At 36.2% G+C, this 72,089-nt stretch overlaps 2 protein-coding genes across 9 annotated transcripts; both read left to right on the top strand.

Moving 5' to 3' along the window:
- Positions 1–18,470: 18,470 nt before the first annotated feature.
- Positions 18,471–34,564, top strand: LOC125412686 (selection and upkeep of intraepithelial T-cells protein 1-like). Its single transcript, XM_085685914.2, has 6 exons — positions 18,471–18,785; positions 20,505–20,786; positions 24,838–24,948; positions 27,282–27,389; positions 31,007–31,129; positions 34,099–34,564. The coding sequence occupies exons 1-6, from the start codon at positions 18,539–18,541 to the stop codon at positions 34,203–34,205; spliced, it is 978 nt and encodes a 325-aa protein (XP_085542040.2). The 5' UTR covers positions 18,471–18,538; the 3' UTR covers positions 34,206–34,564.
- Positions 34,565–46,884: 12,320 nt separating this feature from the next.
- On the top strand, positions 46,885–69,284 carry LOC125412684 (selection and upkeep of intraepithelial T-cells protein 7-like). Of its 8 annotated transcripts, none has more exons than XM_087904739.1 (8): positions 46,885–47,196; positions 54,799–54,885; positions 58,024–58,371; positions 58,698–58,979; positions 59,807–59,911; positions 63,049–63,180; positions 65,651–65,764; positions 68,527–69,284. In XM_087904739.1, exons 2-8 carry the CDS (start codon positions 54,801–54,803, stop codon positions 68,568–68,570), a joined length of 1,110 nt encoding a protein of 369 aa, XP_087760865.1. In that variant the 5' UTR covers positions 46,885–47,196; positions 54,799–54,800; the 3' UTR covers positions 68,571–69,284. The 8 variants fall into 8 exon arrangements, with proteins under 8 accessions (XP_087760865.1, XP_087760868.1, XP_087760867.1 ...); XM_087904742.1 differs by having other exon boundaries at positions 46,886–47,196; positions 63,133–63,180; XM_087904741.1 differs by having other exon boundaries at positions 46,886–47,196; positions 63,133–63,180; positions 65,639–65,764.
- The last annotated feature ends 2,805 nt before the right edge of the window (positions 69,285–72,089 follow it).

The raw sequence follows: 72,089 nt of genomic DNA, 5'->3' as shown, positions 1-72,089 counted from the left end.
ATTAATGGTCAATGATTATTAATTTCTGTTATTTTGTTAATCTTGGAGGTAGTGGTTGTGTGTGTGTGTGTGTGTGTGTGTGTGTGTGTGTGTGTGTGTATGTTGTTTGTCTTTGGGTTTTAGTGGTATGAGATTATTTTTATTGCCTTTGTTTTTGTGGGTATAGTTAATATTTATTGATTGTAATTTTCTTCCTAGTACCTTCTGTACTAGGTCTAGATTTTTGGATAAAAATTGTAAATTTTACTTTGCTGTAAAAAGTTTTGTTTTTTTTTCCAACTACTTTGATTGAAAGTTTTGCTGGGAATAGTAGTCTCAATTGGCATTTATGGTATCTTGGAGTCTACAAAATATCTCTCCAAGTCCTTCTGGTTTTTACAGTCTCTATTGCCAAGTTAGTTTAAATTACTATAGGTATGACTTTATGTGTTACTTTACTTTTTTTCCTTTGCAGTTTTTAATATTCTTTCTTTGTTTTGCACACTTAGTGTTTTGATTATTATGTATAAGGGATGTTTTTTTCTTGTCCAGTCTATTTAGTGCTCTGTGAGCTTAGTGTACATTCATAAGCATGTCTTTTTTGTGTGTGTGTTGGGAAATTTTTCTCCTATGACTTTGTTGAGTGGATTTTCTGGGCCTTTGAGCTGGGATTCTTCTCCTTCCATTCCTATTATTTTCATATTTGGTCTTTCCATAGCATCCCAGATTTCTAGGATCTTCTGCACTAGTAATTTTTTAGATTTATCATTTTCTTCGACCCATTAATCTATTTTTTTCTATTGTATTGTCAATACCTGAGATTCTTTCTTCTATCTCTTGTATTCTGTTCCTGACACTTGTGTCTGTAGTTCCTAGTCACTTACCCAGATTTTTCTATTTCCAGAATTCCCTTTATTCATGTTTTCTTTATTCCTTCTATTTCCATCTTCAGAACTTGAACAATTTCCTTCACCTGTTTGATTTTTATTGGTTTCTTGGCATTCTTTAATGGATTTATTGATTTCCCTCAAGTTTCTGTTTGTCTTTTCCTCAATTTCTTGAAAAGATTTTTTCATTTTCTCTTTAATGACCTCTATTATCTTCACAACATTGATGATTTTAAGTTAATTTTCTGTGCTTCAGCTGCATTAGAATGTTCAAGTCTTGGTTTTGTAGGATAACTAAATTCTAGTGGTTCCATCTGTTGTTGATTGTGTTCTTACATTGGCACTTAGGCATCTGGATTTGGGATTAATATAGGTTAAGGTGTTATTCTTGAGTTTATATTTGTTGGATAGGTGTTTTGTTTCTTGGTTTTTGTTTCTTCTCTGGTCTTCTCGCCTTTGTGGTTCGGATGTCTTTGACTAGTGAGTCTTCAAATTCAATAAGGTGGCTTTAATGTGGTTTTGGAAGCATGCAAGACCTCTGGGAGTTTGGGAACTAAGATTGCCACTGTGATTTCTATGTGACCTCTAGGTTTTGGGGTACCTGCTTGGTTTCTGAAATTTCTAGTATGGCAATCCTCCAGTACAGTGAATTTTTCTGCCAATGCTGTGGACTGTGATATGGAACTCAGGAATTTTGATGCAGTTGGGGGCTGTTGGGTCAGTTTTAGGCAGTGTTAGTTAGCTGTGGGCAGTGTTTTGCCTTGGGTCCCTAGAACTGGCTTGGCCTAGAGTAAAGCAGAAGTCTTTCACAGAAGTCGTTGGATGTAATATGGAGCCCAGGGGAAGAAGTGACATCTGGGGTTGTTGAGTAGATGTTATCATTTAGGTGATATCTTACCTAGGATCTCTAGGGCCATCCTGGCATCCAGTAAAGCTGCTAGAGGTGTAGGCCTGAATATGGAGCCTAGATGATATGTTCTGGCCTCTGGTGAAGCAGAAGTCTTCTGGAAAGTTGTAGGCTGGAATTTGGAGTCCAGAGGAAGGTAACACATCATTTTCTATATAACTTTGTGTATGTTAGAATGCACATGTAAATGTTCAATTGAATTAAATGTTTGTATACCTTTATATGCTGATAAAATAATTTAGATATAATTATTATAAATCTATATGCTTATAGTATATAATATAAAGATGTACATTTATATTTTATACTAGGCTTAAATATATACATATAAACATAAATTAAGTAGAAATTATGTTTATTAAATTATCATTACTTTATTTTTTTCTCTATGAAGCTCAACTCTCACCGTTTCTTCATATCCTGTCATCCATTCAAGCCACAGTGAAGTACTTCATGTGAATTTTCCACTTAATAGTGTCAAGATACTTTTCTCATGGCCTAGAATACTTGCTGTATTTCTTTGCTTAATTGGGTTTTTGGGTAATTTTTTTCAAAACTCTTTGTAGCTCTCTGAAGCCTTCCTTGAGTGTTTAGTATAGCTAGAAGCATTAATTTTTCTCCTTTCCCTTTCTAAGTATAGGCATAGATTTTAAAATAAAATTATCACAGTTCTTGGTAGTACTGCTAATTACGTAACACTTGTAAATCATATTTTGTTTTACTTCTTCCCACAGCAAGGAGAGTCATGTTCGTGCTTGAGTGATACCAAGTGCCAGATCTGAGTTTTCATTTACATATTGAGGTCATCAGTCTACTGGGAACTTCCCCTTGAAAGTAATATAAATATCAGGCTCAGGAAATCATATATCCAGAGTGTGATAGCCAAGAAGGAGCTTTAGTAATGAGTTCTACCAGCTCCCATTTACCTCTGGTACACCCGGCCCTGGCTACAGGACAATCACTGAAGTACTGTGAGGGTGATCCAACTGGAACCAGCTCTACAGGAACAAAAGGGAGCTAATCTAGGATCACCATCACCAGAGTCAAGTAAGTGAAAGCTTATAGAAAGATCCTGGGAAAGGGTCTCTTTCCGCAGATTACCCTTTCTTCTATCCTTTCCTCTCCTTGTGCTCTTTGGGAGGCTTTCTGTCCCTACAATTCCTGACACTTCACCTGATTTTGAATGTTAGTGAGATCTCGGTAGTCAGAGGTTTGACTAATAGTCACCCAGAGGGAAGAAATTATTTTTATTTCCTTTAAGTGACAGCTCAAACTCAGTCTTGCAACATCAACTCTTAATAAATATTGGGATAACTTTCTGGAGTGTGGTTTGATAAGAAATGCTCAGATTAAATCTCATTCCATAATATTATTGTTAATCAGAATAGCATTTGTGCATCATAACTGTATGCAAATAACAAAAATAAAAAGAGAAATATCTTATACTGTGATATCTTTGATGATTTCAAGTAACTGGAAAGAAAATTTTAATGACAACACCAAGGAATTACAGTATTCAAGAATATATCATATTACAAGCCCTGACAAAATGGAATAGACATACTGTACTATACAAAATGTAAAATAGCTGAATTTTGATGAAGTACTTTTAGCAAACCCAAAACTTTTGTGTTGAAACCATGAGAATATCTCAATCCAGCTATCTTCAAAACCCAAGAGGGATATTTTAGTTGTACTACAGTTTTGCTTAAAACAAAGACAGAGAAGAAAGGAATAGAAAGTGTTCTCCAAAAATCAGAAAAATCCCTAGGAAGCTATGGGGTTAAAGATATGTATCTTTTCTTTTATGCCTTCATTCACTTTCCTGGTGAGACAAGTATTATTTATATTAACTTGTTTATTCCCTAAGTGGCATATTAACTTTCTGTCTAAACACTTGTAATTATTCAAACTCCTTCCCTGTGTACAGCCAGAGTCAATCTGTTTAGTAAACATGCCCCACCCCCACTTTAACGAGAATGGGATACCCAAGTGCTTACCAGATCAACACTCTCAACCATGAGGAGAAATTTTGTGCAGTTATCATCAGCGAGGTAACTGTACAGCAAGGGCTATAACAAGGTCTGGGACATTGATACAAATTTGTCAGCCTGGCAACCAGAGATCCATCACTTCATTTAAAGTAATTGCATCAATTCTTCCAAATTACAACCTGATGGCTATACTCCCATTGTGGAATGGGAAGCCAGAGCTCCGTCCATGTGAGACCTGATAACATCAAACTCACATATCAAGGCAGAACTAATGTCATCAGGCCATCAGCTCAGACCCCATGGACTGCTTCTCATACAGCAGCAGCAACACAAAAATGTGAGACTTGTATAGAAAATTCTAGAGATAGACTATGATAATATTTCTGCTGTAATGTGAATAATGTGAATGCTATTGATCAATGCACTTGAAATAATAAATGGAAATCTTATTTTACACATTCATTTTCTATCTCCCTAATTTGAAATTCTACTTTTATGAAAGCACTAACTAACTACTGTTCAAAATAACTCTTATAAATCAGCATAGAATGAAATGTTTTTATTTATTTATTTATTTATTTTTCCAAAGTTTATTAAATTATAAAAGTTTCCATTTCCGCCCCTCCTCCCAACACCCTCCCACTCCCCCCCTCCCTCTCCTCCTCCCTCTCCATCCCTAAGAGCAGTCAGGGTTTCCTGCCCTGTGGGAAGTTCAAGTTCCTCCCCACTCCCTCCAAGTCCAGTAAGGTGAGTATCCAAACAGACTGGATCCCAAAAATCCAGTATATACAGAGGAAACAAGTCCCAGTGTCATTGTCAATGGCTTTTCAGAAAGACTCCAGGCCAGCCACATTCAGAATCCGGCCACATTCAGAGAATCTGGTTGGATCCCGTTCTCGTTCAGTCCCAGTCCAACTGGCCTTGGTGAACTCTCATTAGATCAGTCCCCTTGTATCAGTGGGTGATCGCACCCCTCGCGGTCCTGATTTCCTTTTTCATGTTCTTCCTCCTTCTGCTCCTCATTTGGACCTTGGGGGGCTCAGTCCGGTGCTCCAATGTGGGTCTCCGTCTGTATTGCCATCCATCGTTGGATGAAGGTTCCCTCTGGTCTTACCTTCTTTGCTCACGTTCTCTTTCCTTCTGCTTCTCGTTTGGACCTAGGGAGTTAAGTCCAGTGTTCCAATGTGGGTCTCCGTCTCTATCTCCATCCATCGCCAGATGAAGGTTCCGGCACTCTTGTCTATTTCCAATCTCCAGGAGGATAACTGCATGATTTTCTTCAGGTTCACCTTCTTATTTAGCTTCTCTAGGATCACGAATAATAGGCTCAAAGACCTTTATGTCTAGAATCCACTTATGAGTGAATACATACCATATTCCTCTTTTTGGGTCTGGCTTACCTTAATCAGTAAAGCGTTTTCTATGTCCATCCATTTGCATGCAAAATTCAAGATGTCATTGTTTTTACCGCTGAGTAAAACTCTAATGTATATATGTTCCACACCTTCTTTAACCATTCTTATATTGAGGGGCACCTAGGTTGTTTCCATGTTCTGGCTATTACAAATAGTGCTGCTATGAACATAGTTGAACAAATGCTTTTGTGGTATGATAGGGCATCTCTTGGGTATATTCCCAAGAGTGGAATTGCTGGGTCTTGAGGGAGGTTGACTCCCAGTTTCCTGAGAAACCGCCACACTGATTTCCACAGTGGCTGCACAAGTTTGCATTCCCACCAACAATGGATGAGAATTCCCCTCTCTCCACATCATCTCCAGCATAGGTTATCATTGGTGTTTTTGACTTTAGCTAATATGACCGGTGTAAAATGATATCTCATAGTTGTTTTGATCTGCATTTTCCTGATCGCTAAGGATGTTGAGCATGACTTTAAGTGTCTTTTGGCCATTAGAAGTTCTTCTGTTGAGAATTCTCTGTTCAGATCAGCACCCCATTTTTTAATTGGGTTAATTAGAGTTTTAGTGTCTAGTTTCTTGAGTTCTTTGTATATTTTGGAGATCAGGCCTTTATCTGAGGAGGGGTTGGTGAAGATCTTCTCCCAGTCAGAAGGTAGCCTTTTTGTCTTACTGACGGTATCCTTTGCTTTACAGAAGCTTCTCAGTTTCAGTAGATCCCATTTATTCATTGCTTCTCTTATTGTCTGTGCTACTGGGGTTCTACCTAGGAAGTGGTCTCCTGTGCCTACGTCTTGTAGACTACTTCCCACTTCCTCTTCTATCTGGTTCAAAGTGGTCAGATTAATGTTGAGGTCTTTAATCCATTTGGACTTGATTTTTGTGCATGGTGATAGATATGAATCTACTTTCATTCTTCTACAGTTATGCCAGCACCATTTGTTAAAGATGCTTTCCTTCTTCCATTGCATACCTTTAGCCCCCTTGTCGAAAATCAAGTGTTCATAGGTTTGTGGGTTAATATCCAGGTCTTCAATTCGATTCCATAGGTCGACTTCTCTGTTCTTATGCCAGTACCAAGCTGTTTTCAATACTGTAGCTCTATAATAGAGTTTGAAGTCGGGGATGATTATACCTCCAGAAGTTCCTTTATTGTATAAGATTGTTTTGGCTATCCTGGGTTTTTTTTGTTTTTCCATATAAAATTAATTATTATTCTCTCAAGGTCTGTGAAGAAGTTTGATGGGATTTTGATGGGGATTGCATTGAATCTATAGATTGCTCTTGGTAGAAATGCCATTTTTACTATGATGATCCTCCCAATCCAAGAGCAAGGGAGATCTTTCCATTTTCTGGCATCATCCTCAATTTCTTTCTTCAAAGACTTAAAGTTCTTGTCAAATAGGTCTTTCACTTCCTTGGACAGAGTTATCCCAAGATATTTTATGCTATTTGTGGCTATCGTGAAAGGTGAAGTTTCTCTGATTTCCCTCACTGCTTCTTTATCCTTTGTGTATAGGAGGGCCACTGATTTTTTGGAGTTGATCTTGTATCCTGCTACACTACTAAAGGTGTTTATCAGCTGTAGGAGTTCTTTGGTAGAGTTTTTGGGGTTGCTCATGTATACTATCATATCGTCTGCAAATAACAAGAGTTTAACTTCTTCCTTTCCAATTTGAATCCCTTTGATCCCCTTATGTTGTCGTATTGCTATTGCTAGAACTTCTAGCACTATATTGAAGAGGTATGGGGAGAGTGGACAGCCTTGTCTTGTTCCTGATTTCAATGGAATGGCTTTGAGTTTCTCTCCGTTCAGTTTGATGTTAGCTGTTGGCTTGCTGTAAATAGCTTTTATTATATTTAGGTATGATCCTTGTATCCCCAATCTCTCCAACACCTTTATCATAAAGGGATGTTGGATTTTGTTAAATGCTTTTTCAGCATCTAATGAGATGATCATATGGTTTTTCTTTCAGTTTATTTATATGATGGATTACATTGATGGATTTGCATATGTTGAACCAGCCCTGCATCTCTGGAATAAAGCCTACTTGATCAAAAAGGATAATTTTTCTAATGTGTTCTTGGAATCGGTTTGCCAGGATTTTGTTGAGAATTTTTGCATCGATGTTCATGAGTGAGATTGGCCTGTAATTCTCTTTCTTGGTTGTGTCTTTATGTGGTTTTGGTATCAGGATAACTGTAGCTTCATAAAAAGAGTTGGGCAATGACTCTTCTGTTTCTATATTGTGAAATACCTTAAGGAGTATAGGTATCAGCTCTTCTTGGAAGTTCTGGTAGAATTCTGCATTGAAACCCTCTGGTCCTGGGCCTTTTTTGGTGGGGAGGTTTTTGATAATAGCTTCTAATTCTTCGCAACTAACAGGTCTATTTAGATTGTTCACTTGCTCTTGATTTAACTTTGGTAAATGATAGTTATCTAAAAACAAATCCATTTCTTGTACATTTTCCAACTTTGTGGCATATAAACTTTCGTAGTAAGATCTAATGATTCTCTGAATTTCCACTGTGTCTGTTGTTATGTCCCCCTTTTCATTTCTGATCTTATTAATTTGAGTGTTCTCTCTCTGCCGTTTGATTAGTTTGGCTAGGGGGTTGTCAATCTTGTTGATTTTCTCCAAGAACCAACTTTTTGTTTCGTTGATTTTTTGGATTGTTTTCTGTGTTTCTATTTTGTTGATTTCAGCCCTCAGTTTGATTATTTCCAATCTTCTACTCCTCCTGGGAGAGTCTGCTTCTTTTTTTTCCAGAGCTTTCAGGTGTGCTGTTAAGTCTCCAATATGCGCTTTCTCTGTTTTCTTTAATTGGGCACTTAGTGCTATGAACTTTCCTCTTAGCACTGCTTTCATTGTGTCCCATAAGTTTGAGTATGTTGTGTCTTTATTTTCATTAAATTCAAGGAAGACTTTAATTTCTTTCTTTATTTCTTCCTTGACCCAGGGATGATTCAGTAGTTGACTGTTCAACTTCCACACATTTTTAGGCTTTCTGGTGTTCGAATTGTTATTGAATTCTAACTTTATTCCATGGTGATCCGACAAGACACAGGTGGTTACTAATATTTTTTTGTATCTGTGGAAGTTTGCTTTGTTACCGAGTATGTGGTCATTTTTGAGAAGGTTCCATGAGCTTCAGAGAAGAAGGTATATTCTTTCCTTTTTGGGTCGAATGTTCTATAGATATCTGTTAAGTCCATTTGATTCATTTCCTCTAGTAATTCTCTGATTTCTCTGTTGAGTTTCTGTCTGATTGACCTGTCCATTGGTGAGAGAGGTGTGTTGAAGTCTCCTACTATTAGTGTGTGTGGTTTGATGACTGCCTTGAGTTCTAAAAGTTTTTCTTTTACATAAGTGGGTGCTTTTATATTAGGGGCGTAGATATTCAGGATTGAAACTTCCTCCTGATGAATTGTTCCTGTTATGAGTATGAAATGTCCATCCCCATCTCTTCTGATTGATTTTAGTTTGAAGTCAATTTTTTTTAGATATTAGAATGGCCACACCTGCTTGTTTCTTAGGTTCGTTTGCTTGGAAAACCTTTTCCCAACCCTTTACTCTGAGTAGATGTCTATCTTTGTGGTTGAGGTGTGTTTCTTGTAAACAGCAGAATATTGGATCCTGTTTTCGCATCTAATCTCTTAGTCTGTGCCTTTTTATAGGTGAGTTGAGACCATTAATATTAAGTGATATTAATGACCAGTGGTTGTTGATTCCGGTTATTATTTTGTGTGTGTGTGTGTGTGTGTGTGTGTGTGTGTAGTAGAGTTTGTGTGTTTCTCTTCTTTGAGTTGTGGTTGTGAAGGGTCGCTAGATGTCTGGGTTATTGTAGGCAGTGATGGCAATGTTTGATTCCTTGGGTTGCGATTTTCCTTCTTTTACTTTCTGTAAGGCTGGATTTGTGGCTACGAATTCTTTTAATTTATTTTTATCCTGGAATATTTTGTTTTCTCCGTTGATAGTGAATGATAGCTTGGCTGGGTATACTAGTCTGGGTTTGCATCCATGGTCTCTTAGGTTCTGCAGTACCTCTATCCAGGATCTTCTGGCTTTCATGGTTTCCATAGAGAAGTCTGGTGTAAGCCTGATAGGTTTACCTGTATAAGTTACTTGACCTTTTTCCTTTGCAGCTCTTAATATTCTTTCTTTAATCTGTATGTTTTGTGTTTTGATTATTATATGTCGAGGGGATTTTTTTTTGATCCAGTCTATTCGGTGTTCTGTATGCTTCTTGAACCTTCATAGGAATATCGTTCTTTAGATTGGGAAAGTTTTCCTCTATAATTTTGTTGAATATATTTTCTGGGCCTTTGATCTGCCATTCTTCTCCTTCTTCAATCCCTATTATTCTTAGATTTGTTTTTTTTTATTGTGTCCCAGATTTCCTGAATGTTTTGTGAAGAGAATTTGTTGGATTTGCTGTTTTCTTTGACCAGAGCATTTATTTTCTCTATGGTATCTTCAGAATTTGAGATTCGTTCTTCTATCTCTTGTATTCTATTGGTTATGTTTGATTCTGTAGTCTCCGTTCGTTTACCTAGGTTTTCCATATTCAGCCGGTTCTCGGTTTGTGTTTTCTTCATTGCCTCCATTTCAGTTTTCAATTCTTGAACTGTTTCCTTTACCTGTTTGATTGTTTTTTCTTGGTTTCTCAGGGTATCATTCATGGATTTACTTATTTCTTCAAACTTTTTGTTATATTTCTCATCCATTTCTGTACTCATTTCTTCAAACTTTTTGTTATATTTCTCAACCAATTCTTTAAGGGAGTTATTCATATCCTGTTTAAGGGACTCTATTGCTTTCATAATGACACTTTTTTCCACTTCTTTTGGGTTAAGGTGTTCAAGTCCTTCTATTGTAGGGAAGTTGGGATTTGGTGTTTTCATGTTGTTTTTCAGATGTTTCATGTTGGAGAAGGTCTTGCCTTGGCGTCTGCCCATCTCTTCCTTCAAATGCTCTCTATCGGAACTTCTGGTACTGAGTCAGATTCCTTTGTTGGGCAGGGACTTCACTGACAGAATGAGAATGAAATGTTAATGGTCAATATCTTCTAAGTGAGAGTGAAATTTGTAGGTCTCTTTAGCAATGCTCTGAAGAACAAATTTTCAAATAGCAATGTTACTTTCATTATAACTCGGCAAATATTTAGATATCTGGCTTCCACTCAGTTGTTTTTCAAAACAACCCAGAGAATTGACTATGGATAAAGAAAGACATTATTCATCAAGTCAAATTTTGACTTTGATCTAGTCCACAGCTCAGACTTGTCTATCATTGCATGAAAGCTTACATTATAGTCCTGTAAGATTAATAAGCCTCATAAGTAGCAGTTTTTCCACATTTCTGGTCTGAAATTTAGACTGCTGTCTCTAGTATTACTTAAAATAACTGTGCCAAAATTTGGAAAATAATGGTTATTTTAAAAACAGCTGTTATAAAGTAGGCTAGTTACTAAACTTTAAATAGTGTATTATAGTACTTGCACATTGGGCTTGAAATGGGTTTTTTTACATATTTATTTCATTTCATTATGTATGTATATTCTCCTTATTTGTATGGCTCATGAGTGGAGATGTCTACAGAGGCCAGAAGAGGGTGTCAGATCCATGTAGTTACTGGCAGCTGTAAGTCACTTCCATTTCTCATTGGTTATGACTATTAATTGGGACTGGAGAGATGACTCAGCAGTTAAGAGCACTGCCTGCTTTTGCACAGTTCCTGAGTTCAATTCCCATCAATCACATGTGGCTCATAACCATCTGTAATGAGATCTGGTTCCTTCTTGAGGTAGAGACCTGGCCCGTTGTTCTCATTAACTTAGACCATGAAACTCAATATAAACCAATTCAACAGAACTGCCATATATGGACTGCCCATGCATGCTTCAGCTTTGCCAGGGCATTCATTTAAAATTTCATCCATTTAATTCATGACTATTAATCAAGTCACTACTTTGGCCTTCAACCACTCTGTACAGGATGCAGTGACCCACCCATCTAGCTAATCTTCCACTGATATGAGATCTCCAAATGACTAAGGGAAGTCTAGCTTTTAATAAATCAGATTAATAATTTGGTTTTCTGATAAAATCTTAGAACCCCTAAACACCTGGCATGAAAGGCAAAGAAAAATTGGCACTGTAGTTTCTAAAACTACTTAGTGAGATCAGTATCTTAAAAACCTACTTTTTGGGTTGTAATTCATTGCGTTTTATCACCAGAAGGTGATATAGTCAGCCCCTAATTTAAAACACATCTCATATGCCAAAGAGTTATTGTCATAAGTCAGCTGTATATTTTAGGAAATATAATATTTTTTTACAATATTGGCTATTTACCTTGTTTCAAAATGAATCAATTGGTAAGACAATATATGTATCAGTGATTGTGAAGTATTATAATCAGGGAAACCAAATCCAATGATAGAGTATCTCCATGTTGAGGATGAGTTACTCTTTCTTCTCCTGGGGTTTTAAGATGGCAACAGAACTTGTCAAAGTCTCTACATGACACCAGATTTGAATACATGAAACATAAAACTGGGAAGGGTCATGGAAGCTTGTATGAAGTTCCTAAAATTCACTGAGTCCCTATGTGGCTGAGTTGAAATTCCTGGTTGGAAGTCCCAAGAGAACATTGTATGAAACAATGAAAGCAAGCTTAAGTTTCAATGGAAACCTCAGGAAGGTGCAGATATCAGGCCCAGGAGACATTGGTTAATGAAGCTGTAGACACAGAGTAGGGTGGCCTCCAGACAAAGGCTATATGTATTTCAGATGGCAGAACTTGAGGAAAGGTTTGCCTTTGAAGCACAGATAATTATACTATGAGCTCCAGATTCCAGACATAGAACTGCAATGCTTAGTTTTTGCTCTGGTGGGTTTTAGCCTTACTTTTGGTCTAATATTTCTGTATTATTGCCCTTTACTTTTGGAATTGGTATGGTTGGTCTGTGCATTCAAAGTGTGTAGCTTGTGGTTGACTTTTAAAGTGGTCCAGTTAAGAGATTACACTTTGAGTCTCAGAAGAGACTTTCAACTTTTGAACAACAGTAAGAACTTTAGAGACTCTAATGAATTCTACATTTGGAATTAATGCATCAGCATTATGAGATGACGATAAGGCTATGAGGGCAAGGATGGAATGTTGTGAACTGAATCAGAAATGTCCCTCTATTAGTTAATGTTCTTTATTGCTGTCACAACTTGCCAGATAAGAAAGAAATTTAAGAGAGTTTGGGCTTATTTCAAGTTAAAATTAAAAGAATAAGCCCATTATGGCAAGAAAATAATGTTGGCAGAAACATGAGTCAGTTAGCTGGTCACTATCCAGAAACAGAGATGAAGGACATTTTTCAGTTGATTTTCTCTCTTTTATATTTATTCCAGGATGTTGCTCCATGGAATACTGTTGCACACATGTAGGCTGGGTTTTCCTAGCACAAATAACTTGATATAGATTCCCCCCTCACATATCTGTCTCCTAGTTGATGCTATATCAATCATGTTGGCCAGAAATATTTACAGTTAGTCTCCATAGAGCCACATATCTGAGTTCTTCATTCTCAAGTGGTAGAGTTATGTTTGAAAGTTGTGGAAACTTCCAAGGAGGTGAAACTTGGATGAGTTTGTCATTTGAGGATAGGATTTTCATTTGATAGCTTGACCTGATTTCTATTTTCTCTGTCTCCTGACTGCAGACTTAATATTGCTTTACACACTGGGCACCATGTCTTCCCAAATATGCTGTACTGTACCCCTTCTTAAATTGTAAGGCAAAACAAAATATTCTTCCATTAATTTGATTCTTCAGGTATTTGGTAATGGGGAAAATGACTAAATTATCTATGCTAGGTGGTACCAGATAACAATGAGGTCCCTTAGTTACAGGTGAATTGGCCCAACTGTCAGGAAATCCATGCTAGTGATCCCATGCCAGGCTCTGTCCTCTAGTTCATGCTGTCCTTATCCTAGGACTCTGAATATCAGGCTGCCCTTCACTGTCCTTAAATAAGATTAAGATTTAGGTATCAGGGTAATTGTAGTCTCATAAAAAGAGTTTGGCAATGTTCCTTCTGTTTCTGTTGTATGGAATAATTTGAGGAGTGTTGGTATCAGTTCTTCTTTGAAAATCTTGTAGAATTCTGAGCTGAAACCATTTGGTCTTGGGCTTTTTTTGGTTGGGAGACTTTTGATGACTGTTTCTCTTTCCTCAGCAGTTATAGGTCTGCTTAATTTGTTTATCTGGTCTTGATTTAATTTTGATAATTGATTTTTTATCCAGAAAGTTGTCCATTTCCTTTAAGTTTTCCAATTTTGTGGAGTACAGGTTTTTGAAATATGACCTCATAATTCTCTGTATTTCCTCCATGTCTGTTATGCCCCCCTTTCCATTTCTGATTTTCTTAATTTGGATATTCTATCTGCATTTTGGTAGTTTAGATAAAGGTTTGTCTATTTTGATGATTTTCTCAAAGAACTAACTCTTTGTCCCATTGATTCTTTGTATTGTTTTCTTTGTTTCTATTTTGTTGATTTCAGCTCTCAATTTGACTATTTTCTGCCATCTAGTTCTCTTGGATGAGTTTGCATCTTTTTGTTCTAAAGTTTTCAAATGTTCTGTTAATTCACTAGTGTGGGATTTTTCCAGCTTCTTTATCTAGGCATTTAGTGCTGTGAACTTTCCTCTTAACACCACTTTTATTGTGTACCATAAATTTGGGTATGTTGTGTGATCATTTTCATTGAATTTTAGGAAGTATTAAATTTCTCCCTTTCTTTCTTCCTTGACCCATTGATGATTAAGGTGAGCATTGTTTAATTTTCATGTGTTTGTGGGCTTTCAGGAATTAGTATTGCTGTTGAATTTTAATTTTAAACCATGGTGATCTGATAAGATAAATGGGGTTATTTCATTTTTTTATTTGTTGAGGTCTTCTTATGAGGCTACAATTACCCTGATACCCAAACCATGGAAAGACATTACTAAGAAAGAGAATTACAGACCAATCTCACTCATGAACCTATCAGAATGGATAAAAAATGCCCCAATTTTACAAATATCTTCCCTTATAATGACCAATCTATCTACTCTTTTCTCCTGTGCCTTTATTTCACTTCGGCAAATTCTTATTAATGTTTTCATTCTTTGTAACTTGCATCCTTTTTATAGGTGCCATGGAAGCTACAGGACGACTATGTTTCTATGGACAATGTGTTATCATGTTCCTTCTTCAGATGATCACACCAAGCACAGGTATAAATCATCATTCACCCTTATAGCTTAAACGATGTCAAATGTGTTCAAAATAGTAAGGAGCAATAACATGGATTGGTGCGAGAGAATTGTCTGTAATCTGTCAATCATATTTTAAATAAATGGTGATTGGCCAGGCAGGATGTATAGGCGGGAAAACCAGACAGGAAGTAGAGGTGATGCAATGAGAACAGGAAAATTCTGGGAAGCAGGAAGTCCCCTCTGCCATTCCTGCCCAGACCACAGAGAAGCAAGATGTAACCTGCCCCACTGGAAAAGGTACTGAGCCACATGGCTAACACAGACAAGAATTATGTGTTACCGTAAGATGTAGGAATTAGTTATTAAGAAGACTGAGCTAATGGGCCAATCAGTTTTATAATCTTATGGAGTCCTCTGTATGATTTTCTTTGTGACTTGCTGGTTGTGGGGTACTGGGCAGGACAGAAACCCCAACAAGCCAGCCCTTCATGTTACAATGGATAATATTTTAAGACCATTGTTCTAAGGCTCTAGGTAACTGTCTTACTCTTCTATTCCTGCCATAAAATACCACTACCAAAGCAACCTAAAAAGAGAAAGAATTTAATTAGGCTGAGGGTTTCAGATTAGGTTCCATAATGGTGGAAAAAGTCCATAACAATTGAGAACTCACATCTTTTAACCACAGTGCACACTGGAACTCAAAACAACCTCCAGTAACATACTGCCTCCAACAGGCCGCACCTGCTAATTCTTCCCACACAGTCCCATCAATGTGGACCATATATTCAAACATTTTAGCCCATGGGGCCATTTTCATTCAGACACAGTAACTACAGGGTTAGGAATGAGTCATTCTCAACCAGAAGATCTTTACCTAGATTTGTATCAGATTCTTGGGAGAAAATAAACGTGAAGAATATTAAATACTTGCTCCTCAGAACCCAGTATTCATATTGAGCAAACATTGTAGTGATATTTTATTTGTATTTTAATAAATAAAGCTTGCCTGAAGTTTAGAGAGTAAAACAACTGCACTGATCATCTTACAGACAAGGCAGTGGTGATTCATACCTTTAATCCCAGTAGCCACACTAGTTTGCCATAGAAACCTGGTGATATGGTACAAACCTTTAATTCAAACTTTAGGGAGGAATATCACGTTTATTATGATGACTCTGTAGTAAAGCTTGAAATAGAGATGGTGATGATTCCAGAAGATCTTTTATTTTACAGAATTGTTTAAACTATTCTTGCTTTTTTGTTTGTCCATATGAAGTTGAGCATTGTTCTTTCAAGATCTGTAAAAAATTGTATTTAAATTTTGATGGGGATCACATTGAATCTGTAGATTGTTTTTGGTAAGATGACCTTTTATTACGATGATAATCCTACAAATTCATCAAAATGGAATCTTCCCATTTTTAATACCTTCTATAATTTCTTTCTTTGAATACTTGAAGTTTACCATACAGGTCTTTAACTTGCTTAATTTGAACTATCCCCAAGATATTTTTATTATTTATGTATCAGTAGCTTGAGAGTTCTGCTCTACAAACAAGACTACCTCCAGAGTTCAGGTCAGAAGCCACAGAGTAGCAAAAGGAATTTAGTATATTTTTAATCTGAGGGATAAAAACTCATATACATCATCTGAGTGTCATTATCTTTTATTCTTCATTAATTCTATTTCTTTTGTCCCAATCACCTATAATTTCTCAACTCTAATTCTTTAGCTACAATTCTAATTCCAATTCCTTCTGCTTCTTGTTCAGCTATCTTAAACACACCTTTTTCATGAGGCTTGAAGTAATTTCAATACTTACAACTCATTGGGTAAGTGATAAGGACAAAACAAGTTTCAAGTTTTCAGGAATATTCTTGTCATCAGAGCCCAGTGGCACAGTGCCCAGTTACCTAAACTTTGAGTCACAGATTTATTTTTTATCAGTTAGACTTGGCAAATGAAAAATTGGCATTATTTTTTTAGACTGCATTGTGAAAAATCCTTGATTAGATACTTGTGACTCTGCCTTAGTTGACAATAAATACTCTGAAGGATTTTAATTCTAAAGGCCAGACACCTATATTTTGCACAATGAGTAAAATTTGTGAAAGTTCCATTTGATCTGTCTAAATGGACACTATGTTTGGTCAAATCATCCTGTCAGTAAACCAAGGATAGAGTTCAGGCTTCTAAGTTTCTCACCATAATGTGGAGAACTTGTTTTATTTACCATGGTGTATATAACATGGTATAGAGAGAAGTCACCTTCCTGACCATCCACAGATATTTGTGCCCATAAAATAAAAATGCAATCATGAGATTACATTACATGAAAATGCAAGGTAATGGGAGATACCATATCTGTATTTGCATTAGTGAAATTACAGACAGGTGCAATAGTTTTCAGAGTCTGTGGCCCTGCAGACATTGCCTGATAGGGTTCCTCCAACACAGAATCATTCATCTGGTGGGTTGAATCTGAACTATCAGTTGCTACCTGTTGTAACTGCATCATGACCTGCAATAGCTTGTGATAATTGCTCCTGACATTTGTGGCTATTGTAAAGAGTGGTTTTTTTGGCTCTGATTTTTTTATTTACAGAAAAAGCTAGAATTTGAAGACTTCAAAGGAATTCTAAAAAGTTGGGGACATTTCTTAAATTTCATCCATCCAAAATTAAATATTAAATATAGTAATTATTCCTTAGTGAAATTACTACAAAAACTATTGGAGATAATATCTGTTCAGCATTTCACATATCCTAATTATATAACCCCCAAATGATATTCTATCTCATTTCTCCATTATTCATCATTAAAATTTATATAAATATTTACCACCATCATATAAGATTTAAAAACCAAATTCTTTTGTTTACTATCTTTTCCATTCAAAAATTTACACTCCCTCCTCTCCTCCTATTTCTCTCCCTCTCCCCCACTCACCCTTCTCTCTCTCCCTCCCTCCTTAAGAGAGGGCAGACTCCTGCCCTGTGGGAAGTCCAAGGCTCTCCCCACTACATCCAGGCTTAGGAAGCTGTGCATCCAAATAGACTAGTGTCCCAAAAAGCCAGTACATGCAGTAGAAACAAGTCCCAGTGCCTTAATCAATGACTTCTCAGTCAGGCCCCATTGTCAGCCATATTCAGAGAGTCCGTTTTGATCACATGCTCGTTCAGTCCCAGTCCAGCTGGGTTTGGTAAGCTCCCATTAGAACAGGCACACTGCCTCAGTTGGTGGACCAACCCCTCATGCTCCTGACTTCCTTGCTCTTCTTCTCCCTCCTTCTGCTCTTCAACTGGACCTTGGGAGCTCAGTCCATTGCTCTGATGAGGGTCTCTGTCTCTATCTCCATCCATAGTCGACGAAGATTCTATGGTGATATTTGAGATAATCATCAGTGCAATTTTGGGGCAAGGACAGTTCAGACACCCTCTGTACTACTGCCCAAGGATCTAGCTGGGGACATCCCCATGGACACGTGGGATCCCCTCTAGAACCAAGTATCTTGCCAACCCTAAAATGGTTCCCTTAATGTAAATATCTTCTTCCCTGCTTCTATATCTGCCTTTCCTCCATCTCCACCCCTCCACTCCCCCAAGCTCTCCCCAGTCTTTCCCATCTCCCTTCCCTCTCCCCCTCTCCCATTCCCCCAACCCCTTCCCCGCTCCTAGTCTGTTTATCATTTGTATGTGGATTTTCTCTTTAGTTTGTTTATATGGTGGATTACATTGAAAGGTTTTTTTGTAGTTTTGAACCATCTCTACATCTCTGGAATGAAACCTACTTGGTCACTGTGGATGATATTTTTGATGAGATTTTTAATTCAGTTTGAGGGTATTTTATTGAATATTTTTGTATAAATGTTTATATGGGAGATTTATCTGTAATTACCTTTTTTGTTGTGTCTTTGAATGGTTTGTGTATCAGAGTGACTATGGATGGACATTAAAATCATGGCTGATTCTTTAGGTTCTTGTTTTCCTTCCCAGAGCAATTCACAGTGATTGGGTTGACTAGGCCAGTCTTGGCTACAGTGGGTGGAAACCTTGAACTCAGTTGTCAGTTGCTCCCACCACAAGATGCAGTGCACATGGAGATTCGCTGGTTCCGGTACCATTATAAACAGCCAGTACACCTGTACAGCAATGGTAAAGACATTTATGGAGAAACTATTTACAGTTATGTGGAGCGGACTGAACTCCTGAAAGATGACATTGGAGAAGGGAAAGTGACCCTCAGGATCTTTAGCGTGACTGTTGATGATGATGGACCATACCACTGTGTCTTCAAAGATGGTGAATTCTACGAAGAGCACATCACAGAGGTCAAGGTCACAGGTAGGCATGAATCTTTCTAAGGTTTCTATTAATCCACATTCTCAATACAACAGGGTTTGATACTTGGGGAAATTTTCAGTGTTTTGTGTTTATGTTACTTTGTTTAATTAACATGATTAGTTTCATAAATTTTGTTTTTTTATTTAGCTCAAAAGCAATATTATGGCTGTGTGCACCTCAAGTCTATCAGTAAATTCTGTTTTGGGTACATATGAGTTGCCAAATTTCTACCATATCTACCAAATACTTTTAGATTATATTATTCTTTCATTAATTTATAACAGCATTTTAATAAAACATGAGTTTTACCAGGAACTTAAATTTTAAAATCATTTTATTTGTGGTAAATTTTATCCCAAATTATTCTTAAGTCAATTCATTGGCTACTTAGTGTGAGGTTAACATTCCTGACTTATTAATGTCTGCAAGTATACAACATTTATTTTTCTCTTTTCCCCCTGTAAACTGTTTTAAATGTCAAAATAATGGCAAGATATTGAGAAATGAAGAAAAATGAACTGATTTGTACTTTGAGAATATGTGTTTTGGACTCTAAGCTCATAGGTAGCTAACATTTGTAAACCTTGTATTTTCTCTCAATCCAATAGTTAAGAGCTGGCCTGAGGAATTTGATGTAACTAATTAAATTTATATTTTAAAGCCAGGAGTGCTGGCACAGTTCTTTAATACCTGTAGTTTGGAGGCAGAGGCAGGCAGATCTTCATGAGTTCAAGGCCTGCCTGGTGTCCACAGAGTTCTAGGCTAGTCATGTCAATGTAGAGAATTGCACTATTGCCAGGATTCCACAGTGAGATCCTGTATGAAAAATATTGGAAGAATGAAAGAAATGAAGAAAGAAGAAAGAAAAAATATCAATAGAACATATATATATATATATATATATATATATATAATTTAATGACCTAAAATTGATCATTTTCTTCTGAAATATTCCCTTTCTACATTTCAGGGGTATAACCATCTCATGTAGAAATTGGGATTGGATCAGACAGCAAATATGTAGAATAGTTCTATTGTATTGGAATGGTTTTTTTTTTGACAGAGTTGGTTGAGGATTAGGTTAAATCATAATTCTTTCTTCTCCACATTGTAGGCAAGTCTTATGTCCCAGATAATTTTATAAGACTTTCAAAGACATTTAACTTGATTTAAATGAGTATGTACTGTATTTTGAAAACACTGATGTATTATTTATTTCATAAGAAGTATACTGTATGCAAATATCAACTGCGTACATAGAATGTGAAAGTGAAGTTTTAATTAAAGACTCAAAATTGCATTTATGAAATTGCTGACTTCATCATTTGAAATTGGGCTCAACAGCAATTAAGTGTTGACCATAGAGAAAACATTTTAAACCACAGAATCAATGAGGAAATAAATAATGACTTTTGTTTATTATTACATTTCAGTGTTCCAGGCCAGTCTTAAGTTAGTGAGAAGTAAATATATTTTAGCAAATTTATAGATAAATGAAACAAGTACCTGTGTTTATATAGCAAGTGCCAGGTCATATAGAATGTGTTGCTAGAGGTGTACTGTGACTGTTCTTTCCTATTTTTGAAACTCATGCAATCAGAGCCTTTGACTCTTCAAGATTTAGTAATCAATTAAAATGGGGGGAGAGTTTTGCTTTCCTGTTTTATTTTCCCTTTCATTCACTTAAAAATGATGCTTTATTCCTGTGTTCCCAACCAGCTGTGAACTTGCAGGTAAAGATTCATGTGCATCCTCCTAATACCAAAGGTTTAATTGTAGAATGTCACTCTGGAGGTTGGTTCCCACGGCCCCTCATGGAATGGAGAGACAGCAAAGGAGAGGTCATTCCAGCTGCATCAAAATCTCATTCTCAGGATGGTAACAAACTGTTCAATATGACGATGACCCTTCTCGTTAGAGACAGCTCCTCCCAGAAAGCCATTTGCTGCCTTCAGAACCCTCTGACAGGCCAAGAGCAAAGGACAAGTGTTGTCCTATCAGGTTAGTCAGAGTATTTGTTCTTGAATATCAGCCATTTCAGATAATTTAATGCTAACACAAGGATTTATTTTCTTTCTTAACTTGGTTTCCAAGCAAAAGTTTATTTTACTTTTATTCATCATATTGTTTTTATCTTGATTATTGTCTTTTCCACATTCTCTTATTTCACTTCACTGTCTATATAATTAAGTTCTCTGACAATTTCAAAAATTTCTTTGTTTGGGAGAATTTTACACAGGCATATAGTGAAATATCATCATACCTCTCTCTACTTTCAACTACCCCCTTATCCTTCTCAACATACACATCTCCCAACTCCATATCCTTTTTATAATTAATAACCTGCTATATCCATTTAGTGCTCCCCATATGTAAATGACTGTTGGGAACCCACTGAACTATGGGAAATCTCTAAGTGATTACATCCTAAACAGATAATGAATTACCTTCTCTCATAATCTATCTACTGTAAAGAGTTTCTTGATTTGTGATGGAACTTCCAAGTTTTTTTTTATTGACTTGATTTTATGAAGATCTTGTAAGCTGCTATGAATTTATGTGTGAAACATTTATGCAAGGCCTAAAGAAATCATTTATAGCACTCTTTCCCATTTTCTGGCTATTGGATTTTTTCTGCCCTCACTTCTGAAATGTTCCTTGAGCCTTAATGATGGTGGGACTAATAGAGATGCCATGTTAAGGGGCTAAGCACTCAGTTTCTTATTTTCAAGATTTTTCCATTAGCTATTGCCAATTGCGAAGGAAACTTCTCTGACCAAATTTGAGAAGACTCTGGTCTATGAATGTAAACATAAATATTTAGAAGACAATCAGTCAACACAAATACTGAGGAAAAACAATAACATGTTCTATACTTGTGCTTATGAGTTTCTGAGTCAGGGGCTTCTGACTAAGATTGCAGAATTAGGGATGGAATTTCCTTTCATGGAGCAAGTGTCAAACAAAATTAGAAAGGAGTTACCCTACTTAGTTGTACCACTATTTTCCCAGTAGGTACATCTTACATAACACCTCAAAATTAGAGTATTCAGAGTTAAGCACAGGGCAGGGCCATTGATGTTTTTTCTCACCAGTCATCTTCATAGAGGCTTCCAGTATTATGCAAGTTAGTCAGCAGGGAGGAAGCTTGTTGAATTCATTTCATTCCAAATCAAACATCAGATATTCAGCTTCTCTAATAAAATTCTTGAAGTAATACTTGATTTCTTTCTGTATGGAAGTAAATTTCTTTAAAATATATCTAGAATCTCATTGTTACTATAATCCCAAAACATAAATTTGATTCTGGGATTCAGTGACCTAGATTCAATCCTGTATTTCAAATGTAAAACATAAATATCTTGATAATGAATGAACTGTATTTGATTCAAGGGACTCACATGGTAGAAAGAAAGGACCCACTCACACAGTAGTACTCTGACCTTCTGATGTACATACATGAGCATATACACACAAATAAATAAATTTATAAGCTGAATAGAATTGAGAAAAAGATGTTGAGGGGTTTTAGAAAAAGATAACACAGTAATGGTACCAAGAAAGTTGGTGTTTTGTAAGGACTGAAGAGAAAACTCTTTATGTGCAGGGTGGTTGTCAGACCTATGATTATGGAGTTTAAGATATACTGAGATATAGAACAATTCACAAAAGAACAAGCCAGAGAATAAAAGAAGTCAAGTTGATGACTGTATTCTTCATCATCACTTTTGACCACTATTACCCCTGCCATCTTATTTTAAGACTCTATCACTCATGCTCAGGTTTAACAAGAGGATCCCTCAAATTTTCCTTTGCTGCTTTTGCCCATGACAAGAGAAAATCAGCCAGTAGGAGGAAAGATTTAAAGCAATAGTCATAAAATATTGCTCTTTGTTCAAGTCCTTGAAAAATTTTCCCATTTTTTTTTCCAGAATAAAATATCTCACACTGTTCTTTGTTGTACTTGCCCATTAATTTTCCTAATCTCATCATCTATGGGCTTCCATTCTCCATATCTATTCAAACAAGCTCTGTTGCTTTTCATCCATGGAGACTAACTCCTGCTCTCGGATCTTTACACTGGATGTCTTTTATTCTCAACATGCTATAAATTCTATTTGCTCCCTTATTTCTTTGAACTCCCTTCTGCTTGACTTAGATACACACACACAAAAAAAATAAACAAAAAACAAAAAACAAAAACACCTAAAAGCAGGTAATCTGTCCCTTCCACACACCTGGGAGTGTGTGACTCATTTCTTATTCTTTTAGCATTATATTCTTTTAGCCCACTGTATAGCTTAATTATATTATTGTCTCTTACCTACCTATGTCTCAAAAGCATAAAAATAAATCTTGTTGTTGCTATATACGGATTTGTGTAAACTGTTTCAATTAGTTCATACCATATTATCTTCAATGAAAATGAATTTAAATATGAGAGTTGAAATGAAACTTAAAGTGTGCCGTATAAACTGCTAAATAATCATGCATGTGTCAGTTATTTAGATGTGCTTTTGATACCAATGTAAGATTGAGGTGAAGCAAGGCATGTTAAAAACTCCAGAGAATTATATTGTAATAACTCAACTAACACTTTAGACAATTTAGTTTCTTCAAAATATCTCTGTATTTATTTTTTACTCATGTTAATTTTGTCATTCAATTTAGTGAAGCTTTGCCATTCAATTTAGTAAAGCTTTGTACTATAGTTGTGTTAGAAACAGGAAGATTAATAATTTAAAAATATAAACAAAGTTTAAACAACCTATCCTCCATCCAGAATTTATAACATAAATGTGTATGTATTGTGTATGTGTTTGCATGCACACACATACTCTACTACAACATATGTTTAACATAATATGTGCTTAGAGACACATATATAACACACACATCTATAATATATCTACAATACATGCATATATGAAATACAAGAAATGAAATGGGAGATACTTGTTACTTATTTACAATTTGAGTAAACATAAAAAGCGTATTTTATGAATCATGTCTCCCTTAAGAAGATACACTGTTTTAAAAACATGTTTGAAGGCTGTACATGTAGCACAGTTGATAGAGTATTTGCTTAGAATGCACAAAGTCATGATTTCAATGCCTAGCACCACATACACCATGCTTGTTGTACTTTAATAATCCTAGTACTGGGAATGTAGAGAAAGAAGAATCAGGAGTTGAAGGTCATCCACATATGAATTATGTACTGTACGCAATATAAGAATGTAAAGGACTGTAGGATGAAGTTGGGAATGATCTTACAATGGTTCCTGGAAACCTGCGTTTCGGGCATAGGCAGAGGAAAGGAGCGATTAATTTTGCTTCTTCCCTTTCATTAAAGAAGGTTCTGAGAGTGAGTGCTATGAACATAGTGGAACAAATGCTTTTGTAGTATGTTAGGGCATCTCTTGGATATATTCCCAAGAGTGGAATTGCTGAGTCCTGAAGTAGGTTGACTCCCAGTTTCCTGAAAAACCGCCACACTGATTTCCACAGTGGCTGCACAAGTTTGTATTCCCACCAACAATGGATGAGTGTTCCTCTCACTCCACAATCCTCTCCAGCATAGGCTATCATTGGTGTTTTTGAGTTTAGCTATTTTGACAGGTATAAGATGGTCTTTAATCCATTTGGACTTGAGTTTTGTGTGTGGTGATAGATATGGATCTACTTTCATTCTTCTACAGGTTGACATCCAGCTATGCCAGCACCATTTGTTAAAGATGCTTTCCTTCTTCCATTGTATATCTTTAGCTCCCTTGTCGAAAATCAGGTATTCATAGGTTTGTGGGTTAATATCCAGGTCTTCTATTCGATTCCATAGTTCGACTTCACTGTTCTTATGCCAATACCAAGCTGTTTTCAATACTGTAGCTCTGTAATAGAGTTTGAAGTCAGGGATGGTAATGCCTCCAGGATAGCCAAAACAATCTTATATAATAGAAACATATCTTACAGGCATCATCATGTTATTGGATGGGTCTAAACACTTAATATTTCTTACATTCTAAGATTTTTGACCATCTATCTATTTCAGATGCATTTTTTTCATGGAATAGGATCTGGAAAACGATTTTGGGTATGATATTATTTGTGATGGTGTTCTCCGTAATGGTTTCCTGTCTTCACATACATCGCAAATATAAAAGTAAGTAGGGTTGAAGGATAAGAAATGCAAAGTGGAAAAGTTGGCGGGGGTGTTGCTAAAGTTGAATGCACATTGATTTCCAACTTTTTCTGTTTAGAATGCTCTAATGCACCTGGGTCATCAGTTAGATGTGTATTCTTAGTTTTTCCTTATTCCTAGTTTGTCTTTTCTTTCTGCTGAAAATGAGTGGTGCAGGAGAATTGTCTTTATTCTGTCAATCATATTTTAAATAAATGCTGATTGGCCAGGCAGGAAGTATAGGTGGGAAAATCAGACAGGAAGTAGAGGTGGAGCAAAGAGAAAGGGAGTATTCTGGGAAGCAGGAAGCTCCCTCCGCAGTTCTGCCCAGACCACCAGAGAGGCAAGATGTAAGCTGCCCCGCTGAGAAAGGTATTGAGCCATGTGGCTAACATAGATAAAAATAATGGGCTAACATAAGTTATAAGAGCTAATAAGTAGACTCAGCTAAGGGCCATACGATTATAAATCAGTTAATAATGTTATGGAGTCCTCTGTGTGATTTTCTTTGGGGCTTGCCAGCTGTGGGGTACTGGGCAGGACAGATACCCCAACAAGCAGGCCTTTTCATGTTACAAATGAGCTTGTTAAACTTGGGATCCTAGAACTCAATAATGGTGAAATTTTTGTCCTATTATAGTATAGACCCAAACTGACATGGAAAACTTTCTAAATTTAATACCATTTTTATGGGCTTATCATTTCACTTCTTAAAGGATCCAATGATCATGTCAGGGGTAACAGTGATGTCCTCAACTGTACATGGTAAAATGACTACATGGATGTCACTTTTCACAGAAAATGGAGAATAGATCACAGAAAGAGTGGTACTAATTGTGACATCTGGTGGTTTACTTATGATAGAAGACAAAGTTTACATCCATTTTCAACTGTACTACACTCGTAAGATCATGGAGTGCTATATTTATATCATAAAAATATGTTTTGGGTTTGAGGGTGCTCTCAATTTAAAAAGCCTCAAATGCAGATCCCTTTTGGTAGAGCACAATTAGTCACCCTAGATGATCTTTTATAAGTAATTTAGCCATCAGGTAAAAATTTCAATCTTAGTGCTCTTAAACTATTCTCAAGTCCATAAATTTCCTGCTAACATTAAAAGCTTTATTCTAGCCTGAGCTTTCTAGCATACTCACATAGCTTTCATTTTCTGTCACTGCATTTAGGGAATATAAGAAGGTATGTCTGGAAGATATGTGATCAAAACTGACCACAAATTTATTATTCCTGAGAATAACCTTCAACTTGTTTTGCTTCCTTTCTCCTTCCTAATACTAAGCTTATAGATTTGTGTCACAAGCACAGTTTTAAGCAATTCTAGGGATGGATCCCTGGGTCTTGTTTATAGCAAGCATACATGCTATTAACTGGGCATATCCCTAAAATGTTACTGCATTCTTTAAAAGTGTAAGTATAAGGAAATACTTAGAATGTAGTTAGATTTTAGGTAGGTTTAGTTAGTAAAGTAAAAGTTTTAGGTTCCCCTAAAGGTCCATGATTTCACTAGTCCTGGATAGCTGGCTAGGATTCCAGGACCAGACATGATTCTTTCTTGTTGAGGTAGGTCTTAATTCAGTTAGAGAATTGCTCATTACCACTAAGGCATGCATGCCAGCATTGCAAGCTAAGGGCCCTTATTCCTTATGCATATATATGTATGTAATAACAATTGAAAATTAAGTCATGTATTTTAAAGAGATCAGTGGGAGAAAGAGAAAATGGGAAAGTTTGGAGGGAGAGTAAGAAAGAGGAAAATGGTGTAATTACATTCTCTCAAAAGACCAAGATTTTTTTAAAAATGTAAAACTGTTTCTGTGTGTCTCACAATAATTCAGCTATGAAGGATTAAATGTAGTTTAATTGCTCTTGAGGGATCTACATTAAAAGCATTTTTAAACAGAACTATACTACAAATATATCCTTTTATTAAACTGCTTCCTATTGGTGCACTTTGAATTCCAAACATTGTACTTACTTGTAGACAAGGTATTGAATGGGTCATTTCCAAGGAGGCACTATTAATATTATAATGAAAATTACCATATCATAAACTGATTGACAAGAGGGAAAGTAAAGATGAGCTTATTTCTGCAGGCTTCTAAGAATTATTTCTATCCTATAAGGCCTTCTAGTCCTTCCTTATGTCACTGGCAACTCTCTGATCTTCAGTTCTATGTCATACTGTGTTCTAACATAGAGAGATGACATCAACTTATAGCTCATGCTTTCTTGATATATATTAACAAGCCCAAGGAATCTTTAAACCACAACCACTGATTATAACTTTGTTTCTTTAGGTAGGTGGCGCACGTGGGCTGCTCCTTGGGTGATGGGCATATTGATAATAATGCTTTCAGTGTTGATTGTCATAGGAGTCATGGTGTGGTTGAATAGGAAACAAAGAGGTAAGTATCATCAATTATATGGAAACTTTTAGTAAATATATCTTTTCCCAAATGCCTAGTCACTGGTAAAAATATTTGTCTAAGGAAGAGTGATGTTTGTCTGTGTTAGTATTCAGGCATCTGTACTGACCTACCTTGAGGGTACTGACAGAGTAAGTCATCAGCTGCAGCCACTAAGAGCACTCCCTGTGCACATTCGCCATGTTCCTTATCAAAGATAGACCTTGCCCACCTTCTGTCTCTCTGTCTTCTGCCTCTCTTATACCCAGGGAACTGTTTCTACTCCACTTCTTTACTCTCTCTTCTTTCCCCCCTCAGTCCCCATCTTTGCCTTTTTCTCTGCTTTTCTGCCCTTTCTTTCTCCTCTTTCTGTAAACCTCCCATGGGAGTCCTGTTGTATGATTTGACTCTTTCTTGTCATTTAAAAAAAATTATAACAATTTGGATTACAAGATCTATAGACTCCTGCACTATCTACTTGTTATACATTTTTGTTTTCATTCTCCTAAATTTCACAGGTGTAATGGAAGCTATAACAAGAAGGTGAAGGTGATAAGACGTAGTACTTATTCATATTAATCCAGAATTGTAGCCCCAAAGTCCAATGCCAAAGTCACAAACTTGAGCTAGTTTTCAGTAATTTTTTTATTAATTTATTCATGTGGGATTAGGTCACAGTCTAAAATCAAACTTGAGTTAACACACAAATTCATCAGTATGATTTTGTTATATTATTGATCCATCAAAACATTGTATACAGTAGTCTGTTTGTAAAAAGATCGGAAGATAATTTTGGTCAGAATGAAATGACCCTCTTTATTTCTTTTCATTGATTTGGTTTAAACATCTATTTTGTAAGATATTGGTATAGCAATGCCTGCTTACTTGGTTCTTAACCTGGTTATTTTGGAATATGTTTTCCCATCCTTTAACTTTAGGGTAGAATATACTTGAAGGTAAAAAGACTGTCTATTAGATAAGAAACAGGTGGGTTTTGTTTCTTACCCATTCAACTATTTTGTGTCTTTTCAATGAGACATTAAGGCCATTGGTATTTCAAGTTATTAATGAAATTAATTGTCATCATTGGAGGGTTTGGTGTTTGTGATCTTAGTGTGCTTTGTGGTTCAGTAATTAAAAGTTTGGTTTATCACTTACTTTTTATTATGCCTCTCTTCTTTTTGCATTGTTACTTTGATACTCTCTGAAGGGTTCATTTAGAATGAATTCTTTTAACCTGTTTTTATCACGAAAACTTTATCTTTTCCCTTCAATTATAGTGGATTATTCTTCAGGATGTAATAGTCCAGGTAGACACCTGTATTCTCTTGTAACTTGTAACCCCTTTTCCAGACTCATAGCTTTCAGAGATTCCTTTGAGAAATCAGCTGTTATTCTGATAGGCTTTTCATTGTATATGGATTGTGGTTTTTCTCTTTTAGCTTTCAATGTCCTCTTTTTTTGTTAATATGTTTAGTGTGCTAACTATAATATGTTATGGAGAGTTTCTTTTCTGGTCCTGTCTGTTTGGTGTTCTGTGTGTTTCTTCTGTATGCTTTTACTTTTCTCAATTTGGGGAAGTTTTCTTTTCTCATTCGTTTAAAAATCTGGTCTATGATATTCACCTTGGATTCTTTTCTTATGCTTGTAGATTGTGCATTTGATCATTTGTAGTGTTCTAATGTTTCTATATATTCCTTTCTGGTGTTTTCAAAAACATTTCAGTGTTGTCTTATTCAGAGTTTGCATTGCTGTGAAGAGACATCATAACCATGGTACATCTTATAAATAAAAATATATTTAATTAGGGTGGCTTAATTTTTCAGAAGTTTAATCAATTATCACTGCTGCAATATGTGCTGGCAGATATGATGCTGGAGAAGTAGCCAATTGCCATACATCTTCTCTCACAGGCAACAGGAAGTGGTCTGAGATACTTGGCAGTATATTGAACATATATGAAACCTCAAAACCTGCCTCAACAGTGACACACTTCCTCCAAAAAAAGACTCCACCCACCTCAACAAATGCATAGCTCCAACCGTGCCACTATCTTTGGTTGCTGTTTTCTTTTAAACCATTATCTTTCACTGACTGGTTCTTTATGACTTCTGCTTTATCTTCAAGTTCAGAACTTCTGACTTCTATCTGATTCAGTCTCTTGAATTTTCCTCAGTATTTCTATCTCCTCATGGAAATAAGTTTTTAAACTTTTTTTCTACATAATTTTATCCAGTGGTTTGATTTCCCATGCACTTCAATTGGGAGTTTATTTCTGTTCTATAATAAGTTAATTTAAGTGTTTGCTTGTATCCTCTTTGGAGGTATTAAATTCTTTGATCATATTAATGATTGTGCTGTAAACCCCATGTTATTAGATTGATGTAGGTGATTCTCATTTGGTGGGTATGAGACTTTTCTATAGAACTTTTGTGTTAAATTGTTAGACTTCGTCAAGAGGAAATATTGTCTTGAACTTTCATATTGTTTTGTTTCCTGTGGTGGGACCTAGATGCAAGCATTTGTATTGTTGACTGTGTATCCAAGATCCTAGTGTACCTATGTTCCTATGATTGACAATTTGGTTCTGTTTTTGCTTTTGCCAAGACTTGGTTGATTTCAGGTCATGTTGCAGGAGTAGTTATGTCAGCCTTTCATATATTCAATACTGATTATTGATTGAGGAGATTGGGGAATGTGATCCACTTATAAGCATGTGATGGGCTTCTTATGAATCATATTAGACTGTGTGGGTTTATTCCAAGAAAGTTCCTTGGTGTGGTTCCCAGCTAGGCCTGGTCATGGAAAGGCAGGTAGAAGAAAATAAGGATAGAAATATTAAATTCTCATGCATATGACTTCTGAATATTGTGAAAAACTCTTCTATTTCAGAGAGTCTGCTAATCTAACAGTATTTATCCTGGTTTTGTTTCTATTACTGTATAAAACACTGACCACTGGATAGTTTGGGTTTATTCTCATCTTGCAACTCTCATCAATCACTGATGGAAGTTAGGGCAGGAACTCAAAGAAAGGAAGACCTAAAGCAGAGAACATGGGGAATGTTACTTACTGGTTCAACTCCCAAATACTGTTTAGCTTGCTTTCTTATACCACCCAAGTCCATCATCTAAAGGGGTTGTACTTCTCCCAGTGAGCTACACCCGCCCATAGAAATTTTTAATAAGAAAGATCCTAGAGAATTACTTACAGGCCAATCTAATAGAGACATTTCCTCAGTTTAGGTTCACTCTTACCCAATGAACTTTGCTTCTGTCAATTACACAGTATATGCTACAAGCCACAGATATCTGAGCATACTCTGCACTGGAGAAAGCACAAAAAGGCATAATGCATTCGTTTGTCCTCTATACTCTGGAAAACCAAAGCTACCACAATGCCGATGATAGGAGGGTGAAGTTCTGTCACCTCAAACCACATCTACATTTAGCCTGAAAAGCCCATCTTCAGCACCAACCACATAGCCTACAGCCTTCTTTCCCACACTTGTATATCCAAAAGGCACAGAGCAACTGAACCTGAGAAGTATATCCTAAGTCTGTAGTCCAGATTTACTGACTCTGCTGTGACCATCCTAATTTTGTAACTCTCCCCAGTCCCTGTTTCAGATGCACATTTTGAATTGGATACTTTGTGGTTGGAAGATATAAGCGTCATCCTTTGTGCACTGATGGTTTCTGCCACTATGCTCATTTCCTATGTATACTTCAGAATGAAAGGTAAATGAGATTAAAAGTGTCAACTCATAGAATATGTTTCTGTGTGATGTCAAGATATCAAAGAACGGAAATTCCTTATCATTGTGTCTTAGTATTGACCTTCCTAGGATGGGGTGGGGGGTTGGACTTCCCACAAGGCAGGGCACCCTGACTTCTCTTAGTACTGGAGAGTGAGGGGGAGGGAGAGTGGGGGAGTGGGAGGAAAATGGGAGGATGAGAGGAGGTGGAAATTTTAAATAAATAAATTAATTAATTAAAAAAAAAACAAAAAAACAAAAAACAAAAAAAAACAACAAAAAGAAAGCATAAAGAACGTCTGCTTTATGAACACTAAGGTTACAGCCTTCTCAAGTCTTCTGGGCTATATAGTTATATTAATGAATGCTGGTGCCTCAAATGCTAATCACAGCCTTGGGTGTGACTGTATACTTGTGACAAATGTATCAGGAAAAGGAGAAAAGACTGTTATCTTTCATCTATTTACTGAAGTCTCACACTGTTTCTTCCCTTTTCACCTAAAATTTCAATATGATATTATAATGCCATAAATTTCTCTATGAGAACAATGCAAGTTCTCACAGGGAATGGACCAAGAAAATTCCAAACCTCACATTCATATCTGTGAAACATTCCACAACTTATGCCCAAAGCTAAATGCACTGATTTTATTATGCAACTTATTGTCTTCATGCAAAGAGAAGGAGATATTAAAAATGTAAGCCAGAATAGAAATTTTCAATACCTGTTTATTTGATCTACATAACTTACCACTCTAAAACATCACATTAAAAATGTGCAGATTGCTAATTAAACTGTAATTTTTATTGCTAGTGAGCTTCCAATTCAAATACAATGAAAAGCTGTAGTGTGTTCTTATGATAATCCAGAGAAATTATTTAACAAAATAAACCCATAGATTAACCTCCTTAAAAAAATTATTTGCTGTATTTGCATATTTGCATCTTTTGACTTGATTTTCTATAGTATTCTTGATGAAGTTGCTGATATGGAATTGAACAAAGCAAAATGAGGATACTTGCTAAGCGCCATAAGTGCTTAGGAAGTCTCAGCAGTTGAGATATACCAATGCAAAAGACATGTGAGACATTTTAATATAAATTAGCATTCCTGTATTCAGATTCAGCAAGGAAAGTAACTCCTTTGTTATCTTGGATTGAGAAGAATGCATTAATAAAAAAAGAAACTGTATAAAATTGATAGTCAATATTCTAGCTCAAATCACATTTAACTATTGATTCAAAGGAGTACAACAGGGGAGAGTCAATGAGTACTTGAACTGTACTCATAATACAGAAGACTGCAGGACTAAGATAAAGCCTCTTTTCAACCACTTGTGACAAGAGTGCTATTAATATTGTTTCTTTGTATCCATTGAGAAAAATGATAATTGATTTATCAATTTAAATATTTCATCAATTGATCTTCTTTCTTCACCTAGAACTCTGAAAACAGAGTCAATGCAATATATCCATTGATTTCTACTAGCGATTACACACTGCAATATACTGAGAACATATCTTTCAATTAATTGCTTTTAGTCTATTCCAATGTATCTCAAAGGGTTAATACAGAATTTTATTAGAAAATGTTAATGATGAGGCAAGCAAAAATTGAAGTTGATCAAAATTTACTGCTGATTTGAACACCAACTAGCTTTCAAATTTTGAACATAAAATAATTTAGGAGCAATAATCAGATCAACATTTTTAAAAATTACAATGATTCCAAATATGTGTATGTTCTGTGTAATTTTTATACTCCTGATGTATGATAATACTACATAGTTCAAGCTAGAATAGGACCTACTCTGTAGTGCAAGCTGGCTTTAATCCTAGGAATCATCCAGCAACAACCTCCCAAGTTCTGTCTGAGATTACAGGTTCATTATACCCTGTTTTAATGTTACTTATTTTTTTTTTTAGCTTTACAAGGTTTTATTGAAATATTGGGATAAACCCTGTGTTTTATAACTAACTAAACTCCCTGTACCCTTCCCCTGGCTCATTATTATAATTCTATAATTCTCACATTTGGAAGTGACCACATTAAAGGATATATAATGGTATGAGGGGAGTTTTAGAAAATATTTTAAGACCACACATGCCCTGTATAATTTCTGATGTCTTTCATATAAGCACTAATTTTATTTTGTAGTATCATTCTCTCAACAAAGCATAGGCCATGGTGGCTGTTACCTAAGTCCTTAGAATTTAGAGAGAGACAGACACAATGACAAAGAGAAAGATCACAAATATCTATGACTCCTTTTCTCAATAAGTTACTCCTGTACAAGAAGAACTCAAGGGGGGATACATGGAGCTCCCTGGAAAGGTGAAATAGAGTGATTTTGCCTGTTAACTGAGGGCTTGTGGGGACAAGAACTGGAAAGATGGGGTGTGGAGGGAGAGAGTGCTAGGAGAAATGCCTGGAATTTAGGGGCATTTGTGGAGTTATAAGAAAACCGAGTATAATGGAAGCTCTGTGGGATCTATGAAGGTCAATCTAGCAAAGACTCCTAGTAATTGGGGACATAGAGCCTGAATAGACAATCTTCAGTATCCAGGCAAAGCTTCCAGTTGTAAGACTGGGACAGCAACCCAGACACAAATTCTTTGACCAACAATCTGTCCTATCTTCAAGATGTGCTGGGGTAAAGGTGGTGCAGAACTTGTTGAAATGGCGAGTCAATGACTGGTCCAACTTGAGACCATGCCATAAGAGGGAACCCACTTTTGACATTGACTGGAGAAACAGGAACTGGAGACTGAATAGCTCAAAGACCTGGATAGAACCAAAGATACTCCCAAACAAACAAAAAGATAAATGAGAGAGAGAGAGAGAGAGAGAGAGAGAGAGAGAGAGAGAGAGAGCAAGAGAGAGAGAGAGAGAAAGAGAGAGAGAGAGAGGTCAATGAAATGATTTCTAAAGGTATTCTTCTATACTTATAGATCGGAGCCTAACCAAAGTCACAGAGAATTGCAGAGCAACCAGAACAATTGTCTCAGGTGGTATCATCCAGCAATTTATGGAAGCATATGAAGAAACTCACTTCTAAACAATATGAAGAGCTCAGGAAACCTCAGAGAAGAAGGGGAGGAAAAATTGTAGGAGCCAGAGGGATCAAGGACACTTAAAGAACACAACCCACAAAATCAACTAAGCAGGGCTGATTGGGGCTCATGAAGGAGGCTGAATGGGTCTGACATAGGTCCTCTGCGTATATGTTATGGTTATATATCTTGGTATCCCAAAAGTAGGAGTGGGGGTGTCTCTGACTCTTTTGCCTGCTCTTAGGACCCTTTTACTCCTACTGGATTGAATCATTCAGTCTTGATATGAGGGTTTGCGTCTAGAAATATTGTATCTTGTTATGTATTCCCTTAGAGGCCTGTACTTGTCTGACCAGAAAGGAAGAGGAATGGATCTAGTGGAGAAGGGAGATGGGAGGAGAATGGGGAGGAGTGGAGGGAGGGTAAACTGAAGTAAAGATGTACTGTATGAGAAAAGAATAAATGAATAAATAAATAGATAATATAATATGCCCATTTTACTTAAAGATTCCTCCCTATAGGTATTTTTTCTCTCATTGATTTAAACTAGAGAACTCAAGTTAATTAATGAACAAATTAAAGTTGTTGCTTTTGTCTTTCTAAAGTATCTCTGGCATCCCACAGAACATCAGTATGTTATCACATATGTTCTCAACTATCCTTTCTTTTAGTAAGACATGAGTTAACAGTACCTAGAGCAAACATTATTACCTGGACAGTGATGTGGTTGGGTGGAGAGAGGAATATAAAGTAGGAGGAGACAGGATCTCAGTGCAGTCTGAGAAAAGTACAGTCTGAAGCATACTAAGGACAGGATTGCCCCTTTGGTCTGAGCATTGGTAGAGGTAAGAATGCTCTAGTGGTTGGCCACTTTGCTTCTCTGGTCTTCAATAATTCCAGAATCAGATCTTCAACATTAACTCCTGTATCTGACTCTGGAATTATTATATTAAGACCAACCATAATTTATATAACACATAGCTGATAGTGGAAAGGCATCTGGTAACAGGTGATGGTGTAACTGCTTTGACAACAGAGGCAGGCTGCTGTTTAGTGGGAACTAGCAATATGCATGTGTCCATCTGTGTAATATATATAATGTCTGTGGACATAAGATGTCAATGTCAAGTGTCTTCCTCAATCCCTCTCCACTTTAAATTTTCAAACAGGGTCTTGTAGGCAGTTTTCCAGTCCCATCAGTCCATTCCCAAATTATCACTTAATATTAATTATAAATATTTGGCTGATAGCTCAGGCTTATTATTAACTAGCTCTTACAATTTAAATTAAGCCATTTCAATTAATATAGGTACTACCTCAAGGCTCATGGCATTTATATTTCCGATATGTCTTGCTTACTCTTCTTCTGTTTGGTGACTCTTCCTCTGATTCTGCCCTCCTTCTTTCCTGCCTCTTCTGTGTCTGGCTGTCCCATCCATACTTCCTGTCACGATACTGGCCAGTCAGTTTTTTATTAAACAAATTCAAGTGACAAATCTTCACAGTGTACAAAATGATTATTCCACAGCAGGGTCTCTCTGTTTAAAACTAGCATTCTCTGATTTAACAAGAGTGACTGCCCAGAAAACCAAAAGGATCTGCCTGCCCCCACCTCTCCCACATTTAAATTATAGGCTTGTGCTACTGGCTCTGGATTGCACACACACACACACACAGACACACACACACACACACATACACACACAGTGAAATTCAGGTAGTCATGTCCACACAGTAGGCTCTTTATGTATCAAAATAGTATAGATACCTCTGTTATATTTGACATGCCTAGAGAACTTCTCAGTACACAAAATTATTACTGGGTAAAAAGATATGAAAGTTTATTTCCCCGGTTTGATTTTTACATTTTTTATATTGTCACTAATTTACTAAAATGTACCTCATAAATGAATATATATCTTTTTTGATAAAAATGAGAAAATTATTTTCAAATCTATAATGCTTAGAAAAGACATAATAGTAAAAACTTTAAATACAAGGTTTTAAAGATATAAGCTATGCAATGTGGTTTCTTGAGATTGTCCACACTGAAAATATAACTACCATATGCCCAAGCTATAGACCATATGCACAAATCATTCTACATTTTGCTACAGAGATGTTTCCACATTCATGTTTATTGTTGCTGTTTTCACAACAGCAACACTATGGAGATAGTCTAGATATCTACCAACACATCAATGGATGATGAAATTATGATGCATATAGCAATTTTATTCAACCATAAATAAAAATGAAATCAAAATTTGTAGGAAAACGATAGACCCATAAAATACTATATTAAGTGAGATAATCCAAGCTCAGAAAGACAAATACTCTGTTTTCTCTTATGCAGATGGCTTCTGTTAAATATGTACATTTATGTGGGAATGTCTTTGTGTAGAGGACAGGAATTAGAAAGGGGAATATGAGATGAGAAAAAAGATTTCTTTAAGTGAGGCATTGGGTAATAGTGCACATTTGATATAAACTTTAAAGGAGAAATAATCAAAAGGGTATAGTGGAGAAGGTGTAATGAAGGTGTGATTAAAAACCAAACATGGGAGAGTCAACCAAAACCAAGCATGAGTGAAAATGTTGTAAGCAAACCTGTTACTTTGTTGGCGTATTAAAATATAAAAAACTAAAATTATGTGTGCTTCATATATATATATATATATATATATATATATATATATATATAAATTAATGAAGATCTACTAAGATATTTGAGAATTTAAAACTAATATTTAAAGCTATAAAATTCATCAATTTTTTAATATTTTGAATAATAAAGGGCTCATTAATATATTGACTTTCTCTATTCTGTAATAATTTATATACTATTGTATTTTCTACATTACTTTCCATCAAACATGTTTCATGAATAAAAAGAAATCATAGTATTATAGTAGTTTTAAAATATTTTTTTAAAAATTTCAAATACGGAAACACAGGCTGTACTACACAGAGAGGACCAAGAGATGAGATCACCCACCCAGCGGAGTATCTCACTCTCTAGGTCCTCCATACAAGGGGATCAGACCCTGAGCCCTTCTTCTTCCTGCATCAGCTTTCTAAACAGTCAGCAGGCAAACTTTCTGCAGGTAGACTGCTCCAACACCTCCACCCCATTGATCAAATCCTGTAAGCTGCAAGTTCCACTCTTTCCCCAAATCCTCTTAATCCCCACAAACTCAGAGGAATTCCAAAACACATGCTGCAACTACACAGAGAGGACCAAGAGGTGAGTGATCACCCACCCAGTGGGGCACCCCACTCTCTAGATCCTCCCTACTGGGGAAAAACTCCGGGCCCCTCCCCAACCTGCCTCATCTTCTCTAGTCAGTCAGCAGGAAAGATTCCTGCAGGTAGGCTGCTCCAACACCCCCAATCCATCGATTGAACCCTGTAAGCTACAAGTCCCATTCTGCTCCCAAGCCCTCATATCCCCAATGACCTCAGAGAAACTCTAAAACACAGCTTGTTACTACACAAAGAGTACCAAGAGAGGATCTCTGAAGCTCAGGCTGTGATTGCACAGAGTGAACCAAGAGAGCAGATCAAGAGTTCAGACCAAGAGAGAAGTTCAGAAGAGTGGGCCAAAAGAATGGGCCAAGAAAGACCTCAGTGGCTCATTGAGTCAAAGACAACTGCAGTACAGAGCAGACCAAGAACAGTTTCCAAAGGTACAGACAGAAACTGCAAAGATTGGGTCAAAAGGCAAGACACTGCTGGCACCAATTGGAAGAAGAGACGAGTAGGCTCCAATGCAAGAATTCATCCAACAACCTAAAATGCAACATGGTAACACCAGAACCCAGTGGTCATACAACAGGATAACTTGATTATCCTAACCCAGAAGAAGCAGAAGAAAACGATTTTAAATGTAACTTTATGAGGATGATGGAGATATTTAAAGAGGAAATGAAAAATTTCCTTAAAGGAATGGAGGAAAAGACAAACAAAAATTAAAATAAATTAATAAACCTATTAAAGAGACCCAAGAAAACCAAGAAAATTCAGAATATTTATCTATTATATATGTTTGTATCTCTCTGTGTATGTCTATTTTATATAGATATATTCTAATTCATTTTAAAGCATTTTATTTTCATTTTAAAAATAATTTAAAGTTTCTTAATTCTTTTTACTTTCATAAGTGAGAGATAAAGGAGGACAAGGAGCGGATGTTGCTAGCCTTTCACCTGCTGGCACTTACAGGGGAAGCCTGTAGAGGTAGGACCACTAGCAGGTGGCAAAGTGAGATCACCAAGTTAGATAAAAATGATTTTGAATTGAAGGAAACTGAGAGGCTGAAATTCTTTCTCTGTCAAAATGCAATGCCTCCGAAAAAAAAACAATCCATCAGTCCCCTTTAAATGATCATATCATGGAAGGGCAGAGGCCTCCCAGAGAGCCCAGAAGTCGATGGACAGATGCTTAGAGATCCATCCTTCTCTCTTATCTCCTGGCTCTCATTTATCTTTCAAAACATGATTTTTCCCTTTTATGAAAAATAGATTTTCTCACATATTATATCCTGATTTACAAAATTCTCTCTCTACTTTTTTCAGTTCCTTCCTATCTTCCTTCCCATCCAGATCCACCCCTTTCTGTCTCCCAATGGATAATGGTATTCTATTGGCATACTTCTGTATTATCATGCAATGGTTTGTGTGTCATTCTATTTCTAATTTTTTATTAATATGTGCACTAATACTGAAATTTAGTCTGTCTCTTATATACTCTTCTGAATAAGTTTATAAAATTTCAAAATTAAAGATATTTGATTTTGCACTTTACCCCAAATATAAGCTTTTGACATTTGTAGACTTGTCTCTCTTATTTAAGGAGGTCCTACTAATTGCTCCTTTACACTTCTTGCCAACTTATTAGCATGTAATTACCACTCTACTTCTGAATTTCTGCTTAATAACAAGTGATACATGCTCATTAAACTTGTTGCACAATTATTCAAAATAATGTATATGAATAATGTATATGTGGAATCTCCCTAAATATCCATCCACAGAAGAGTATGGGAAATGTGGTGGATATACACAGCAAAGTATTGTTTATACACAGAAATGAATTAAATCATTTCGTTTATACTAAATAGGTGAATTCAGAAACAGAAAGATAGGAGTTATTTTGTCATATATAGAAGCTCAAACCAGCCGGGCATACACTGAAATAATTTTGAATATGTGAACTGATCACTGTGTTGCCCACATTTCTTCATAGCCACAGATGTCTGGATACTTGAGTATTCTTTTTAGGATGTGTTGGACTCTGCTTTCATTTGAAAGCTTATGTGACTAAACATCAAGACAGCTCATAGTAAATAATCATTTTTCAGTAAAAAGCTCAACTGAAGTTCCTAAGTAGAGGATTTATCTCAGGCACGGCCCTGTACAATATTTTTAAATTATGTGTTATTTGAGGAAACGAAGAACATCCAATAGGAAAATACATCAAATGGTTATTAGCATTAGAATGTACATTAATTAATCTATATTAAATTCAAACAATAGCTTTATAACATCAATATTAAAGGATACAGCATGTTTCCAATATCACTGTAAAATTTTACCTGAGGTCTTGACAGTTGGTTCCATTTTTTCTTCCAGAGAATCTTAATCTTAGCAGCTAACTTGGGTGACTCACAACAACCTTTGACTCCAAATTTAGATGATTCCTCTTCTGTCCATATTGAGCATTAAAACACATGATATAGTCACACAAATAAAATAACATGAACAGTGAAATATTTTGGATGTGATTCTGAGGAAAGACAAAACACTAAACAGATAAAGGTACTTATTGCCATACCTGACAAAGTTCAATCCTTAGAATTCACATGACAGAAGGGAAATCCCACTCCCAAAGTTGTCCTCTTAACCCCATACCAGTGACATGGTACATGGGCACCCACACACATGTACACATACACACAAAAACATGCCATGTAAAAGGCATTACATTTTTTGTGTAATAATTATCCAAGTTTTAAAAGACAGATACCATATTTTATGTTTAAGATGTATGTAAGTGATCATTGTAGCTAGATAAAGAACTAACTTGAACATACATTCATTTAAGGCACATATTTTTGAAACATTCACTAAATAAGGCCCAAAGCTGAAATCCATGACTTAATTGCATAAATATACATTTGTGCTGAAAGTGGAAGGGAAAATAGAATTAATAAACGAACATATAATGATTTAATATGTGATTCTTGGAATCTACCAAATACCTATAACCCTGGTAACAACTGTTAAAAGTATGGATCTGTATTAACCCAATAGATACTCTATATTACAGGTAAGTTTTTATTCCCAAATACAATGTAAAACCATTGTGAGCAATTATGATCAATACAGGAAATCATTTCTTCTTCAGCCTCACTTGTTTCACAGCCCAAGAATGGTCTACTGATTCTTAGCTCTCTCTATACTTTCTTCTGAAACCTATCTGGTATTGAGCTGTTGAAACAGAACAGAGAGAATATCTGACAAGTCCTTGTACATTTATTGCAGTCAAACTAGGTTGAGAAGCAGTGTGTTCACATACTACTGTTCCATTTTGCCCCTGTTGAAGGACACTTGAATAAAGATCGGGTGACATGTAGCTAAGAAATCTTACTACAGAGGCTCCTCTCATCTCATGGACAGGAAGATACACAAGGAAGATCTAGGAATGGAAATCCACCAAGTCAGAGTACAGGGGAGTATTTTTGTTCAAGATATTTTCTACAAATTCTAACTACCACAGATACAATTGCAAACTATGTCAGCTGTAGCCCCCAATGAAAAGGGCTCTGAATGGAAGCTTCGGGGCCAGATGTGCAAATGAGTATGACTACCTGCCTGCAACATGCTCCCTTCAGAAAAAGGCTTTCACAGCTGTTGTCTGGTAATGACCTGAGGAGGACAGCTATCCTTAGAAGCCTCCTCAGGAAAATCTCCTATGCCCTTGCTGCCATGAGAGCAGACAACCCACACAAAGATCAGTACTAGGTCTGCCAGGAGTGTCTTAGAACCAAGGGCAGTGCAGCTGCAAGCTCTCATGTGGCACCAAGTGCAGACTCTCCACAGAAACAACATTTCTTCATGGTTTAAACAGTCTCAAAACAGTTTCCAGGCAAACATAACATAGCAAACATTTCTCTCAAAGCCAGACCCAAAGGCTTTACTTACATGCATGTATGCTGGTATAATAATAATTTTACAATGTGTACTGAGTTGTTATCATCAATAGAAGCAACCCAGTCATTATCCTTGTACTCCTTGGATGAAGTAATAATGAGGGGAGTAATACAGAATTCATAATGGGTATCTTTCTGGTTGAGTCACATTTGCCCCTTAACTAATTGAGATCAACAAACTGGAACTGAGTAAAGGAGATTGTTCGCGGTTTCTTGCAAAACAGGAGAACAGAAGTGAGACGAAACATCCTTTGTTTCAGTCACATGAAACTGTAACCTCTGTTATTGAAAGTATTCTCTGAAACTCACTATAAACATAAACACAGTGGTTTAAAAGTTCAAAATATTTTATCTATTTATTCTTTGTTTTACACATAATTCTGTTAAATAACATTGAAATAGTACATGAATTTTTATTTGAACTAGATATGCACTTCAAAGAATAGGGCAAATCCCTTTATTACCATGTAGCCTATGCTAACATTTTTAAAATTAGTATCATAGGACATTTCTGATAATATTATAAGAATTGAAAATAATAAAATGGTTATAAATTGAAATGCTTTTCAGTCAATACATTTTAAAATAAATCAACAGGAGCAATACTGAGGCAAATTTTAATTAAAAAATCATGAAGAAGACGTGATGGAGGTGGTCTGGGAGGAGTTGGGGGAAATTGTTGATGAGATCAAAACACATTACATACAAGTATGAAATTATCAAAAAATGAATTAAAAAGATAAAGAAATAAATTTTCTCAAATCTAACAGTGTGACAAACACAATTTTTCACAGGAAACAGACTTTGTTACAAATTGCAGACTTTAAAATCATTTCAGATGAACAACTTAAAAATCCTGAAATAACAGTTTACAGTATAGAGCAGCATGCAAGAAACTATAGGAATAAAGGATTTTTAGGAGTAAGGAAGTAGAGCCTTAGAAAAAAGAGACTTTGGAAGTGTATCAGAGCAAGCTTAAGTATAAGATATTTGGCGACCCTTTGTCTGTGACTGTAGGTGGAGCTTTCCTATCCTGGGAGCCACTTCCAAATTACCACACAGAGGCTTAATATTATTTGTAAATACTCAGCCAATAGCTCAGGCATATTACTAACTACCTCTTACAACCTAAATTAACCCATTTCTATTAACGTACATTCTTTCATGTGACTCATGGCTTTACCTGTCCTTCAGCATGTCCTACTCAATCTACAGCTCCTGGCAACTCTCCAGACTCCACCCTTCTTTATCCCAATATCCTCAGCTTGATTGTCCCACCTAACTCCATCCTGTTCAGCTATTGGAGAGTCGGCTTGTTTATTAAAGAAATCATAGAGACATATATTCACATAGTGTACAGAAGGCTTATTCCATAGTACATGACAGTAGCAGTTATTAATGATTTGTGAGAATTTGGAAATCACAAATTTGCCAATTTTGGCCATTGGTTTATACTGAGGTCATACTGTTGTAATCAAATGAAAAGCTTATAAAATAGTAATTAGTAGTTATTTCAGGTTAGGATTTGAGAGCTTCATCCCTGTTATGTTTAAGTCTTAAAATCTGAATTACCTTTAGCTTCAAAATAGAATATCACAGTTTTTGTATGACTTAGTTTATCTAAATAGCTAAAGTTATTTTTCTAAAAAAATCAAAGACAGAAAGCTAGATAAATATTACTGTGAACCTGAAAAGATTTTAGGAAATTATAAACCAGATTATCAAATATACTTTATTTATCAAAAATGCAGCAAGTCCACTTAAATCTGTTGCTGTTTCAGCTATTAACTGCAACCCAGCAGTCACTGCTCCACTGCTCAGGCAGTGGCCTGGCTGGTCTTCTGCATCCCACTGGATCTGCCACTTGCCACTGCTGCCAAATGCAGTTTCTAACTAATTCTCTGGCTTTCTATTTACTGATAAAGATTTGGGAGTTAGATGCTGTGATGAAAATTGCTAGCTCAAACAGGCTGAGAAGCAACCAGCTGAAATTTCCAAGCTTCCCCAGACTCTCTATGACTACTTTCCATCAACTAGCTGCTGGATGCATCTCCAGCATTAAATAACACAATCTTGGGTTCACAGAGTTATCGTGTCCTGCAACATTTCCCCCCCTTTTTTGTCTAAATAGAAAGGAAAGGTTTTAACTCTAACACAGTAAAACTATATACAATAAGAAGAATTATCAGGTAAAAATTACATTCACAATGTCCAGTCCATTTGTATTTGAGAATTTTGAAGAAACTACTCTATTATCTATCTTATCTTGGTGAGCCCAAAGTTTTGTACCTAAATCACATTCTTTTACAACTTGTATTACAACCTAAAAGTATCATTTTAGACCTTAGAATATTTTATTAGAGAAACAATTTAAAGTTTTATGCCTCTCAACCTTTATTAACTTTACAGCTTTCTGTTAATTTCTGTTTTGATATGGAAACAAAGAAACTGGTAAAACTATAACTATCTAGTCTTCAATGCCATCAGAGATCTGTGAATGTTAAAATAGTACCTGAGAAAACAAGAAGTTTAGAGCTAGCAACTTGAAATGAGAAACATCTGGCTACCTGGACAATCACCCAAGATTCCTTTGCAATGCTGGGGCATCCATCTTTGGACTACAGGCTGAAAGAAAGTTTTGGTACTTTTCCTGTAGTTTGTTTATGTGATGTTCTTTGTTGATTCATTATTTGTGGAATCAGGAATTTCATCTTGTTAATATCTTCTCCCAAGCAAATTATTAGTGAAGAAAATTGTCAGTACATTTGTAGGAGTAATTTGTACTAATCATAGGAGGAGGTAGAGATAGTGTTATATAATGGAGAGAGGGAAGAATGTATTTGTGAGATAGGCTGATTTAATCTGGCATGGATTCATTTTTTCAGCGATACTGACCCTAGTGCAGTGACATAGAATCCATGAACTAAAGATATATGTGATATACTGGAACCACGAGACTGTTGCTTGTTTCAGAGCGACATGTTCCAGCCTATCTGCCTTGGTTAACAGTTGGAAATGGGGTTAGAGTTTGCAGTTGACTTCATTAGAGCCTTGGAGTCATTAGTGGCAGAGTTTAAAATTAAGTCTGGTTGTATGAGAGAGTAGATTTACATGAGATTTACATGAGTGTGAGACCTTCACCATAAGCATCTCTGTTGGTTCCTGGAACTGGGAGCTTCCCATAAATATTAATGGTGTTTGAGACATAGAGAAAGCATAGATTCTTTACTATGAAGCCAGTAGTGGGGAAACTAAGTCAATCTCCAATCAACTCAAACCCCCATTCACTGCATAGTCTTCTGTTGTTAATACTATGTAAGCACCCTTCATAATAGTGATGCTTTATGAATAAAAATGAATATTTTTAATAGTTTCAACAGTTGGCCATTTCAGGTAATTAGTGAATAATTTACTCAGTTGAACATTCAGATGGTCCACTGGGGCTTCTCATGATACTCTATAATTTGTGCACTATAAAATATGCATAATTTGATTTATTTTTAGGAGTGCACAGTATGTAACTATCTTTCATTCAGGATCATTAACTTTTCCATGAACTCCATGAGCTTGTTTTTCCACCTATTTTGCCAAATCACAGTGGAAAGTGCCAAATACATCACCTTTAACTTAAGAAGGCTGTAGTAACGAGGGTCTTCGACATTACAGGACTGAAGTTCTATGGTATCACTTCAGTTGACCTACACAAACTTACAGAGATTTTGTGATAGAAATAGCTGTTGAAGAATTCATCCATGTGGTGGGAGAGGGTTGGTAAGTGTCAGTTATGTACTCAGGATGAGCTATGATGCCACTGAGAACTCTAGACTCCAAGTTAATCCTCCACTACAGTGTATGTGGATTAAGCAGAGCATTGAGAGTCACAGAGTATATGCTCTGGTGAGCACTCAGAGTTCCCTACAGAACTGATGATGTGGGGTAAGCCTTTTGTTCACTGTGAAGATATGTCTCTGTTTAGTCTCATCTTCTAAGGCACCTTATGATTGCTTTAATAAAGTGCTAAAGACTCAATAGCTAGAAAGGAGAAGATAGGTGGGGCTTCTGGACAGAGATAAAAACTCTGGGAAGGAATCAGAAAGGCCGAGATTTAACAGTGAGATATGGAGGAAGTTGGATATACAGTGACGAGAAGAGAAAACAAGCCATGTAACAGAGCATAGATTAATGCAAGTTGGTTAATTTGAGTTATAAGAGCTAGTTAGAAATAAACCTAAGCACAGACAAAACTTTCAAACATCTCTGTGTCATTACTTGGGAGCTGGCAGTACAAAGAAAGTCCTACTGTAGACTGAGGTGCCATTCTCCAAGTGATTGAGGGGATTATTAATTACAACTTCTCAGTTAAATGATTTCTGGGAATATTACTCAGCAAAGGCAGACTGTCTTTGTTCATCTTCTGGCAAAGGGATAGCTTTGTACTAGTAGCGATGGTCCTTTGCTGTTGTTTAAAGATCTGACTCTACAGGGCTTTCATAGCTTCCCAGAAGTACTATCTTTATTTCAATCCCAGAATCCTTTCTCCTTAATTGTACTTCTTGCATTTGACCACAGGTGTTTAAACTATGCACATGACCTCAATAAAGTTCCTGTACACAATTTTATGTCTCAGAACCTAATTCCCAGAAACCTCAGATAGACAATAATTATCCAATGGTCTATAAATAAAAAAGGTGACCTAAAAATTGAATAATCATGAATTTAAAATCTAAAAATATTATTTGTCTTTTATTTTAACTATCAATAACTGAAAATTATTAAATAACTTTAAAAATTCATGTGGATGAAAGAAGAGACATTGTATGTCTTTGTGAAACTCATTATTCTTGTCTAAGAGAAACTTAGTTTGTTAAATTACAAGTGGTGTGGCAGAAGAAAGAACTCTTATTTGGTCCATTTTTGCTATTCTGATAAAATCTTGAGGGATTGAAAAAATAATTCTCTTTTTGTATTTAAAATAGAGAAAATTATCAAAAAATAAAGATTACATGTCTTCCATAATTTTCTGTCTACATTTTGTGATCTTAGTGGTCTATAGTCTCTAATACAAGGTAATTACTAAAATTTTCTTATGGATAGCTTAGAGGTAATGCTGCACAAGTCTTGATCAAGTTCTTCTTATTTTAACATTTCCTAATTTATTTCATTAGAAAAAATATGACAATTATTTTCCAAGTACTTCTGCTATCTTGAGCCCTCCACATGACTAAATTTAGTATAGACCATTGGAATAGAACATAACTGATATCTATAAGTTTAAAAATATTCATAGAAGCTATGTAGAAAAAGCAAAGTTATTTCTAATGGTAATTTCCAGAGCACATTCCTGTTGATACAAGCAAGAAATCCCCTTGGCATTTCCAGTATTAGCTTGTTTTTAGGGGACATTCGGGTGAAACTGTAAAAAGAAACACACCTTGCCTCAGATATTATCATGAGCCAAGCCAGTCATGTTGGAACAGGCCTGCTGAAATCAGCAGAGCTCCTGAGAGGCACAGAGCATGCTCCTAGGGAGAGTAAGCTCATGGGCTTCTTTACTGGGGAAAAGCAGCAGTCTTCCTGTTTTCTCTGAAGGGATACTGATTTGATATGGACAAGAGGAAATGCCATCCTGAAGGAAAATAGCCAAGGCTCTGAGGGAATACCAACCCTGGTAGAGGAGAGGTGTGTTTGTGACTAATGGTGAAGAAACTTTGCTGAGCAACCTGAAGGCACTGAGAATATTCGAAGGGTCAGGAAAGAAATTCTCTACAGAATCTGGAGCTCAAGTAAGTGATTTGGGTGTGGACAATGGTTGGAGACAAGGGTATTTCCTACCTCAGTAAGTCTAACCTTAGAATTTCACTACTTTACCTCTTTTTCCCCCATTGGGACTTAGAAATCTGAAAAGCAATGAAGTTTTTAAAAAGAAAGGTTTTGCTTTCATATCTCATCCTGCTGATAGAATCATTTGTGCCCTGAGATTCAGGAGCAATAACATTTCCACAGTTTTCTTCCTCCTTCTTTTAAAAAAAAGAATCTAGTTCTCTGATAGTTCTCTGAGAGTTTTTACACCAAGATCATACATATGCCCTTCCCCAGTTACTCCCGGATCCAGCGCATTTGTGTCACAATCCAACTTTATGTCTTTTTTCATCCCCCTAAAAACCCACTATGTGCGGTTTGTGCTGCCTTCTTCCAAAGTAACCTCAATCAACTGTGTAGGTACCATATCAGGAAAGGGCTCCGAACAGTTCTAAATTGCCAGCAGAACCTAGAGAAAACACTCTATTGTCACAGTTTATAGACTTGACAGTCACCAACGTAGGTGTCCCCAGTTTTCAAGATTCTACTCCTGAGATTTAAGTTATACAACTAAATAGCCACTAAAAGATCACAACCAATATTTTGTGTTTTCTTAAAGTATTTTTTATGAAGAGATTTGTTGAGCTATAGCTGACCTGCAACAAACTCTATCTGATATTTAAGGGAAATAATTTGTAAAGTTTTAAATATATATACAGTCATGAAATTGTCTCTGTATTCCATATACCAAGTGTTTATCTGTGAGTCCCAAAATGATCTCTGTGGACTTTTGGTGTCATTCTTTCACCTCCCTTTTTCTTTTCTTAGAGACTTACTAATTTACTTTTATTTTTATTTGCATTTTAGAATCATATATTTGTGATTGTAACTTGTGAACCATCTTTGTCTGACTCTTTTAATTCAATAAATCCTCTAGAGATCAATATCTGACATTTGTAAAAGTGAATCGTTACCTTTTATTTATGCATATATTATTGGACTAGCTATAACTTGTTTTTCCAATCTACTGTCAGTCATATTTTGAGTTATTTCCAGTCATTGACTTTTAATACACTTTTATTTTTAATATACTTTTATTGCTAGATACAAGTCTTCTTGTACTTCTCTTGTAGTTTGCTTTGAAGAATAGTTTTTAACAAATTCAATTGGGTTGTTAATTGTTCTGAAAGAGTGGGTGGTATAGGAGGGAAATACCAGAAACATACCTGTCATTTATTGATTAAATCTCTATAAGTCTCTTCATTGACTGTAACCCACTTTTCCAGGTAGTAAGCCAACTAATCACCTACCCACATTGTGTGGGAAAATCATATGCTAGAATAGTGTTAAATAAATTGCTTATGCTATTTATGAGATATATAAAAACATACTATAACCTTTAAGTATTTTCATATTGGTTTAATGGAGGCATCATACAGAAGTCTCGTGTATGAAAGTATCAAGAAGAGAAGAAAACCCTTGAGATGATGTTCTTAATGACATTCCAGCTTTATCTATTTAGCCCCATGAGACCCAGCTCATTCCTGCAATGCCTAATCTGTCTCAGGAGGTCTGTGTCTGGCTGTAGTTCTCCCCTGATTTCCCAAGAAATACAATGCATACATTTTCTATTATGTTGTTTTTTATCTTCTTATTAGTTGTATTCACTCTTTTGCAGAGGAAAATGTTTTAAATTTTCTAAATTTCAATTGATCATTAAAAATTTGTGCATTGTTCTGTAAATGTCAGACCAAAAAGCCTTTTCTTTGTGTAGATTTTCTTTCTGAATTATATAAATTCAAATTTAGATCTGTGATTCCTCTTGAGACATTAATGATGAAATGTTTACATTATGATAATTTTGCATAGGAGCTAATTAACCTTCATATTTTCAAAAGACAAGTTTCCATTTTAATTCTTTTAGTACTGCATAAATTGCTAAGGCTAACGTGCCTTCAATTCTGTGTTATTCTGTTCCCTATGGAGGTTCGTTACCCTTTTGCCAATTCTATACTGTTTTCACCATTGAAGTTTTGTGTAAATCTTGATGATAGCATGATCTCTGTAATCCATATTTATAATTGTTTTGATATTGTCTGGCTTTTAAAAAGGAGTTATTCTTTGCCTTCCTATACACATGACATATAACATCATGATATATACAAAAATTTTATCATATGTCTTAGGCCACTTAAACTGCTATAAGAGAGTGTCACAAACTAGGTAACATATGAAGAACAGAAATTTCTGGCAGATAGAAAATCCAAAGTGAAAATTTTATCATCTGTCAAGAACTTTTTATGGTGCTGTCCATGACTGAAGAGTAAACGTTAAGAGACAGAAAAACAACATGGGGATGGTTTGTCCTATCATAAAGATTTCACCCTTGGTCATAAACCCTCTCTCACAATAATGACATCAGTTCATGTGTAAGAGCAGAGTTTCCATGCTCTAATTACCTGTTTAGGCTGTTTACTCTTTCACTTCTTAATACTGCACCATGGCAATTAAACACCAACCTGGAAGGGGGAGGAGACGTGCAGGTCACAGCACCTGGGAACAAGACTTGCCTATACTACTTTAAGCTAATTTTCATTCAACATATAAAATACCTATATAGTTTGATAAAGTTACACTCAATCATATAATTCTAGTACATTATAAATTGCATTATTTTAAATTCAAATTCAAAATCATCATGGCTTATATACAGGGATATAATTTACATTTGAGTATGAACATATAATTTACAAGTTTTCTTGACACTCTATTTCAAATTTTTCATGGGTTTGTCGACCATTCATGTCGATGGTCATATATTATGTCAATTCAGACAGCTTTCATTCTCAGTGTCTTTTTTTCAATTTTATCTTCAGTTATTATTTATTATTTATCTTTACATCTGACTGGTTTCCCCTCTTCACCCCATTCATCCTTCCTCCTCCATTTTTTTTTCACAGAAGGGCAGACCTCCCATGGTTATCAGCCAGCCCTTGCATATAAAGCTTCAGGGAGACTAGGCAACTCCTCTCCTAATAAGGCTCGATAAGGCAACCAAGTAAGAGGAAATAATTGCAAATGCAGACAACAGAGTCAGAGATGGCCCTTGCTCCCACTGTTAGGAGTTCCAACAAGAAGACACTACACAACTCTTAGTGTCTTTTAATACTGGCCAGTGTTTTCATGAAATATTACATTACAGTAATTAGGTATGATGTTTTTCACATGACCAACATATATGCAATTTCTGTTGAAACAATATGTTTAAAGTGACATTGCTTTATTAAGTTAAGGTTGTTCTTTTGTTTATAGTTTACTGAGAGATTTCACTATAACTGAGAACTGAATTCATTGAGTGCTATTTTTCTGTTTAGTTGGTAATCTACATCAGTGTGAATCATACTCAGTGACTTTTAAATGCTAAACCAGTTTGAGGACTTCACTGTTCAAAATATACAGTATTATTTTATGTTATTGCTTGATCTTATTTATTAATATTTAGTTTATAGGTGTTATTCATTTATTTGTGGGAAATGTTACTTTACAGTTTTTTTTCTTTTTTTTAATAGTTAATGGCTTACCATAGCTCACGAACTGAGTTGTAATATCTCTAAATTATCTCACTTTCTATACATTGTCCAGTTGTGTGTCTCTTTATCAATTACAATTTGCTTCTAGGAGAAGCTTGTTTGATGAGAGCTAAATAGTGCATTGATCTTCAGGTACAGTTGTATATCATTAGAAGTCACTTTAATACTATAATTATCTAGCAGAATAATAGTATTAGGATTTCTACTAAACCCATGACATGTCAAGTCTTGGAATCTTAGACACTTTGGCAGTGTCAGGTATGGCTTCCATTTCATAGAGCAGGCCTACAATTCAACCAAAAAGTGATTAGTTACTCCCATAATATTTGTGTCACTATTGTATTAGTATACTTTACATACAGGCCACTCTTGTAGGTCACAAAGGATGAGCTACATGATATTGATGATTATTTTTCTCTTCCAGTAACTTTCATAGTAACTTCTAGAAATACAAATGCTAATCAGTAGGAGTGGAGTTTCTAGTTGTGCACTAGCTTAGTTTCTACATGTTTGATGACATAAGTAAGTGGTGTCCTTACCAATAGGGCCTTACTGTTATATTGTTGGAGGTTATCAATAACCTTGTTAATAACCTCTGATATTTAGGGGCAGACTCTATGGAATACCTTTGACCAATGACTTAACAATATTTAACCCATTCTCAGCACTGTGAGTTTTATACGATAGCATTAGATGTCTGATTGCAGTATTGTCTACATATTTTAAATTCTTTTTATATATGTATATATTTTAGAAAGCTTCTACAGTAGTAAGTTACCATGTGGCATTTCAAAGGGCCTTTCATGTTAGTTTCCCTCCTCATATTTCCTTCTTTCTCTACTTTTCCAAATCCCTCCTCATTAATATTCCCAGTGTCACATTTATTTCTTTATAATACTGTTTTATTTCTCTTTGAAACACACATAATTAAAGCTTAAAAGCTAATATTCACATATGAGAGAAAAATTGCAATATTTGTATTTCTGGATCTAGGTTATTCCATGCAAGATGTTGCTTCTAGCTCCATTCATTTATTTACAAATTTCACAATTTTGTTTTCCTTAACAGCTGAATAATAATCCATTGTGTAAAGGTAAGGGACCAGGAAGTTGAGAGGCTCTTCCATTATTTTCTACAGTGAGATGTAGAATACTTTAGTTGTACACTGTCTTAGTCAGTGTTCTATTGCTTTGAAGAGACTCCATGACCATGGCAACTCTTATAAATGAATGCATTTAGTTGGGGCTTTCTTAAAGTTTCAGCATTTTAGTCCACTGTCATCAAGGCAGAGAACATGGCATCATTAAGATAGACCAAGTGTTAGAGAAGGAAATAAGAGTTCCACATTTGAGTCTTCAGGCAGCAAGAAGAGAGAGAGCCATTGTTCTTGGAATGGGCTGTCTAAAACCTCAAAGCCCACACTCAGTGACACACTTTTTCCAAAAATGTCATACCTGATACTCCTTCAAATAGTGCCACTCCCTGGTGACCAAGTATTTACATCTGTGAGCCTATGATAATCATTTTTATTTAAACAACCACATTCTGTTTTCTGACTTCCATAGGCTTGAAGCCACACCATAATGCAAAAATGCATTCAGTACAGTTTCAAAAATATCCATAGCCTACACCATTCTCAACACTGTTTAAAACTCCAAAGTCAAAGGCTTTTCTGAGAATCATGGCAATCTCTTGATTGAAACCCCTACAAAATCAAAATAAAACAGAAGATTGCATACTTCCAAAATACAATGGCACAGAATATTCATTGTCATATCAAAAGGGGAGAAAGGGAACATAGTGTGGAAATAATGGACCATAGCAAGACAAAAAAACAGTAGGGAAAACTTCAACTCTACCTCTCCATGTCTGACGTCAAAACACCTTTCAGCTCTTCGAGTTCTACCAGCATTGTTGACCGCAACACACTTTTCCCTCTTGGGCTGGCTCCACTCCTTGTTGGAAGCTCTTCTTGGCAGGTATCCCAGTGCCCTGGAATGTCTAACATACTGGGGTCTCCACAGAAACCCAGGCTTCACCTTCACAGCTTCACTCAATGGCCTCTCCAGTCTCCCATGCAGGGACAGGGATACTTGGTCTCAGGGGTTTTCCTTAGCCTTGGGGGAAGATTCCATATGCCCTTTCTTGTATCCTTGACCCTAAAACAGAACCACCACATGGCAGATGCTGCCAAGTTTTACTGCTTACTGTGGTTGAAACAGGGCCACTTTTATCAATTGCGTCTTCCCCAGCTCTGTTTTGGATAGTTTCCTTCATGTCTTAAGTTTTCATTTCATTCCTTTTCACAAGTTAGAAGTTTTGTGGTTTTGGGGGTCTTGCCTTGAGATCACCACTACCTTTATTCCATTTAGCACAAGGCTTTTCTTTAAACTTTTTATCTCTTCGTGCACCAGACTTAGTTGCATAAACTTTCTGGTGCTTCTTTTCTACTCAACCTATACACTTTGTTGTTTTCTTTTGTAGGCTCCTTTTCATCTTAGCTCTGCATAAGAGTGGCCATTAATAACCATATGAAACAGTTAATACTAGGCTTTCTTAAAATCTCTGATAATGTCATTAACCTAAAACTCTTCAATTTAGACTCAGGCAGATATTTTGGGCAAGGGCAGAAGGCAGCCTCATTCTGTGCCAAAATATCACAAAACTGTCTCTAGGCTACTTACTAATATTCTTCCCCTTTGAAACTTCTTGAGTTGGGCCTCACAATTCAAATTCCCTCAGCACTAGCTTCACTGCTCCTACTAGTCTGGCTTATTGAGCCATGCTTCGTGCTTAGAACATTCAACTGGTTTCCTAATCCGAAATCCCAAAGTCCAGATTCTACCAATAAGCAGCATGGTCAGGTCTGGCATTGCAATACCCTGCTTCCTGGTACCAACTTCTGTCTTAGTCATTGTTCTCCTGCTGTGAAGAGACACCAAGACCCATTTAGCAACATAATTATAGTCAATTTTCTTCTAGGGCCAAGGGCCAATCTACTCTAGGTTCTTGGTTCAAAAAAAAAAAAATGGTACCAGACACGATTTTCATCTTATGGAGGACTTAAATCCATTCTGAAAGTTGTTAGTTACTCCCACAATGTTCCTGCCACTATTCTACCAATGGGCATGTCTTGCCAGGTCAATCATTGTTGTATTATGCAGAGTTCATGACTGGGTATAATTGATGTATTTTTTTTATCATAAGCTTGAAAAAGTCATTAATATGGAATTCATCCAGATCTTTTCTTTTGTAAGGTTATGTTTTTATTTTCAATTATCAACAACATAGTCACAAAACATTTTCATACTTTAAAGTTCAAATTACCATTAAAGATTACTAATTAAGCTGGGCAGTGGTGGCACACACCTTTAATCCCAGCACTAGGAGGGCAGAAGATAGGAGAATCTCTGTGGGTTCGAGGCCAGCCTGGTCTGTAAGAGCTAATTCCAGGACATGCTCCAAAGCTACAGAGAAACTCTGTCTCGAAAAAAATTTGCTAATTAACAGGTTTAAACACTATTCCACTGATTAGAAATAATATATATAATTGTTAACAAATAGCATTAGTTTCCTCACACTTTGATTTAAATTTATTTTTTCAATACACGGATTAAAGATATTTTTCTTAGATTTTCCTTCACATTAATGCATGCATGTCTTTAGACTGCCTGTTTTTGTTTCATGAATGCATTAGTTTACTTTAAGTATTTTTATTCCACTGTTTGTTAAATACATTTACTGGGGTTACTGCTCACTTAGAAAATTTGGCCAAAAGGTTAAAGTAACCACAGAGTGTAAACTAGAGTGGTAATGAGTTCTCCTCTGATCAGAAACATGTGTGATAACAATCTCTTTTTTTCCAACACTGTGAAATTTATTCTTAGTGGAATTTTAAGGTTGTCCCTTTTTAAAATTATGTATAAATTGTGTGTATCTAGACAATCTATACTTCATATCTCATTGTTTCTTACCTTATTCTATTGACCTTTTCAGATATGATGAAGCCCACAGACTCCTGTTTGTCTGGATTTTATGCTTGCTTCACTTTCCTGCAAGTGATAGCATTGGCATCGACTTCTCGTAAGAATACTTACTTTTTTAAATCCATTTCAGTTATGAAAATGATGCAAGATAGACTTCTAGTGTCCAGTTTGTTATTGAAAGAGATTAACAAAATCACTTCTTTGAAATATCAAGTAAAATAATCAAAAAGGGATCAACAACTCTCCTTAGATTAAAAAAGGAGTGAGATTACAGGATCTACCAACTGTCCCTAAGAGAGAGAGCCAGAAAGAAACATAAATCTACCAGATCATGAATGTCTTAGAAGAGAAGAGAGATCTGAGAAAATAAGTGGTAAACAATAAAAATATAAGCTGAAATCACTGAGTTACTAAAGCCTCAGTGTAGAATGATTTGAACCAGAAACACCCCATCATTGGTAGGCATTGGTTCTAGTGGTGAGGACAGAGTGATAGAAAAAGTAACCTTTCTAAAATAGGTTCACCTTAATTTGTTCTGCATTCAAGATGAACTGTCTTCCCACAGCATTACCTGTTGAGTTTCATGGCCTGACTGAACTGACCTGGGAAAAGGAAGGGTAATACTGAACTCGAGTCACCTCTTTCTATCCTGTTATTCTTAGGATACAAAGACCTTGAGAAGCCCTTAGGAAGGGTCACAACCCAAAGACATAGATTCACTAATAGGCAGAATTCAAATCATGAAACTGCAGAAAGTTTCGTCTCTCTTCCCAGCACACATCACACATTAGTATTACATCATTAAAACATGTCATCTAGGTACATTAATTTTAGTAGATATCTGTCTTCCAAAAAAACTTTCCAGGACACACTGAGAATCAAAACCATAGTACATAATGACAGAGCAAGTGAAACCACACAAATTGCCTGGAATTGTCAGCTAGAAGTGTAATACAACGATGATTAATATTATAAATGATCTAATGGCAAAAACAGAGAATAAGTAAGAATGGAAAGATACTATAAGCAAATCTAGAAATTCTTAGAAAGTAATGAAAAGCTATCTTATATATAAAAAGCACCATAGCAGAAATAAAGAATTTACTCTTTAAATGGGTTCATGAGTAGACTGAAAGGTCAAAACTCGGAAAAGAACATCTGACCTTGAGTATTAGTCATAGACATGCGTAAACAGAAGAAAGACTAAAATTATTGAGAGAAAAAAATCTTAGAATTCTGAAACAACTCTCAAAGGAATAATACAAGGAGAAGAAAGGCAAACAGGAAGAGAAGTAGAAGGACACACAATGCAACCAAGACTAAAACTCCCCACAGATCCAGGAATCTCGGAGAACACTACACAGGGTAAGAGACAAAGCAAACAGAAAAACAAAACAAAGCATGCACCCCTGAATGTAGTATTAAAAGTATAATGAAAATGTAAGAAAAGCCGGGTCTTGTTGACGCACGCCTTTAAACTCAGTACTGGAAAGGCAGAGGCAGGTGGATCTCTATGAGTTCAAGACAAGCCTGGTTTACAACAGCTAGTTCCAGGACAGTTAGGACTGTTACACAGAAAAACACTGTCTCAGAAAACCAAAAATAAATAAATAAATACATAAATAAATGAAAATGGAAGAAAATATTTAAAGTGCTAGTAGTCATGGGAAGGAATCTGTGTGCCCCATGTCCAAAATAAATAAATAAATAAATAAATAAATAAAATTACCTCCAATTTTATAGGAACCATACAAACAAGGAATAGATGAAGTAAATTATTTAATGCATAGAGGGGGAAGCACACACTAACTAAGAATTATATATCACAATACATTAATTAACTTTCAAATATAGAGGATACAAAGACATTTTCTTAATCAAATAAAAGCAGAAGAGTCTTTGTGAATAATAACTCTAATCTTGAAAAATACACTAAAGCTTTGTTGGAGAGAAGGAAAATGGCAGAAAATAAAAACTACATGAACAGTAGGGAATGAAAAAGTAATTGTAAAATAAGCCTAATTTTATTAATTGATCTAATAGAGGATGCTATTTTCAAAATGGTAAAAGCAATGTTTTGTCAATTATGAATTCTGTAACAAAGGAAAGAGTAGCAGATGGAAGGAAAGAGTTTCCGGTTCTCCCCATACCCACAGCTGCTTTTGAATGCCCTCTTTCAAAATAAAGTAAAAATGACAAAAAGCTTGAAAACAATCTAGATGCTACCTCAGTTAGGAAGTGGTAAGGTTTTAACTTTAGGAGAGCTACAAGAATAACTAACCACCTCTTTGCCTACACTTATGTGATCAGAGGCAATAATCAATGATCAGAGCATAGTTCTCCAATAATTAGAAAATGGAGTTGTTTTTGCCTATCCTAACTCTCACAAGTTACCAAGACTGCCCTGGAGATCATGAAAAACTTTTCATTAATAAACTAAAGGTTGTGGGAGTTAAATGGTACTGTCTACTACAAATAACAATTATCCAAACTTTCAAGTGAAGTTGGAGGTAATTACAAATTGTCTTTGAAGTTTTTCCTCAAATGATACACATAGGCTTTAACCGGTGAGATTCAATAATTGAAAATTGATGAGACTTTAGCTGCTCTGCCTTCATCGTTGTATCGGTGTTTTGCTGAATTCGTGATACTCTGGCATTCTTGGAGGAGAGTGAAGCAGGAAGTGGTGTGTAGTTGGAGGAACCAGAAGAGTGGGAGACGACATGAGAAGGAATTAATCCTTGTCCCTTCGACTCTCAGTGCTTCTTGGCAACAAGAAACTGTGCTTCACATTCTCAGGTCGGCATTCTGTCTCAGTGGGGCTGAGACACAGTGGGAAAAAACCTACCATGAACTGAAGCCTCTGCTACCAGGAATCAAAACAATATTTTCTCATTAAAATTATTTTCTAAGGTGTTTTGTCACAGAAACTGACAATCAGCCTCTGTAGGTTTCAGAATTCCAACTCAGTTATACCAGACACAGTTTCTTCCATACAATTCTTAAGTAGCAAGACAGATCACTGGGGATTCCTACTTTACTAGAAACTATTTTAAAGAATGAGCTAACATTAGTATTAAAAAAATATTGAAAGATAAAAAGCAATGTAATCAGAGTTGAATATTTAGATCAGCTGAGCCTTGTGGGCAGGATTTGATATGTTCTTCTAAGAAGTGTATGGCAACAAAGTCTTGTTAATTTCAGATTTATTGTGATTTTCAATTTTTCTCCACAGAGAATCTGATGGTGACTACTCCCACTGGACATTTGGTGGCTAGAGTAGGAGGCCAGGCTGAGCTCAGCTGCCAGGTGTCCCCACCACGCAGTGTGGAGTCTATGGAGGTGCGCTGGTTCAGGAGTGACAATTACAAACTTGTTTATCAGTACAGAGGTGGCCACGGGGTAAATGGAGAAGCTGCACCTGACTATGTGAAACGTACAGAGTTTGTGAAAGACGCCATTGGGAAGGGCAAAGTGGCACTCAGAATTCATAATATTAGCATTTCTGATGATGGAACTTACCAATGTTTATTTAATGATAGTGATTTCAGTGATGTGATCAACATGAACCTCAGTGTGGCAGGTAAGTTGCTTATGGAATATCGTATATCACTGTCCTTGTGCCCAATAAACTGAAATACATGGAAATTCTCTTAAGGCTTTTTCATATTTAAAGTTTTTAAAATAGTCAAGTAATGAGTAAAAGTCACACATCTATCTCAAGAATACACTATGCAGAAAATAGACATAGCATGGTAGCAAATTAGCCTAATTTGAAAATAATATATGGAAGTCAATTTACTTGTGTTGTTAGACTGCAGAACATATTATTGAGGCTCCTTTTTTCCAACCTGTCAGTTCAGTTTCAGTATAATCGCTATGCTTTTATCTTCTTGTCCTTTCCACCAGCATTTGGATTGAAGACACAAATCCATGTTCAGAGTCCTGGTTATGATGGACCCACTCTAGGTTGCTTTACAGAGGGGTGGTTCCCACAGCCCAGAATGGAGTGGAGAGACAGTCAAGGGGAAGTAGTTCCATACTCTTCCATCTCATACTCCCAGGATGAAGACAGATTTTTCCACATGAAGATGACTCTTATTCTCAGAAATCAGTCACAGAAAAGTATCACATGTTGTGTTCTAAACCCTCTAACGGGTGAAGAGAAGCAAACAAATCTCATCTTACCAAGTAAGTACTCAGCCATGAGGGGTTAATTGCCAACTTGAAACTACAAAGAATAAACAATGAATTACTCTCCTTTAAAGGACTTACTGCCTTACAGAGCATCCTTTGATTGTACCTCTTTATCATTGATACTGGTTTTGGTAAGACAAATGATAAGTGTAGTGTACTGAAAGAAAGTCAAAGCATGGAAATTTATAATTAAGCATATATTAGAACTCTAGAGACATTACCTCAATAAATTATCTACTTATGTGTAAGTTTAACAAGTTGCTAATTCAGTAACATAAAAATAGTATTGATCATTTTGAGCTATATTCTCATCTTAGGAAAAAAACATACTCTATAAGTTTTTATAAATTCTAAGTCATTAGGACACATTGATTATTGTCACATAGATTTTCTCTGTAGTTGCCTCAAAATCAGGTCTGGCAATGTGTAATTCTGCGTCATATACAAAAACTGGGAGAGGTAGGAAAAAAGGAAGTGAGAGAGGGATGGAAATAGGAAGGAGGAATCAAAGAGAAAGGAATGGAATGAAGAAAAGGAGGAAGAAGGGAAGAAAATTGTGAGAGAAAGGAAGGAATAGAGGGAGGAAAGAAAAGAGATGGGGTGAGAGGAAGGGTGGGATGGAGAGAGATGGAGTGGGAGGGAGACAGGGAGAGAGAGAAGGAGAAATGGAGAGAGATGGAGCAGGAGGAAGATAGGAAGGGAGGAGATAAGGTTAGGAAGAGTTGTGGGACGGGAACCTGCTCTCCTGACAGCAGCTTCTTGGTCTGGTGTGGCTCTTTAATATGTGTATCTTTAAAATGTTCTCTTCTTTTTTTTCACAGATGCCTTGTTTGAGAATAACATGAAGAAATTAATTTTTATTTACCTTTCAATATCAATTTTTTTATTTTTAATTTATGTTTCAGTTTTTTTCTTCATGAAATCAGGTAACTGATCCAAAAAGAATAGAATCATTAAGGCATTTTCCATGTAACTTTATTCCTAAGTAAAAAGCAGAATTCAGTTAAAATTAACTGATATTCATTTCCTGCTTTTATGCACAGCTTGCTTCTTACTTTACAGCTGTTGAATTTACATCTCTTAACTCTGAGAATGCTAAAGCAGTTTTAGTTTTAGGGATGAAGCTCACTATGAATAATTTCCTGTGCTTTTTCACATTCACAGTTAATTTCTATATCCCTTAAGCACAACACATTGAAACATTAAAAGAAGTACTAATTGAAACACTGAAATTAAAGAGGTCTTCAGTTTATTTTTTAAGAAATGTTATTTCCATCACAGTAAAGACACCTTCTGCCACCTCAATCTTTTGAGTAATATATGTATGTGAGACTTATTCTAGGGTAGATTTAATGTGATCACAAATTCCAGAATACAGTTTTGTGGGGGCAATGTGTGTGTATGTTATATGTGTGTATGTGTGTGTATATGGTATATGGGTGTATCTATGGTGAGTCTGTGTGTGTTTGTGTGTGTGTGTTCACATGGTATATGCACATCTTTGTGTTCAGGTGCTTGGACCTGTGCTTCTGCCCTCAAAGACCGGAGATGAACTTTGGGTTTCCTACTCTATCCCTTTCAATTTTATTCTTTTAAAGGAAGGTCCCTCACTGAACTTACAACTTGGCTGACAGCATAAAAGCCCAAATGGTCCTCCTTTTCTGCCACCCATAGCACTGGATTTATAGGTGTATATGCAGACACACCCAGCTTTGTTATTTTTTTAATGTGGGTGATAAGTTGGAACTCAGCTCTTCATAATTTCACAGCAAATGCTTACCCTCTGAGCCATTTCTCCAACCCCTCAAATTATTTTGAATGTTATACTCTTTAAGCCTTAGTCTTGAATAAATTAATATGAAAAAGAGGTACTTACATAAATCAATAACTGCTTTACAACCAAATTCTTCTCTCTCAAATTATAGAAACTAAATTTATGCACCATACTCTGTATTGACACAGGGATCCAGTAGCTAAAAGAGCAATACTGATTTATTTTTAGAACAACCTTTCTAGGTGTATTATTTAGAACAACCTTTGGGGCTGGAGAGATAGCACAGCAATTAAGAGCACTGGCAGGTCTTCCAAGGACTTGGGCTCAGTTCGCAGCACCCAAATTGTGGCTGGCTCACAACTGCCTTTAACTCCAGTTCCAGGAAATCCAATACCATTTTCTAGCCAGTTTGGGCATCTTGCATACAAATGATGCACAGACATACATGGAGGCAAAACACCTATACATATAAACTTAAAGGAAAAGAACGGCTCTTTTCCAACTCAATGACAAAACAAAATTTATTGTTTACTATAGAACAGAGTAAAGCTACTATATGGAGACACAATAATTCAGAGGCTGAGTATATAATGAAGCAGAAAATAGCAATTAGATAAGTCACTAAGAAATCTGAGGTCAAAGTGATGAAAGAAGGCTACAATTTAAAGAAGGCTAGAATTTATTATTGATTCAAAGATAATGTGACTCAAAGGAGAATTTGAAATCCATCCATTCTGTTAATTTATCTAATCCATAGACTCCTAATTAATAAATCATATTTACAGAGTGCTTCCTAATGCCCAATATTATGATAATCAATTTATTGAACTTATCTAAGTGATTCTTGAAAGTAGTTCTGTTGCTGATCATCTTATTAGGGTGAGGATACAGTGGATTACACAGATTTCAAAGGACAAAGCTAAGAACAGCCTACAGGTATGTTTGACTTTAAATTTCATGCTATTACTTCCAGTACTTAGTGCTGTTTTAACTTCATCTTGGTGACTATGCCCTAATCTACTACTATTTGAGCCACCAAAAGCAACTCCACAGTTACCTGCCTGCTTCTGGCAGTGGCCAGGCCACACAGGCTACACCCTGAGAGGAATGCTGATCCTGGAGGCATCAGCTCTGTTGATGCCACTAACGTAGCTTTAACTCCATCTGCATCATTCTCTTTATAAATAAGACTTGAGATTCAAAGGTTGGAGTGAGAATATGCTAGCTCAGAGAGGTTAAGTAGCAACTATGGAACCTTCTCTCTACGCTGGCATCTCCCAAATATCATGTCCCTCCGCTCCACCAAAACAAAACAAAAAAATCCTTGCCATTCAAAATCCATCCCTACTACTTCCCGTGTATCTATCACTCTTAGACGCCCTCTGAGGCTCTATGATTACTTTCTGTCAACAAGAAGCTAACCCAGCCTCCTGACCCAAGGTTTATTTTATTTAGTTAAAGCAAATGCAGACTTGGAGTTCACCGTGTGATTAAATATCCCCCGACAATTTGGTTTCAAGTTTCTTCTTGAGCATCTTCCAGACTGTGGAGACCACTTAATCATTGAAATTGTCTATTCCAAGATGGTAGTGGGAAATTTATTCTCTTTTGTTTTCAGATAATTTCTCCATGTTATGTCCAATGGTGATTCTGGAAACATACCCACACCCAAAAGTTCTGATTCCAGATACTAAAAGTCAAGTCAAAATTGTATTGTTTTATAAAATATATTTCTAGTTACTTCAAAAATCTCATCCATCCTTTTCTGGAAGGTGATATGAAGATTAACTATCCTGTGGATACATATTCAATAATTTATGAAGAAACGCTTGTGTGCTGTCTGTTCAGCTTAGGAAGTGGATTTCTGAGCAGGGTCCTAGTAGCTCAAAGGTGAGAGTGTTTTGCTGACACTGATGAAAGAAGCAACCACTTCAGTTCTCGGGATCTGTGGATCCAATGAAATCCCCTCATTTTCGCTAACGCTATTCTCACAGCTGCTCTTGTCCAAGACTGAATCTGACGAGGACTCCTATGAGCTGAGCTGTCTCCATTCCCCACAGTCACTGATTTTGTGTTAGGTTAGGTTGTTATGATCAAAAAAGGAAACTTCTGTTATCTCTGGCAATCTTACAGCCAACCGAAATGTCTGATACAAAAGAAGCCTGCTGCTTCAGGTCTCTTTAGTGAGTATGACTGGAATCACGCTGCTCAACTTTTCGTGTGGTTGTGCTTGGGGGCTCTCTGACATTTCTAAGCTCCTTTTACTAATTCTTACTCTCTCTGTTCTAGAATGTGCACCTGGACGTAGACGTACAAAAAAAATGCATAAATTAGACATAACCTCAATGATCTTACAATTCCTCTGTTTTATAGCCTTCTCTGGAACAATCGTTTTTAAGTATCTGCAATTGCGGAACAAAGGTAAATGGTATTAACAGTGATAGCGTATCTCTGGTCCTCTTGTTTTCAGGGATGTTAGTCTCTTTGGGATTGTTTAGTTATGTGAAACTTACTTGCATCATCTCTGGGAGCATCTGTGGTTTGGGTGTAATCTCAAAGGGTCATACTCTAATGGAACGTTACGGGAGGCAGCAGCTAAAGCTTCCAGTGCTGTCAGCTGTGGTAGTGACTGGATCCTTCTGCTCCTGACACAGGAAGAAAGAAACAAAGCTTCAAAAAATATTGTGGAATGAGCTCGTGTTTACTTGCCATTTAATAATCAATATACATATGTGGCTATGATTTAAAATTTTTAGCATTTTTTATCTTACCATCTGTATTGAAAATATATGAATTTCTATTTCGTTCCAATAATAATATTTCATTAATATGAAATGTCATGAGGCTTTTTAAACTAAAATCATTCAGTAGATGTATTAAGTATGAAATAAGGTCATTATTTATAAGTAGAGTTTATGATTAATAGGCTAACACTATAATATGGTCTTACATTTGACAATATTTTATTCCTTAAAGGCTTATAAGGGAAATATGTATAGAGAATTGTTAACAGCAATCAGTGAAAAAAGAGACTATGTACTAATATGCACATTTCTTCCAAACCACAAAACAGGACTTTGTAGTCACAGTGGTCCCCAGAGGGTCTCTCATCATTTTCTCTTTTTCCTACCACTTGCTAGAGAGGCCTCAGGTTGTAGAATGCTTAGATCTGTACACTTCTATGATTCCTGTCCAAAATTCTTCCTTAGAATTTATGAATCCAGGCAATAAATTTTCCTATGCTTTTTATCACCAAAAGCAAACAATTTACATTTATATTGGCAATCAAGTACCCAGAAAATAAAGCAACTAAGACAAAATTACTCTGAACATCTTTGTTCAAGTAACTGCTATTATAACTTCTGAGGATTCTGAAGGAGAAAATGCCAGGAACAGAGACACAATACAAATCATCTAAGCCATTTCAAGAGCCATAAATATTCAATTCCTCCTGATTATAAGAGGTTTGTCAGCCTTAATGACTACTGTAGTCAGCTACTGTGGACAGAATAATAAATTGAGCAGGATCATGAGTTGGTGCATGGTTCCCTTTATGAGCAACTGATCAAGGTATCATTTCCCATACCACTAACATTGGGTAAGAAACCCATGAGCAGGCAAGAGCCTGAAACACACCCATTCTCTTTCTTAGAAGATCCATTAAAAACCCCAAGCCAAACTATCACAGCATGTGGGCAAATGGCCTAGCACAGGCCCATGCAAACTCTGAGATTTCTGCTTCAGTCTCTGTGAGACCCTAGGAATAAATCTTGCTTACTTGCTTTTCTTGTGCCACTAAGCCTTTAGCTCCTACAATTCTTCCTCCACCTTCTTCTGCAGGCTCCTCTGAGCTTCACCTAATGTTTTACTGTGTGTCTCTGTATCTGCTCCCATCAGCTACTGCTGGAAACCTCACTGATGACGATTGCACCAGGCACCCATCTATGAGTACAGCAGAATATCATTAGGAATCATTTCGTTGACTTTTTGTTGGTCAGTCATGGATGGTTTTCTATCCTAATCAGAGTTTCATTTGTACATGTCCAAATTTGTTTATATTGTAGGATAGTTTCTTGAAACTGTGATTATGGACCCCCATTTTCTTGCTTGCTGTCATGTGGAGACTGAAATGAATTAAATATACTTCCAATGAGACTTGGCAAACAATGATGGAACAGGCATCTTTCCATCTTACATCACTATGTGTCTTCTTCTTTCTGAGTCTAGCTAGTGAAAGTCTCTGCATTTAAGAATTTATATAATTAAATGGGCCCACCCAAATAATCACAAATAGTCTTCTGATTTTAGGATTTATAACTTTAATTACATCAGAAGACTCCTTTTTCCATATAATATATCTCAAATGTTGAGGGAGTATGTGTAGATATTTTGGAGATCAATTCTATTTGCTACATTATGACCTCCAAATATTTATCTGTCTCTTAAACACAAAATTCATTCAACCCATTCTGAGGTTCCCCTAAATTTTCATACAATATAGCATCAAAGCAAAGTTAGCAATTGCAAATAGTTAAGAAAAGATTAAAAGATATCTATTTTAAATAGTCAATCAATCCATTGTAAATAGCAAAACAATGTTTCTACAGATTAAATTATGTTTCTTTTTATCCTCCTCCTTCTTCCCTTCCTTCCTTCCTTCCTTCCTTTTCTATTTTGATACAGGATTTCTTATGTAACAGAAGCTCAATTCAATCCTCCTGCCTCAGCCTTCTCAATGCTGATTATAGGCATCTATCAACACATTCAGCTCTGAAAAATCCTAAAAAGTAGTAAAATGATATTAAATGATATCATTTAACTTGTCTTGGTCTAGTACATACAGCCTCATTAATTTTCTAATTTTTTTTAACTTTCTTAGTTTCTATTTCAGATCCCTTATTTTCTTTGTACAATAGTTGGATAGCAAATATGACACTGGTGGTAGCTTTTCTGGTGACAACTTTCAGCTTAACAACCATAATATTATCATGGATGCACATAAAAGGTAAGTAAACAAGAAGAGTCATTATGTTAAGACAAGCATAGACCTTTCATCTTTTGAATGTCTTGTTTTAAAACTTATTATTTGCCAAGGTTTACTCAGTTTCTCAAGAGAGAAGAGAGGTTAATACCTAGACTTAGCTTTTATTATGTTATATGTTAGTATTTTGAAGTCAAATTGTAGCTTTCTCCTGCTTGAGTTTCTACTTCAAGTGTGCAATAAAAAAATAAAGGGTATGGACTGGAAAGATTTCGTAGTGGTTAAGACAACTGGTTGCTGTCTAGAGGACTTGGGTTTGATTTGCAGCCTTCACATGACAGCTGACAACTGTCTGTCATGCCAGTTCCAGGAGATTTGATGCCTCTTGACCTCCATAGTGTCATGTAGTGCACTGGCATATATGCAGTGAAATACATACACATAGAATAATGACATAAGTTTGAAGACATTTTTAAAGTAGCCGGCTTCTTTTGTTCTCTTACTAATAGCAGGCAGAATCCCGGGTTGCTGAGATTTTATTACCCCATGCTTCAATGAATGAACCAATTTGTTTGAACCTTCCAAAAATACAGAGGTTGCCTGTCCAAAAATATGTTGATGACATTATTTTCTACACAGATCATTTTGCCCCATCCATATATTTCATGAATCGAAAATTGTTACAATTTAATCCTCCTTGGATATGTTTTGCAATATATGTTAAGAAAGTTCACTGTTTTCCATTTTTATTTCTGTCAGAGAATTTAAGGCAAGAGTTAATAAGTTAGAGATGACACAGATTTTATCATCTAAATGTTTTTGTTGTAATGAGAATCAGTGTGTTTTCAGTTATGTAAAATTCATAACTGAATTTTCAGTTATGTAATATTCCCCAATATTAAATATCATATTTAATTTCACTGTGTTTCTCACTAGAATATCTCTAAATTAATATTGAATGACTAATGCACATAAATAAATATTTAAAAATATCAATGTATAAAATCTTGAGGTATTTTGAACACATAAGTTGACCCATTCCAAATAGTTTCTCATTAAAGAAAAAGAAATTCAAAGATTTTAAAATACACTAAATCAATTGAATCCATGAAATAATTTGAGTAATTTTTCTTTCCCTCAAGTGAGAATAAAAAAGATAAACATATGAATATATACAAAACATACAAAGCTAAATTGTTGAAATATTAATGTAAAAACTATAGTGTAGCTGCAAATTAATGAGTATTTAAATGATAGGCTGTTTAATCACACTAGGTCTCTGAATCTACATATTGTAACTCCCCAGATTACATTAACCATAGATCAAAAATATTTTAAATTTTTAAAATATTTTACTTGACTGAAACACCAACCCTGTCACAAAGTCTTTCACCTACAATCTGTCCTGCCTGCAAGATGTGCTGGGCAATGGTGGGTGGCACAGAACTTGCAGGAGTGAGTAACCAAAAACTGTTCTAACCAGGGGCCCAATTCACAAGAGGAAACACATACCTAACACTGCCTGGATCCCCAAAACCAGGGGCTGGGTAGACCAGAGACCTAGGATAAAATCCAAAATGACTGGCAAAATAGTTAATGAAATGATCCCTAATGGTAGTCTCCTGTACTCATAGATCAGTGTCATGACGGGAGCAAATGCAACACTCAGAGACAACACTACAGTTTTTCCTGCCCTAATAGCTCCCAATTGCCCCTATTCACAGGCTTTATAATTTTTAGTTCTAGCTGACCAGCATCAAATATTCCAGTAAAGCAATATTTTGCTTTAGTATTTCTGTTATCTTGTTAATCACAGCCTATTATTCAACCCCAGCTAACTGGAACCACAGGATCTTAATTCAAAATAACCAATGGTCCTGGTAGAGTCTTTAATATTACCTCTGAATTTTCAAAAGCCAGGCCTCCGTCTTCTGCACTGCTTCTTTCATTCTTTCAAGTTTCACATAACACCCCACTGAGCTCTTAACATTTAACGGTTCTTCTAGTTCAAGATCCAAAGTACTTCCATAAACTTCCCCAAAACACGCTCAGGGTTGGCACAGCAATACCACACTCCTAGTATCAATTTGCCTTAATTAAGGTTTTTATTGCTGTGATAAAACACCATGACAAAAAGAAAACTGTGGAGGAAAGGGTATATTAGGCTTATACTTTAGCATTGTTCGTCACTGAAGGAAATTAGGACAGGAATTCAAGCATGGTAGGATCCTGGAGGCAAGAGCTGATGCAGAAGCTGTGGAGGGGACCTGCTTACTGACTTTCTTCACATTGCTTGCTCAGCCCACCTTCTTATTGAACCCAGGACCAACAGCCCAGAGATGGCACTACTCCCCATGGCCTGGGTTCTTCCCCCATTGATCACAAAATGAGAAAAAACCTTATAGCTGGATCTCAAGAATGCATTTCCTCAGCTGACATTCCTTCCTCTAATGATTCTAACTTGTGTCAAGTTGCCAGGAAAACCAACCAGTACACATGTCTTTGTCTACTTTTGGACCTTAGAAAAATGGGGAGTGTCCCTCCCTATAAAGGAATTATAGCAACATGGTCCTGAAACCAATATTCCATGGATATCAGTAGAAAACTCTATATTCATGACTTAGCCAATGAACATCAATATCTGGTACTATCACAAAAACAAAGAGTATGCTGTTAATGGAGATAAGATAGCTAATCTACCTATTATATTAATTTATCTATTATAGCTTCTGATAAAAGAACTTGGAAGATCATGATTTATCCTATATTCTAGCCTTTTTTTACAGGACAGAGAAAAATAAAACATGAAACACAAACAATAGAAATGTAGTCGACAAAATTCAGACTCCTGCTCCAGATTCTTCAGTGAATTTGTTCTAAGAAAAAAGGATGAAAGAAGGTTCTGCAGCTTAAGACAGATGTAAAAAAATACCCAGTGTTATTATTTACATTTTAAGTGCTCTCCAAAGTCCAATTGATAAAAGCTTGGTCTCCAGTGTGGTATTATTGAAGGACAGTGAAACCTTCAAGACATGAAGACTAATAGGTGGTCTCTGGGTAATTGTGAGCAAACACTCAGAAAGATAATGGGAAATTAGCTTCATCTTATTTCTTTATTTTGTTTTCGAATCATTGTATGAGTGGTTTTACTCTGCCATTTACTCTTTCCATGATGTACTGCTTCCTGTCCAGAGGCTCAGAAATAACGGGTTTTCTATACATTTTCAGGGGAAATTAAGAGAGATGGGGAAAGGGGGAGACTTACCCTCAAAGTGGGTGTTTCTTTTGAAGTCTGAAAATGAGCACTGTCACCTGCCTGACCTTACTTCTTATTGAGCAAGTGTGTCTATGGTTGCTGCTTCCATCCTTCTTGTCCTTCAAATGGGGACCGAGCATCAGTAACTTTCCACAAAACTTCCAGAACTCCCACACTGTGTTGGGACTGCAAAGGCATCCAGATTCATGGATTGGAAAATTAATGGATTCTCTGCCTCTCTAAATCCTATTACATAAACCAAATCAATAAATTGCATATTAAAACATACACATATTCTGTTGGTTCTCTTCTTATTGTGTCGTATAGGGTTCACAATAGCCTGAAATGTTTTGAGCATGTTGAATCCCATTGTTCAACAACTCAAGAAAAAATTACTCATTCCCAGTACTGGGCATTTTATTTATTGTCATGAAGTTTCTAATTGGGGAATTGCTCCCTTATTACAGGGTAGCCCTATTTATTTTTGACCTCCCACTAGCAATGAATGTTTGTGCCTCTTTCTTCACATCCTTTCCAGTATGAGCTGTCATTCATTTCTTTACTGACAAATGTAGTTGAAGGCTGTAAGACAAAATTCAAAGGTAGTGTTAATTTGCATTTCCCTGATGGCTATGTCTGTTGATCATCTCTTGAAGTATTTCACAGTTATTTGAGTTTCCTCTTTGAAAAATATTTGTTTTCATCTGTGCCCCATTTACAGTTGGGTTATTTGCTTCCTTGACATCTAGATTTTTAATTGATAGATAGATAGAGATATATAGATATTAGTCATCTATCATATGTATAGTTGATAAAACCTTTGTTCAAATGATAATATTCTTTGCTATACAAAAGCTTATCCATTTCATAAAGTTCCATTTTTTAATTGTTGTTCTTAGTCCCTATGCCAAAGGAGTTCTCTTCTCAAAGTATTCTCCTGTTCTATAGAGTTCAAGACTATTCCTGACTTTCTCTTCTATCAGATTCAGCTTTTCTGAACTTACGTTGAGATCCTTGGTTCATTTGAAGTAAAGTTTTGTGCTGAGTGATAAGTATGGGTTTGTTTACATTCCTCTACATGCAGCCACCCAGTTTAACCAGTTATCTTTTAAAGATGTTGTCTTTTTTCCAGTGTGTTTTATTTACTTATTTATTTTAATTAATTTATTTATCTATTAAAAATTTTCACCTCTTCCCCACCTCCCTCTCCCTCCCCCTTCCCACCTTCCCCTTCCCACCTTCCCCTCCCTCTCTAGTCTTAAGAGCAGTCAGGGTTCCCTGCCCCATGGGAAGTCCAAGGTCCTCCTCCCTCCATACAGGTCTATAAAGGTGAGCATCCAAACAAACCAGGCTCCCACAAAGTCAGTCCACGCAGTAGAATAAAAACCCAGTGCCATTGTCCTTGGGCTCTCAGTCAGCCCTCATTGCCAGCCACATTCAGAGTGTCCATTTTGATCACATGCTCTATCACTCCCAGTCCAGCTGGCTTTTGATAAGCTCCCATTAGATCAGTCCCACTGTCTCAGTGGGTGTATGCACCCCTCGTGATCCTGACTTCCTTGCTCACGTTCTCCCTCCTTCTGCTCCTCATTTGGACCTAGGGAGCTAAGTCCAGTGCTCCAATGTGGGTCTCTGTCTCTATCTCCATCCATCACCAGATGAAGGTTCTATGGTGATATGCAAAATATACATCAGTATGGCTATGGGACAAAGCCAGTTCAGGCACCCTCTTCTCTGCTGCCCAGGGAACAATCTGGGGACCTCTCCTTGGACCTGGAAACCCCTCTAGAGACAAGTCTCTTGCAAACCCTAAAATGGCTCTCTTAGTTGAGATATTTACTTCCCTGCTCCCATATCCATCCTTCCTCCATCCCACCCATCCCATTCCCCCAAGCTATACCCCATCCTCCCCTTCTCCCTTCTCTCTAACCATCTCCCCTTCCTTCCATCCCCCCACCCCCATGCACCCAAGTTTGCCTGGCAATCTTGTCTACTTCCAATATCCAGGAGAATAACTATATGATTTTCTTCAGGTCCACCTTCTTATTTAGCTTCTCTAGGATCACGAATTATAGGCTCAAAGACCTTTAATTATGGCTAGAATCCACTTATGAGTGAGTACATACCATATTCCTCTTTTTGGGTCTGGGTTACCTCACTCAGTAAAGCGTTTTCTATTTCCATCCATTTGCATGCAAAATTCAAGATGTCATTGTTTTTTACTGCTGAGTAAAACTCTAATGTGTATATGTTCCACACCTTCTTTAACCATTCTTCTATTGAGGGGTACCTAGGTTGTTTCCAGGTTCTGGCTATTACAAATAGTGCTGCTATGAACATAGTTGAGCAAATGCTTTTGTAGTATGATAGGGCATCTCTTGGGTATATTCCCAAGAGTGGAATTGCTGGGTCCTAAGGGAGGTTGACTCCCAGTTTCCTGAGAAACCGCCACACTGATTTCCTCAGTGGCTGCACAAGTTTGCATTCCCACCAACAATGGATGAGTGTTCCCCTCACTCCACATCCTCCCCATCATAGGCTATCATTGGTGTTTTTGATTTTAGCTATACTGACAGGTGTAAGATGGTATCTCAAAGTTGTTTTGATTTGCATTTCCCTGATCACTAAGGTTGAGCATGACCTTAAGTGTCTTTTGGCCATTTTTCCAGTGTGTTTTTATTACTCCTTTATTCAAAAGTAGGTGTCCATACATGTGTGGACTACCTATGTTTGGAATTTCAATATGATCCCAATGATAAATATGCCAGTTTTGTTCAAATACCATGATTTATTTATTCTTGTAGCTGTTTAGTACAATTTGAGATGGAGAGTGGTGATGCCTCCAGCAGTTCTTTTATTATTCAAGAGGGTTTTAGCTATTCTGGACTTTATATTTCTATGCAAATATGAAATTTTCCTGTTCAAGATCCATGCAGAAGTATTTTTAAATTTTGTTGAGATTTGGAATTTTATTTAATAGATTGCTTTTGTCAGAATGGACATTTTTACCGTATTAGTTCTATTGAGCCATAAGCATGGGATATCTTTCTATCTTCTGATATCTTCAATGTCTTTTTTCAATGTCTTAAAGTT

The sequence above is a fragment of the Myodes glareolus genome, chromosome 3 (genome assembly GCF_982192425.1).
Source record: "Myodes glareolus chromosome 3, mMyoGla1.1, whole genome shotgun sequence".
Taxonomy (NCBI): Eukaryota; Metazoa; Chordata; class Mammalia; order Rodentia; family Cricetidae; genus Myodes; species Myodes glareolus.
This window is presented reverse-complemented; position numbering and strand designations above follow the sequence as displayed.

What these genes read in the sequence shown, in the direction of transcription:
- LOC125412686 (XM_085685914.2), top strand. Translation starts at nt 18,539, where the DNA reads ATGGAGATTCGCTGGTTCCGGTACCATTATAAACAGCCAGTACACCTG. An exon ending in CACAGAGGTCAAGGTCACAG is followed by an intron (nt 18,786 to 20,504) that starts GTAGGCATGAAT and finishes GTTCCCAACCAG; the next exon opens with CTGTGAACTTGCAGGTAAAG. An exon ending in TGTATACTTCAGAATGAAAG is followed by an intron (nt 31,130 to 34,098) that starts GTAAATGAGATT and finishes CTATACTTATAG; the next exon opens with ATCGGAGCCTAACCAAAGTC.
- LOC125412684 (XM_087904737.1), top strand. Translation starts at nt 54,801, where the DNA reads ATGATGAAGCCCACAGACTCCTGTTTGTCTGGATTTTATGCTTGCTTC. An exon ending in TCTGCAATTGCGGAACAAAG is followed by an intron (nt 63,181 to 65,638) that starts GTAAATGGTATT and finishes TAACTTTCTTAG; the next exon opens with TTTCTATTTCAGATCCCTTA. An exon ending in ATCATGGATGCACATAAAAG is followed by an intron (nt 65,765 to 68,526) that starts GTAAGTAAACAA and finishes CTTTTTTTACAG; the next exon opens with GACAGAGAAAAATAAAACAT.